The sequence below is a fragment of the Ziziphus jujuba genome, chromosome 6 (genome assembly GCF_031755915.1).
Source record: "Ziziphus jujuba cultivar Dongzao chromosome 6, ASM3175591v1".
In the NCBI taxonomy this organism is placed as follows: Eukaryota; Viridiplantae; Streptophyta; class Magnoliopsida; order Rosales; family Rhamnaceae; genus Ziziphus; species Ziziphus jujuba.
Window position 1 is genome coordinate 30,097,969 of NC_083384.1, and position 72,032 is coordinate 30,170,000.

The 72,032-nt window shown below is 33.3% G+C and overlaps 5 protein-coding genes across 28 annotated transcripts in view; all 5 read right to left on the reverse strand.

The window, feature by feature from the left end:
- Positions 1-10,196: 10,196 nt before the first annotated feature.
- LOC132804263 (disease resistance-like protein DSC1) lies at positions 10,197-20,924 on the reverse strand. Of its 9 annotated transcripts, none has more exons than XR_009639378.1 (10): positions 19,524-20,924; positions 18,792-19,139; positions 17,709-18,698; positions 16,820-17,614; positions 14,322-16,484; positions 13,505-14,009; positions 13,200-13,360; positions 12,993-13,098; positions 12,455-12,529; positions 10,197-10,582 (listed from the first exon to the last, which is right to left on the reverse strand). XR_009639378.1 is itself a non-coding variant. In XM_060818370.1 (4 exons), exons 1-4 carry the CDS (start codon positions 20,460-20,462, stop codon positions 16,967-16,969), a joined length of 2,925 nt encoding a protein of 974 aa, XP_060674353.1. In that variant the 5' UTR covers positions 20,463-20,924; the 3' UTR covers positions 16,657-16,966. The 9 variants fall into 9 exon arrangements, 1 of the variants encoding a protein (XP_060674353.1); XR_009639379.1 differs by having other exon boundaries at positions 12,977-13,098; XR_009639380.1 differs by having other exon boundaries at positions 12,455-12,596; positions 12,977-13,098.
- Positions 20,925-20,991: 67 nt separating this feature from the next.
- LOC132799337 (TMV resistance protein N-like) lies at positions 20,992-21,702 on the reverse strand. Its single transcript, XM_060818372.1, has one exon. It carries the CDS (start codon positions 21,526-21,528, stop codon positions 20,992-20,994), a length of 537 nt encoding a protein of 178 aa, XP_060674355.1. The 5' UTR covers positions 21,529-21,702.
- Positions 21,703-22,413: 711 nt separating this feature from the next.
- On the reverse strand, positions 22,414-29,178 carry LOC107424113 (disease resistance protein RUN1-like). 5 transcript variants are annotated; one of them, XM_060818371.1, is made up of 6 exons: positions 28,277-29,178; positions 26,766-27,883; positions 26,272-26,582; positions 25,142-26,192; positions 24,249-25,047; positions 22,414-22,797 (listed from the first exon to the last, which is right to left on the reverse strand). In XM_060818371.1, exons 1-4 carry the CDS (start codon positions 28,795-28,797, stop codon positions 25,257-25,259), a joined length of 2,886 nt encoding a protein of 961 aa, XP_060674354.1. In that variant the 5' UTR covers positions 28,798-29,178; the 3' UTR covers positions 22,414-22,797; positions 24,249-25,047; positions 25,142-25,256. The 5 variants fall into 5 exon arrangements, with proteins under 5 accessions (XP_060674354.1, XP_048320364.2, XP_048320365.2 ...); XM_048464407.2 differs by having other exon boundaries at positions 22,414-22,794; positions 24,253-25,047; positions 26,272-26,586; positions 26,770-27,883; positions 28,277-29,176; XM_048464408.2 differs by having other exon boundaries at positions 24,253-25,047; positions 26,272-26,586; positions 26,770-27,883; positions 28,277-29,176.
- Positions 29,179-32,750: 3,572 nt separating this feature from the next.
- Positions 32,751-44,623, reverse strand: LOC107424130 (TMV resistance protein N-like). 12 transcript variants are annotated; one of them, XM_048464418.2, is made up of 10 exons: positions 44,038-44,623; positions 40,610-41,720; positions 40,088-40,447; positions 38,984-39,997; positions 38,279-38,901; positions 36,908-37,027; positions 34,667-34,877; positions 34,453-34,544; positions 33,618-33,752; positions 32,751-33,326 (listed from the first exon to the last, which is right to left on the reverse strand). In XM_048464418.2, the coding sequence occupies exons 1-5, from the start codon at positions 44,556-44,558 to the stop codon at positions 38,404-38,406; spliced, it is 3,504 nt and encodes a 1,167-aa protein (XP_048320375.2). In that variant the 5' UTR covers positions 44,559-44,623; the 3' UTR covers positions 32,751-33,326; positions 33,618-33,752; positions 34,453-34,544; positions 34,667-34,877; positions 36,908-37,027; positions 38,279-38,403. The 12 variants fall into 12 exon arrangements, with proteins under 12 accessions (XP_048320375.2, XP_048320372.2, XP_048320367.2 ...); XM_048464415.2 differs by having other exon boundaries at positions 33,618-34,128; XM_048464410.2 differs by having other exon boundaries at positions 33,618-34,544.
- A 23,633-nt stretch (positions 44,624-68,256) lies between these two features.
- Positions 68,257-72,032, reverse strand: part of LOC107424056 (disease resistance protein RUN1-like) — a 6,945-nt gene continuing 3,169 nt past the window's right edge. Inside the window, exons 2-5 of the mRNA XM_060817973.1 lie at positions 70,504-71,608; positions 69,982-70,341; positions 68,954-69,892; positions 68,257-68,871 (exon numbers count right to left, since the gene is read on the reverse strand). Of these exons, the coding sequence (XP_060673956.1) occupies positions 68,257-68,871; positions 68,954-69,892; positions 69,982-70,341; positions 70,504-71,608 (3,019 nt within the window). The remainder of the gene's footprint in view (positions 68,872-68,953; positions 69,893-69,981; positions 70,342-70,503; positions 71,609-72,032) is intronic.

Here is a 72,032-nt window from a genome sequence, read left to right on the forward strand (position 1 = left end):
AAAAAGAAAAAAAAAAGAAAAAAGAAATGGTGTTTTCCCACGTGGGGAAAAGAAAAGAAAAAGAAAAAGAAATAAAATAAAAATGATTAAATACTATTAATAATAATATTATTATTTAAAATAATAATAAAACAATTTGATTTTTACACATGGTTGACATGTGGCATTTCACCATGGTGACACATGGTCACCTTCATTAAGTCACACGTGGCACATCGTTACGCGTTTAAAAATAATATTAAAATAATACAGTATTTGAAAAACTTTACAGGTCCATAACTTTCAAACCACATGTCCAAATCGGACGTGCCGCTAGTCTACGGACTCGTATCGACGAGTACTTCACAACCATGCATGAGTCAAAGCTCAACCTTGCATGAACAAAAAGTCAACTCCGGCACCCCTTGGACAGTTTGAACCTCAACTTGTTTTGCCCATAACTTTCAAACCGTAGCTCCGTTTTCAACGTGCTACCAGTCTACGAACTCGTGCCAACGTGTACTCCGTAACGGTACCTCAGTCAACCTAGAATTCCAACCAGGTCAAAAAGTCAACTTTTGACCCTTTGGTCAACGGTCAACTGTCAACCTCGGTCAACGTGCAAAAATTTCCGACATGGTTCGGGACGGGGTGTTACATAAAGTGGGCATGCCAATATTGTAATTAACATCAAGAACATGTCGACTTACCAGTTCACGTATTTTACAGACTAATGCCAGAACCATTCATTTGAAGCTACCTGCCGTGGTGTCTACACAGCTCCACATATATTCTTTAAAGCCTGAAACTTAAAAAACATGCCAAATGGTGATAAACAAAACTCACCAATATATATACATGAAAAATCCACCAAATACTTTTCATGACAAATATTTTAATCTCCCTGCATGTATTATTTTTAACTAAAGACAAAATGTTCCTTTGCAGGTTAGCATTCAATTTGTAAACTTATTAGTTTATACATTAATACAACCAAAATACTACAAAATGCATATTCTAAAACAGAGTACACCAACTCCTACAAATTAATTTTCCATTAAAAAAAAAAAAAAGAGTGTAAATTCGGTTTACCTTTCTGCTTCGGCGATTTTTGTTTGTTATTAGATAGGAGAAGCATCATTTGAATCATCAACTAAAGCATCATTTGCGGAAACAGATTAAGCAGAAAACAAACAGAAGAAGAACCGGAAGAGTGCAGAAACAACAGACAAAGATGATGCCTTAGCATCAACTGATTTGATATGCATAAATGCTTTCAAAAGTGGTTGTTGGTGTGGCATCATCTCACTGTTTATAACCACGAGTTTCTTAGAATGTGATTCATCATCGTCTTCTTCCTCAAGAGTCTCAACAGCTTCACTTCCACTTGATTCACAACATTCATTGAAGCGTCTTTTATTCTTTCTTACAGTTTTTGCATCTAATCTATCTATGTCCTGTTTGTATACAAGCCGAACCCCAAACTTCTTAATCTCGTCAGACTTACGTCCATAGACTCTTGAATCATAATACTCATGCCAGACGTGGAAAAATGCCTCAGTGCTACAAGTAGATGGCCAATTTAGTCCATTCATTTCTTCTTTCAAAGTCGGTTTTCTTACATACCACATGAGAACGTGATCTGAATTGACCTCCTTTCCCTCAACATACGTGAAGAAATGATATTCATACGGATGATCATGATCGATGGTTTTGGAATCTAATTTGCAATCAATATTAAGAAATATATGAGGGTTAATTTTATTCTGATGAAAAACAATGCAGAAAGCGAAACCCAAGAAGTCATCGTTATTCCAATATGGAGGAAGCATAACATTATTGATTGAAGTCCCACAAGTTTGATAGTTGAACCACCTTGGAATTTCATCTCCTGGATAGCGAAAATCATGACACCTTTCGCTCTGCATCATAAACATGAGAAATTAATCAAACTTAGCCAAAACAAAATTATAAACATCTCAGCAAAGGAAAAGAAATAGATGCACATACAGTTCTTCCAAATTTCAACCGAGACACAATATGAATTACTGCTTGATCAGTGAGCATGTTGCGTGTATTCTGATCCAATTTTTGGCAACCATAAAAGTCAATATAATCATAAATTCCATTCAATTTTTTAGTGATGTCAAGATCAAGTAATATTGGAGCCCTCCAATACAAAATGTTCTCCAGTGACTTGAGCCAATTGCAAACAAACTCAAACATAGTGATGGAACCTCTGGTAACGATTTCAATCTCTCACAATATTCCACCGCCAAGTTGAAAAAAGACGGTGGAAGGGAAGGCAACATTTGAAATTTTGAACAGGAGTCGAGGCATATGATCTCACGGTTCCTTAAATTACGTAGACTGTTGGGGAGAAACTCAAAGTCCTTGCATACTTGCATATATAAAGCTCTGAGCGATACTAGATTTTCAATCGACTCCGGCAACTCTTTAATCCCCGTGCCATTTAACATAAGTAATGTCAAGTGTTCCATAGGCTCCAAGATTTCTGGAAACGCCTTCAGTTCTCACACCAACGCGGATCCAAAGATTCAAGAGATTTCAAGTGACAAATGCTTGTTGGAAGCCTTTTAAGTCTTTTACAAGACCACAAATCTAATTCCACAAGACCTGATAGATACCCAATTGATGGGGGCAATATTTCTATTGATGTCCCACTCAAACCTAAATACCTTAAATTCGGTGCAAACTTTTGAGAAATGTGAGCCTGAGTTGAGTAGAGACATAAATTGCTTGTAAAATTTTGGATGCAACTTTTTGATAATCCCTTTGTTCTCTTTGATATCTCGTGAAAATCTCTGAGTTTAGAGCAGCCATTCAAATTTAGATAAGTAAGCTTGTCAAGATTTTGAAGAGCTGAAAGAACTTGAACCAAGCTTGTACAGCCTGCAAGATTTATACTTTCCAGATTTGGAGACTGCGAGAGATTTGGCAGTTGAGTAAGGAACTTAGAATAACTAAGATCCATCCTTCTTAACACCGGAAGAGACTGTAACAATATCATGGAAAAGGGGTTAAGCATTAGTACATATATGCATGTATATTAACATCTATTATAATATAAGTAAATTAAGCATACCACAACTCTATGATTATTCCAGAGCTTTTCAACACGGCTGCCACGAAGTACAAGTTCAACAAGATTCTCAGGAATAAAGTTTGATGGCAACCATTTTAAAGGGTATAAGTCCCATTGAAAATACCTTAGCTTATTAGAACGATAAGAATCAAGATCTTGAGGAACGGACAGTTTGAACTTATTGCCACCAATATTGTTGTCATAAACTTGGAGAAACTCATTTTGACGTATGTCATCAAAATAATAAATTTTGAGAATTCGTACGTTGTGCATATTTGAGAAGGCTCCATGACGCACTTTCACATTTTTTTTAATTTCAAATATGTTCAAAGATATGACTTCAACTGCTTTGGTTCCCTGGCATTTAAGATGAACATTAGTATTATACATAAGGATAATTAAGGGATTTATTTGGAACTTGTTGGTATACATGGACCTAATTTTGCTTGTTTGAAATGGTTAGAAGAATTAATCAAACGATTTTAGAAGAAATCAATAATGCATTTCTACTTACTGTACTATTTTCTAATACCACGCAGACTTCCATAGCATCGCACTACTACGATTACCGGGTTCTTTATCTTCATCACGTATGATTGCCCTACCCAATTGGCACAACAAATCATGCATCCATAGCACATTTTCCCATCGACCTTTAATATTTTCAAGTAAAGAATTTTCAATGAGAACATTTATTTCTATTTTCACAGAGGAATTTCCATCATCTAATATGCTTTCTCCATGGTCTCTTGTAAAAGATGACTTAAATAAGCAAGCAATGTCAAGAAATATATCCTTGTTCCCTTTATCTAGTCCTTCGTAACTGATTTTCAACACATTTTGAATTTCTAGATTTAGAACCCTTTTCAGCTTCTTCAGTGCACTTTCCCAATCTATTTTACTTCTACAGCAAAGGAAAGAGCCCAAGACCTTAAGAGCTAATGGGTTTCCATAAGCATATCTTGTTACCTTTAACACCATTTCATCATCAATTGTTGGAGAGTTTTCACGAAAAGCATGCAAATGGAAGAACTCAAGAGATTCATTGTCATTTAAGCTCTCAACCTTGTAAATACCATGGGCTGCTTTCCTAAGCACTTGTTTATCTCTAGTTGTAACAATGATTCTACTTCCAAGAGCAAGTTGATGACATCCTTTGATTAGATCATCTAAAAGGATTGACTTATCCACATCATCTAAAACAATAAATACCTTTTTATGTCGAAGTCTGTCAAAGATATTAAAAGGTAAATCTTCAACTAGGGTATCCATCATTATTCAACAAGTTAGATGCTCTTCTCTAACATTCAGAAGTAAACAGCAACTTTCAAATTGAGAATGTGATAATCTTTGAAATACAACTCTAGCATGAGTAGTCTTACCAATAACCCCCATGCCCCAAATACCTATAAGGCGAATATCTTTTGAGCCAATGGATAATAGTGATTCAATTTCCTTTATGTTTTCTTTAATTCCAATGAGTCCCTTGAAATATTGTTCATCTGATGATAGATATTGAGGCAATTTTTTCAAAACATCTCCAACAATTCTTTGAACTAACTCACTCTCCGGCCTACAAAAACGCAAAAAAAAAAAAAAAAAAAACAGTTCTAAGAAAAATGGTACCCAAGTCTTGATATAAAAACCAAAAAAAAAAAAAAAAAAAAAAAAAAAACAGTTCTAGGAAAAATGGTACCCAAGTCTTGATATAAAAGCACAATAGTGAAATTTTAATACCCTATTGAAACTATTTGGAATTATTCACTTTTAAAATCCTATATTTATTGTCGTTGTTTGTTGTTAGTTGTTACCAGTTAAAGTGAAAATAATATTATTTATTGGATGTTCTTTTATTATTAATATATTATTTCAGTGTCTTATTGTTTAAAACTGGAATTTATGAATTAATCTATTGAATCAATCATGTAGCGGTTGGTAAAAGGTGAAGAACCTTTTTTATTTTTTTTTGTGGGTAAATAAATGGTGAAGAACCCTTCTTTTTTTTTTTTTTTTTTTTTGGGTAAATAAAAGATCTTACACACAAGAATACTACGAATTCAACTTAATTTCAGTCATTTCGAAAATCTACTTGATGATAACACTTTACATTCTTTTGCAAAAAGTGAGGAATTTAAAACATAAGAATTAGGAGCTCTTTATACATTTTAAAAAGGGGCAAATTTCAATTTGATTCTTTGGTTTTGCCTTTGTTACATTAAGAACTCATTCATGCAAAAAATATCGTTAACCTCCATCTAGTTTTCTAATTTTAACAGTTAAAACTCAAAACAGTATTTTTACTAGTTTATTCAATCACAAACATTTATTTATTTATTTATTTTTAAAAAGAACCAACAAAGCACATATACACAAAAGAACACGTCATTAAATAATAATGTCTGTTTTGATAAATATATACATTAAAAGAAGGTTAATTATAATTTGTTAAAAATATGAGGTCCAAATGTAATTAGGAAAAAGAACCTTAAGTATTTAAATGAAATTTATTTAAAAAGTGCTATTTGTTAAATAATTACTAATCGCAAAAGCTGAAGCCGTTAGGATGTAGGTTTATTGCATATATCAAGCAGATCTTAAAAGTTTAGACTTTTAGAATATGGGTTTATTATGTATATCAAGCTAATATCTGAATTGTTAGGATGTGTGTAGGTTTATTTTGTATATCAAGTTAATGTTTAACATTGCTATTTTGACCCTAACAAATATCAGTTGTTTAAATGGGTTGTTATGATCCTTACAAATATTAGTTTTTTAAATAGGTTGTTAGGATGTGAATTTATTATACATATCAAGTTAATATCTAACATTGCCATTGAACCTAAGTTTTTAACATTTTAAAATCTGATATCATGTTAAATCATCATTGATTCTAAAAGCTTTTATATATATATATATATATATATATTAACACGAATTACAATATATCGTAAACTAAATAGGAGAATTTATAAGTATATTGTTTGTGATTTTACTATATTGCAGCAAGCCTGCCAATAAAAAATAATAAAACTGCTAGGTTTTAGATGTGGTAATTAAAAGTGTGAAATAAATTATTGGGCCTTGCTGTTAGGCAGATCCTATTTTTAACTACTTACTGGTATTAATAAATTAAGGTTTTTTCGAAAACTAGCCACCCCGTAATACGATTTTTGAAGAATAGCAAATTTTAAAAAAAAAAAAAACTAGCCACTTTGGGACAAAAATACCCTTAACCAAATTGAAAATTACTCAATATGCTTTTTCTTACCCTTTCCTTCTTCCTCTACACACCCGTTCATGTTTTGTGCAAGGGTTTCTCTAATAGGCCACAAACACTCTTTACCTCTCATCTACTCTCACTCTCATTTTCTTGTATTTTCTCATTTCTGACACTAAATTCAGGTAAAAATTTTGTCTTTTTTCTTATTAGATGAAACTGAAGAAATGTGGGTATGTATTTTTTTTCTCTTTTTTATCTTTTTTCTTGTATTTTTTGTTAGTTTTGGAATTTTTAAGATTTTTATTTAATATGGGTCTATAAGAAATTAATTTATGAGCTGTTATATATGAGTTTAAAAATACTTAGGTGACATATGGTTTGAAAATGAGGGAAAATTTGTGTAAAACTGAAAAATTGCAAAAAATAGTAAAAACAGAGAAAATTTGGCGAAAAAGATGAACTTCCTCCATTTTCCTCTAATTTGTCAGTTTTCGCAAGTTTTTCGCTAATTTTCCACCAGTTTTTCGCTACTTTTCCCCTAGTTTTTTGCTACTTTTCTGCCAGTTTTCCACCAGTAGGAAAAAGCTATATTTGGCCCAAAAATAAAAACAGAATCGACTTTTTTAATACAATTAATATGTTTGTTTAGTATTATTCAAATTTTTATATATTTATTTATTTAGTTTAATGTTATTCATTTAATTTTGTAGTAAAATGGAAGATGATGATATTGTAGTTGCGATTTTATACAATGGAACATTGGTACAAAATGATGGTAGTAATTGGGAATACCAAAATTGTAAAAATATAATAGTTTCCATCGGCAAGAGATGCACAAATCAGAGTTAGAGGACGAGATTTTCAATTCTATTGAAATAGATCAAAATGAATATTTGCTAAAGCTAAAATGGATATATGGACGATGTGCAAAAAAGTTGGATCCTACAAAAATACGCTGTGATAGAGATGTGAAATGCTTTCTTCAAGAAGTGAGGAATGGAGGGATGGCAATGATTCGACCTCCATTGTATGTTAAGGTGATTTCAAAAGTTGAACATGTATATAGAAATGTTCATTAAACAGCCTTTGCTTCGAAGAGTGGGAGTAATCTTCATTCTTTTGCTCGTCCTCCAATTGGCATTTTTCTACCACAAATTTCCGGTACTGAACCTATTCAGGCTACATCTCAAGAAATTATGGTTCAAGAAACTCAGTTTAGAGATCAAGTTGATGTTTATGGGGCCTAGACATCATTTAACATCCATGAAAGAGTTGATGTTAGAGGTGACTATGCTGAATGGTTTCCTAACGATGAGGAGTATGAGCAGTTGCATAATATTGATCATGATGAGAATTACAATGCAGCAGGGGATGATGTTGATCATAATGATGTAGATTTTGATCATGAGTTGCCGAACAATGATAATGATATGCATCTTGAAATCAACAATGAAGGAGTTGATGATGTTAGAGTTCATAATGCTACAAGTGACCACATATCATCGAGCAACAGAAATAGTTCTATGGCCATATTTTTGTCAAAGTTCACTGGCTGTGAGAGCATAGTAGTTGGATAATAATTTTGCAACAAACATAACTTACAGAATAAACTGAGTATCTATTGCATGCCTGAAAATAAGGAGTTTAAGGTGACACGGTCAACTACACAACGGTATGAGGTTGTATGCTTGGAAAATACTTGTAAATGGCGACTATGTGTAACCACATTTAAAAATGGAGACATATTTGTTGTGAGAAGTTTTGATAATGTACACAATTGCTCGTTAGATATCGTACATCGAGAACATAAGTAGGCTAGTAGCCGGGTTATCAGGCAACGTATCAAATCTAAAAATAAAGGGATTGCACGTGTTTACAAACCCAAAAAAATTCAACATGATTTTTTATAGAAATATGGGATGAATATAAGCTACAACAAAGCATGGAAAGGTAAAGAGTATGCACTTAACAGTGTTAGGGAATCTCTAGAGGAGAATTTTGCTAAGTTGCCTGCCTACTATTATGAGTTCGTGTCAAAGAACCCTAGGACTCTTACACGTATCAAAACAGATGATAATAACAATTTTGTATATTTCTTTATGGCGATTGGAGCAAGCATTAGGGGATTTATATCCCACATAAGACCCGTATTGGCTGTTGATGCGACTACATTGAAAGGGAAATACAAAGGGTAAATGTATATTGCATCGGGCATGGATGGCAATAAGCAAATATATCCTTTGGCTTTCAGCATTGGAGATGGAGATAACGAGCAAGCATATACATGGTTTTTCCAAAATCTCAAGGATGCCATTGGAGATTTCCCGGATTTAATGTTTGTGAGTGATAGACAACCTGCTACTGAAAAAGCATTACGCAAAGTTTTTCCTAATGCATACCATGCACTGTGCACTTACCATATAAGCATAAATATTAAAGGAAATGGACATGCGAAAGATGAAACAATAATACAATGTTTCATGCTCGCAGCTAGTGTATATTGGTTGAAGATTTTGAGTTTTATATGGGGCAAATTGAGGTGAAAAATAGTAGGGCTGCCCAGTACATTCTGTCATGTGACCCTACAAGATGGGCACATTCTCTTTCTCCATATAGAAGGTACACTATCATGACCACCAATATTGCAGAAAGCTTGAATGGTATTTTGCTAGATGCTAGAGAGATGCCAATAGTAGCATAAATTGAGCACATATGGGATTTATTGCAAAGATGGTTTTATGAGCGACGTACTGCAAGTGCAAAATTGACGAAGCCTATGACTGACCATATGGAAAAGCAACTCAAACTACAAAATTTGGGGTCTATCGGACTACGTGTGGAGGCCATTAATATGTATGAATTTCTTGTGGAAGGTGGGAGTTTGAGGGGTACAGTTAATCTCCAATCAAAAACATGCTCATGCAAAATCTTCGATCTTGATCAATATCCTTATGATCATTGTATTGCCACTTGTAGAGAACGTAGAATTGCTCCTTATGGCATGTGTTCTCATTACTACACCACCGATGCATATCGTACAGCTTATACTAAATCCATTTATCTTGTGTTAGTTGACAAATAGTGGCATGCTTCGGATGATGTGGCAAGTCGTATTGTTCTTCCACTGAGATGGACACGTAGGTGAGCCGGTAGGCCGACTATGCAACGCATACAATCCGAAGGTGAAGATGTTATCGGATGTAAATGTAGCCGATGCGGTGGTGTTGGACATTATAGGCAGAGATGTACAAATCCATTGTCTTATGCTTCGAATTAGGAAGTTTTAATTTAGTGTTATGGTTTAATATGTTTTGATAATATTTCATATCTTGGATATTATATTATTTACTTGACTGTGGAAAATTTATTAATAATTTTTTTTTTTAAGAATTTAATCCCAAATGAAAATAGGCTTTCTAAAGTTGATTTTAAATCTTTAGTTTACATCTCATTTTATGAAATGTCCAAATGATTTTGAAAAGAAAAAAAAAATGTATATCATTTTTTCTTTCCTTTAAACAAATGTATAACATTTTTTGTTAAATCCATCTTCATCTTATATAACATTTGTCTCCACTTTCAATTTTTTTACCCCACTATTAACTTAAATAATCTATTAGAAATTGATTTTTCAAATGGAAAAAATTAGTTTCCGATAGGAGTAAATATTATGCAACAATTTCCGCTGGATGGAAATATTTTCCAACAGGAGGAAAACGATTTCTGTTCGGGGAAAAAAATTTCCGCCTGGCGGAAAATTATCCAGAAGCTTCAATTGGTCTCTATATGGGATTTCCACCAAGAGGAAAATTTTTCCGCCTAAAGGAAATATTTTCCGACAAGCGAAAAATTTTACAGAATCTGCAATTGAGCTCGTAAGATGTTTGTGCATAATGGAATTCTAATAAATAAACATGGCACATTTTCAATAAGGTCAATTAGTTATCATTACATCAATAACACATCGTTATCTTCGTTAAATGAACATTATAATTCACCATTATCTTTACTACTCAAAGGCTAATATTAGAAAGAAAAAAAAAATGCATCTATAAACATGACAAAAGTAAAGAAAAATGCATCACCACCCAGCTCATATGCTTAGTTCTTTGTTGTAAGCCTCATGAGCATACTTCCTCCGGAAGAACTCTATTTATCTCTCTCTTTCTCTATCTCTGTGAATGTGTATGTAATTTTCTTAGCATGCACTTGTAACTCTACGATTGCAAATTTTGTGCTTCAATTTTCTACTGGATCTATTACTTGCTTCTCCAATGCTGAAAGAAATAGAAAATCAATATTAGCAACAAAACTTAATTATTTATATATAGATCATATTGTTAATGCCATATGCAAGTCCTCAAATTCTTAATGACGTCACCAAAGGGGAAAAAAGAAAAAAGAAAAAAACACCATTAAAAACCTCTCTTGGAATTTTTCAAAAAAAAAGAAAGAAAAAAATTAAAAGCATATTGAACAGTCAAAGTTTAATTTGTAGCATAGATAACAGTGAGATCATACCTAGTTTCCTCTAATATTTGTTAAATCCTTCTTATCCACTTTATCCATTCATTGCCATCAAAAGATCATAAAATAACTCAAGAACCAGAGAAGGGGAATTATGAGTAGATATTGTATTTTAAAACTGCATTAGGAGCTGACTGTCAAAATTGTTTGACTTTAAAAGGAGAAAATTTTCCACCACAAGCATCAGAAATTACAAATAAGAGAAAGAAAACAAAAGAAGTTTATGAATTATTGTTTGCATGACAAGTAGCCAACCCAAGTATAGAATTTAAGTAGACACACCTTTAGGTGCAATGAAACAAGACAAGCCCCAAACATGGAGAAATGACCTTATCATTCTTTTAAACAAACACAACTTCCACTCCTTTAATTAAGAATACACCTAATGCCTTAAAGCATATTGCATATATACCAAAAAAAAAAAAATGTCCCTTACATAAAGAAAGTAAATGATACAATTTTTGAGAATTTTGTGATATCCTTCCTAACAATACTGACGAAATAAAAATTACAAACTTAAAACATAGAAACAGCTTTAACCTTTCTTTAAACATACACCCCAAACAAAATTTAAGAGGAATCTAGAGCCACCTACCACTTGACTACAAGACACACAATACTTGTTATGACAGCATCAGTTTATTATTTTGGTGTTGGAATTTTAATTGATATTTCAACCTTATTCTTTTATCTATATTCCACTCTTCTTCCCCTCTTATGTAATTTTCACTTTGCCATTTCTCATAGGTATTAATTATTTTTTCCATAATTACAGGAAAAGAAATATAAAAGAAACTGTATTCATGCACGAATTCTATGAGGCACATGCCACACCTCACCAAGGACAAAGGTTAATAGTTTCCTTCCAAGATCAATCAAACTATGAATATGTAGACTTGCGCAAATTAGCAATAGAGTGGTCAATTACTATTTATGAAGTTTCTTGAAGGCCAAATTATCAAATGAACCCCATCATCCTGGCTTTCGCTGAAGTGTCCAAAGTCTAAAACCACTAAATATGCTGAACTGTGCAGAGTATTAAAACCAACAAATATACATTAAAAAAACGTGTCAAGAATAGGCAGAATATAATGTGAGTGTGACATGCAATCATTTCAGATTCTGTACTCTAGTACTTGCAACATTTTCACCATTCATTTCTTAATTTTTATAGAAAGACATAAAATAGAAAAACTAACACTTAAATCAAAGCCACCGGTTTTATAGTTGTTAGTCATGACTATCACATATTAATGACCTAACGCTCTATAAAGCATTCTGCTTATGACTTTTCACTTGTTATAATGGGATAGTGATTGCTAAAAAATGTAAAAAAATTCTTTGTTGTAGAATTTAAAAATAAAATAAAACAATACATTGCATATTGAGCATCTAAACAATTATAACTGCACATGTATCCAGATATTGGACCATTAACATATCCATCAATACTGATATTCTAATCTCAGCCATTATATGCTAGACAGGATAAGGTGAACATAAGATTTGCTCTACAATGAAAAATAAAACAATTATAAAAATAGCTTATAAAAACATTCATTAAATCCAGAATTGATTAGTAACCGATTCTCATAAGCTTAAAGGCTGAATAGAAAATATACCTATCTTTCCATGGCCAATATCAACAGTGCATCCTGAGATTCATCCTACTGCATAGAGTGACAATACTGCTTGCTCTGAAGCATAGAAGCTCGATATGTTAAATGTTTTAAACATCAGTTGTACTAACTATTCTCTAACAGCCTGGCAGAAAATTTCGCATTACTTATTCTTGAAGAGAGACAAAGCAAAGCAACCATAGGAAATTTGGATCAACTTCAAAACAACATGAAAAAAAAAATAAAAGGAAAAAAAAAATAAAACATGCACTTGCACATTTGTGCAGGCATTCGCATAAACAGAAAGAAGTGGATGCATCTAAAAGATCGTCTGCATTATTCATAAACAGAATGTTTCTATGCTATACATTCTAGAAATATTCGAACATTATGCATAGTTTGGGAAAACAACAAGGTGGTGGTTGTTCATCGTCATGAAGAAGAGATTGGAAACAGTTTTTGCAAAGATTCTGGGAGATCTTATCATGGAGGAAAGCATAGAGATTTCGTTAATGGTTTTCATACCAGTGAGAGAACTTACAACATCAGACGTTGTGGGTCTGACAGTGGTGAATATATTGGTGCACTTCACTGCTAATGTTAAGATGGTCAATTATCCACTAATTCCAGCAGCTTGTGTTTTGATTCTGCAAGACAAACTTGCAATATATATTTAAACAAATTAAGTTAATTAACACATAATATTGAAGTTTAATAAGTTTGCAGCCATGCTTCTCTACTTGCTTACCTCCTCTGCCAGAAACTCATGTTGCTTCTGGTTGAATTTATTTTCTGCATTTTTCTTCGCACTAACAATTTCAAGTACAACAACACCATAACCATAGACATAGTATGTTTGCGATATCTTTCCGTACATTGGGTACTCAAGAGCCATTTATGATGTATCCACTGTATCAATCCAGAAATACTGGTTGTTATAGTACTTGTTCTTTCCCTTAGAATTTGATTATATGTATAAAATTAAATAGCCATTTCATTTACAAATTAGTACAAATTAAGTTCAAAGGGGGTACTAGTTCTTTGTTTACTCACCGTGTTGCTTTTACTTTGATGACCTTAAATTCATTGTCCTATCCATCCTCTGCATAAAGGATAGGATTCCCAAAGTCTGATATCTTAGCGTTTAGAGCATCATCAACAAGGATATTAGCAAAGTCTGATATCTTAGCGTTTAGAGCATCACCAACAAGGATATTAGCAGTTTTAATACCCCTATGTGCCATCTTCAATTTATAATTCTCATGTAGATAATTCAAACCCCTTGCTATTTGAAAAGAAACTGTAAGCTAGGTTTTCCAGAGGTTGAAGAAGATAAAAGAGAGAGAGGGAGAGAGAGAGAGAGAGCAGGGGTGTAAATGGAGAGAAGAGGAGGAAGAGAAGAGAAGGAAACCTGACTCCAAGAGCCGAGATCTATTGAAGAAATGCGATTGGAGACCTGAATTGGGTAGAAGGTGAAAACAGATGGTTTCGTGACCTCGTATTTGGCTGCTTCTTTACAGTTTGTTTTGCAGATGCGGTGTTCAAAAATGGAGGAAATCTGTGGAAATAGAGAAAGCGATATCATTGGTGTTGAGAGCACAGAGAAGGTGTTTGAAAGGGAAAGTAGAAAGAATCCCTAGCTGTTGAAAGGGAAAGTAGAAAAAAAACCAAAAACAACAAAAAAATAAAAAATAAAAACACACGCGTTTTGATAGTGAAAAGAAAGAAAAGAAAAAAATCTTTATGAAGGGTATTCTGGTCTAAATTGGTTAAAAGTGGGTTAGTTTAAAAAAAAAAAAAAAATTTGCTATTTTTAAAGTTTACATTTATATGGTGGCTATTTTTCGAAAAAATCCAATAAATTAATTACATGAAACTCTTTGAATCCAATCCACATAGATTAGACGCTTCTGTCTTGCAGCCCTCCATTGATGCATCTTCTCCATTCCGTCTTTAAAACGTTCTTCAAGTTTAGCAAATGCAACTTTACAACTTCCCTCCTGTTTTCGTACATCCGATGGATCTATACCATAAAAGATTGGAATGACAACACTCTGCTCATTCCTTTTCTTGCATTCAAGAATTTCCACCGGTTCATTCAAACACCACATAGATGAAAGCATAATTTTATGAGAAAATGATAATCCAGATTTTGGAATCATGGATTGCTTTGCTAAGTGTGTGTGAAATTTCATCACCGATCTGAAGTTCATGATCATCCATGAAAGTTGAAATATGCTTTGCAGATAAAGCAGCATAAAGATGGCTTACAAATTGATGGCGGGTGTCTTCACCTCTAAAACTAAGAAACACATAATATTTTTCTTGAATCTCATGCTTTTGTTGAGGAAAGATTGCGGAAGAAAGACAAGAAGAAGAAGAAGCCATGTTTACAAATTAAAGCTTTCTTAGTGAAGAATGGTGTAGATACAAAGCTCAATATGGAGAACTTTATAATGTAGATTCTCTCTCTCTCTCTCTCTCTCTCTCGCTCTCTCTCTTCCCCCCTCAGTAAGCTGCAAATTGTCGACCAAAAAACCTAGATAACACTTATAAGTGTGAGTCAGCGGTCAATGCCGATATGTGAATATAAAGTCCGAGTTTAAAGTCGGCGGTCAATGCCGATATGAGTGTATCTTTTGAATATAAAGTCTTAGTCTAAATATAAAGTCCTAGTCCAGCTATTAAGGGATCCTCAAGCTGGGAGACAGGAGAAAAACATAGTAACTCAGACTTAAACAGAGATCAATAAAGATAACACTTTTGATTATAAGCAGAGAAAATATAGTGAGGAATAAAAGGAAACAAAAAGTGCAAGGATTTTAAAATCCCATATTTGGTTCTAAAATATGTATAAAAGAAAAAAAAAAGGGCGGAAAAGTGTAAAAGGAGAAGATTCAAGAATTGTTTAAATTCTAGCTCTCCTCGTGAACTACAAGTTGTTTGAAAAAAAAAAAAAAAAAAGTAAAAAACAAACAAGAAGTCACAAAGTCAGCAGTCAATGCCGGTCTTATTGGGTATATGTGGTTGTAACATTGATCACTAACTCTGTTTTTTATCAAAGCTGAGTCAGACGGTTAATTAGCTAAGTTTGAGTTAACTCTGGTTTAAGCTCTGCATATTGTATCAATTACTTAATGTTAAAAAAATAATATGTAATTTCGGTAACAGCGGCAACTTCATTACTTAATGGGGAAAGGAGTTACCTTGATAACGTGGATGTGAACGGTACTATAGCAAAATTGCTTAACCATATAACTTGTCTTATTACAGAATCATATCCATATGTAATATATTTCTATATTGTGTTCACTTCTCTGCAAAATGACTCATAGTATTAGAAGTTAAAGAAATTGATGCTACACCATTCCTATGAAGCTGTGTTGTGATGGATTCTTCATAGCCTAAATCTATAAAAAAACACAAACCGATAAATGAAAAATCCATCAAAATGCTTTTCATAACAACTTTATTTTTTATTTTTTATTTTCCCTCTCTTTATATCATTTCAAACAAAAGAAAAAAAAACTTTTCCTTTCGAAATTACCTTTTTATCCAATGCAAAATCAAATCTAAATGCTGAGTCAGAATCTATTGTTTAGCTAGTAATGGAAAGAGTACTCATTTAGGCAAACAATTCAAAATACAAAAATGACCAACTATGCATAAACACATTTTATCTAACACTTTGGCACAGAATAGTATCAAACAAGGAAATTAAATCAAATAGATAAATATTATAAACTCAGAAAGATAAGAATGTTCAACTCAATGTATTTTACACAAAAAAAATTCATCACAAACAACTCAGAATCATATGCAAAAAGTAATACATTCTATATTTTATTTAATTTTCTCTCCAAATATATGTAAAATGGTTCGTAGTGAAAGAAATTCATATTGATATCACACAAACAGGGTTTTCTATGCCAAGATCAGAAAAATAACAAGGGGAAGAGAACTTTGTAATTTCAATGTTAAGGCTGTCATGCACTCATGCTGCATAGGTACACAGTTTCTTCATAGCCTGAAACTAGAAAAGACATGCAAATTTTGTAAAAACAAAATTCACCTATATGTACATGAAAAGAATTTTTGTAACAAATAGCGTTGTTTTTTCTTTTTTTCTTTTTGTTTTTTTTTTTCTTTTTTGTTGTTGTTGTTGTTGTTGTTGTTGTGCATGTATTGTATCATTTCAAACCAAAGATAGCCAACCTTTCTTTAGAAATTACCATGTAGTTTGTAAACCTGGTTATAAATTAATATAATTAAAATACTACTGAATGCATGTTGTGAACAGTGTACCTCAACTTTGTACAAATTAAATTGCAGCAAAAAAAAAAAAAAAAAGACTTTCAATTGACTTACCTAAGTGGTCACAGATCACCGAGAAACTGGCTACATAATCTCAATTCATGATCAAAGCCTGCTTCTTAGTTTAGTTGTAGCACAGAATTTTTATTTTTTTATTTTTTGGGCTCCTCAACATTCAATTGCTCTATAATCTCTTAACAGTCATATAAGTGACATAACCTTGAGTTTCTTCGAATGCAATACATCATTTTCTATACCATGAGAGCCTTCACTTCCACTGGTTTCGCAACATTCGTCAAAGCGTCTCTTATTTTTACTTTTAGTATCTACATCAAATCTCTCTATATCTTCCTTGTATACAAACCAAACCCCAAATTTCTTAATCTCCCCATATTCATTTCCATCTATGTAGGTATCATCATTGTAATTGACGTTAACATCCTCATCAACATCATGACAGTATCCACATTCAAGCGACAAATGTAAACAGGCCATGGTGCAACAATTTGAGCGCCAACTTAGTCCTGAATTTTGCAAAGTCAGTTCTTCGACATACCACATGACCACGTGATCTGAACTATCGTCGTCGCCCCCAAGACGCATAAAAGAATCATGCTCACACAGAAGACTATCAGGGATGGTTTTGAAATTGAGTTTACAACCAATTCCGAGAAACAGAGGATGGTCGATAATTTTATGCTGGTAAATAACAACACAGAAAGCCAAACCCAAGAAGTTGTCATTATTCCAATATGGAGGAAGCCTAATATTCATTGAGGTACTGCCACTTTGGTAGCTGAACCACTTTGGAATTTCATCGCCAGGATAACAAAATTCAAAATCGTCACACTGTATCATGAATGGGAAATTAATCAATCTTGCTGAAAAGTTATAAATATATTAATAACTGATTACAAGAGCAAAAGAAGAGAAAGGGACATACCATTCTTCCAAATTTTAAACCAGACAGAATTTGAAATATTCCACGGCCAGCCAGTATGATGTTGCGTGTATTCTGATCCAATTTTTCACAACCATAAAAGTTGATTTGCCCTCGACTATGATTGCTACTTAGATGGTGTAATAATGGAGCCTTCCAATTTGGTATGGTCTCTAGTGACGTGCAGCATATTGCAGACAGACAAAAACATGATGATGGAAGCTCAGGTAATGATTTCAGCCTTTCATTATGGTCTAACAACAAACTGAGTGAAGCATTTGGAAGGGGAGGCAACTTTTTAAGGTTTGAGCACCTCTGGATGTTTATATGCTCAAGTTTTCTTAAATTACACAGGCTGGTGGGGAGAAACTCAATGTTTTTACAGCTAAAGATACATAATCTTCTGAGAGAAACTAGATTTTTAATTGACTCTGGTAACTCTTGAATCGGTGAGTGACCTAATTCAAGATATGTAAGATGTTCCATAGGCTCTAAGATTTCCGGAAACTTAAATAGTTTTACACAACCACACAATCTTTGAGATTCAAGAGATATCAACTTACAGATGCTGGTAGAAATACTTTCAAGTCCAGAGCAATAATTCAAATCCAATCGAACAAGACTAGAGAGATGCCAAATTGATGGGGGCACTTCTTCTATTGCTGTCCAATCCAAATGTAAGTCTGTTAAGTTCACTGGAAACGTCTGATAAATGTGGGCCTGAGATGAGTAGAGAGGTAAGTTGTTTATAAAGTTTACAATATCCCAATACCATGTGTTCCTTGATATCTCTTTCAGATCTCTTAGTTTGGAGCAACTATTCAAATTTAGATAAGTAAGCCTGTGCAGATTTTCAACAGATGAAAGAACCTTAACCAAACTTGTACAGCCTTCAAAATTTATGCTTTCCAGATTTGGAGCAAGAGACATATCTGGTATTTCATTAAGCATCTTGGAATAACTAAGGTCGATCTTTCTTAATACCAGTAGAGACTGTGACAGATAGAGAGGGAAAAAAAAAACAAAAAAAAAAAAGGTTAAAGAGTTGTTTTTAGCTTCTAAAACGATAGATCAAATTAAATATACCTGAACTCCATGATTCCAAAGTCTTTGAAGACGGCTGCCACGTAGAATCAGTTCAACAAGATTCTCCAAGCTGACATGTGATGGCAACGATCTCAAAGGGTATAGATCCCATTGAAAATAATTTAGCTTATCAGAAAGATAAGAATCAAGACCTTGAGGAAGGTATAGTTTGAACTTATTCTTGTCTTTACAGTCACAAATGTACCACTTATTCTCATTCATATTATGGCAAACAAAGATTTTGAAAATTCGTAGATTGTACATCATAGAAAAGGCGGCACGATGAACTTTCACATCTCTGTTCATTCTACACATGTTGAGCGATATGCCTTCAACCATTGCAGTTCCCTGACAAACAAATCAACATTAACATAGTTGGATACAATTTGTTGGCTGTTGAACAGCTAACTGTGACCTGAAATGGAATAAATATATAGAACAAGCATGTATATATTGCAGCAACGGTATAATCAGCAGAGTAAAAACAGAGGAGGTAAAAAGCATTTTTCTTTTTATTTTATTTTTCTATTTTCTCTAGTTAGCTTTTACAAATCCAAAGTTAACTTTGAACTTTTACGGCACATTAACCGTCAACACAATATAAGAAGATTTATTAGGAACTCAACATACATATAGACACCTAGTTTTGCTAGTCAGAAGTTTGTTTGCCGTTCTTTTCTTGCCAAAAGATATATTCATGTTTATATAAATCAACAATGCTTTTTCACTTACTGTATCTCTTTCCAATACGTGGCAGATGTCTTTAGGATCCCACAACCTACTGCGATTTCCAGGCTCTTTATGTTCATCACAAACAATTGTTCGACCCATTTGTCGTATCAAATCATGCATCCATAACTTGTTTCCTATAGGACTTACCCTGTTTTCAATTAAAGACCTATCGATGAGAACACTTATTGCTATTTTCACAAACGGATCACTGGCCTTTAATATGCTTTCTACATGATCTCTTGTAAAAGATTGATCAAATAGACATGCAATGTCAAGAAATATACTTTGAATCTCTTTATCATCCAGTCCTTCATAACTTATTTTCAACACATCTTGGATTTCTCGGTTTGGAATTATTTTCAATTTATTCAATGCAATTTTCCATTCTTCTTTGCTTTTGGAGTGAAGGAAAGAACCCAAGACCTTAAGAGCTAATGGATTTCCATTTGCATATCTTGTCACTTCTAACACCATTTCATCATCAATTACTGGAGAATTTTTGCCAAAAGCATGTAAACGGAAGAGTTCAAGAGATTCAGCGTGATTTAATAGCTCAACCTTGTAAAATCTATCAGTCACTTTCTTTAGCACCTGCATATTTCTAGTTGTAACAATGATTCTACTTCCAGGGGCAAGCCGATAATACCCTTCAACTAAAGCTTCTAATTGGTTTGAACTATCCACATCGTCCAGAACAATGAGTACCTTTGTATGTCTAAGTCTATCAAGAATACATGGAGATGCTACAAATGGGGAATCCATCTTTAGAATAGCTTCATCGTTTAACAACTCAGATAAAAGTTTTTTTCTTAAATGATTGGCCCCATGTCTTGCATATTCTTCCCTAACATTCCAAATAAAGCAGCAACCTTTGAATTGAGAATATGATAATCTTTGATATACAACACTAGCAAGAGTAGTCTTACCAATACCTCCCATCCCCCAAATTCCTACAATATGAACATCTGTTGACCCAATGGATAATGACAATTCAATTTCTTCGACTTTTTTTCCAATCCCAATGAGGTGCCCATAGAAATGCTCATTTGAGATATATTTAGGCAATTTCAATAAAACATCTTCAACAATCCTTTGAACTAACTTGCACTCGGGCCTACATGGTGAAGATGATACAGGAAGTTAGGTATTTGGAGAAAAAGAGAGAGCACTAATTCTCTAGTGTTTTATTTGCATTCTTCAATTCTCTATATTTTTTATGCTTGTTCTTGGCAAGAAAAAGTAAAAGGTGTACTATTTTTGACCGATTTTCATTAAAGCAAAGATAGAGAAACTGGCAAGCAAATAGAGTTAGTTAAAGCAAAGAAAAGATGGATGGTTTACACAGATTAGTTATGATTTAGAAATTTCTTGCAAGACTTCCACCAAACAGTACTGTTTTCGGTTGTAAATATATATACCGTGTGATTATTATATAATTTTGTAGAGGATTCATCTTAAATAGCTAGCATTAATTAGTAATTAGGACATATATATAGAAAACCATTAAATCCTTTGAATCCAAGCCACATAGATTGGATGCTTCTGTTAAAGCAGCCCTCCATAGTTTCACCTTCTCCATTCTATCCTCAAAACGTTTTTCCAATTCTTGAAATGTAACTCCATAGCTACCCTCCTGTTTCCGTACAGCCGATGGATCTATACCATAGAAGATGGGCATAACAGTACCCTGCTCATTTCTTTTCTTGCATTCAAGTATCTCCGCAAGCTCATCCAAACACCATGTGGATGAAGCAAAGTTTTCCGAGAAAATGATTACCCAAATCTTGGATTCATGGATTGCTTTCCTAAGCGTTGGTGAAATTTGATCCCCTCTCTCAAGTTGATGATCATCCATGAAAGTTGAGATATGCTTTGCAGATAAAGCAGCATAAAGATAGCTAGCAAATTGATTGCGGGTGTCTTCACCTCTGAAACTCAAAAACACATCGTACTTTTCTTGAATTGAGATTGCTGAGGAAAGAGAAGAAGAAGAAGAAGAAGCCATGTTTAGGTAGATACAGAGATCAATGTGGATCAGACTTCATAAACTAGATCCAAGAAAATGTTTAAACTCTCTCTCCTTGGTGAACTATAAGTTGTTGACGAAAAAGACTGGGAGTCAAGTTACAACAATAAGTCAGCGGTCAATGACCTCTTTTTTTTAATTATTTTTTACAACACAACTATGCGCACAGGGGATCATAGCGCAGGCCCATTAGTGGGGGAGATTTGGGCCAATGGGCAGGGCCCATTAGATTTCTGTTTTTTTTTTTAATTAATTAATTTTGAGAGATAACAACTTCATTCATTTCTTTTTTTCTTTTTCTTTTTTTTTTCCCCCGTGATTTGTTAGGAATTTTGGTTTGAATCACTTTCAACTGTTGTTAGGAATTATGGTTTCATCCAAGATTAAAAAAAAAAAAAAAAAAAACTGTATGTATTGTAAAAGGTCAGTAAGACCTTTGTTCTTTTGGGGAGATTGAGAGAAGCAGGGGAAAGTCAATACTTTGGAGTGTAAATGGGTAAAATTACAATGAATATGTTTAGATTGTTGCTTTAGTTGTGCTCATTCTTATGGGCATTTTTGACGTGCAAATTTTGAAGAATCACAGATAATCACCGACATTGAAATTTTGGATATGGTTTGTAAAATGGGATTATTAGCGTCAATGGTACTTGTTTTGTCTACCATGTTTGTTATGTATATTATGAAGAACCTTAGGCTTTTTCTTAATGAAACTTAGCTTTTTTCATTTTCCATTTTTTCATTTTTTATTTTTATTTATTATTTATTAATTAAAGCACCAGTTTTATATTAGTCTTTCTTTCTTTCCATAGGAAACAGAGTAAACAGAGTACTTCTAGGATATGAAAGAAACAAGAACGAACATATGAGAATAAATAATCCCACAATCTGGAGGATTAATGGAAGTTTAAAAGCCTGTATATTTTATGGATCATTTCCTAAAGGCCATATATAAGGAACAAACTTCGGGGATAGTCTTATAGTTTGACACATAAGCAAACTGGAGAATGGCCATAAAACTTGCTTGCTAAATATTACACCACATTGCCCCTCAAAAAGTGAAAATAATAATAATAATAATGATACAATCCAGATTGAGCAATTTCAAAATCAATAACAAAATCAATCAAAATGAAATGAGTCAATACTTATAGAGGCCAACACCATCGTTTACCAAGAAAATTAAAAGGCTCCCAAGTGTCAAATTGCATGTTGCAAAGGTGTCCATGTATTAAGTCAATGGTACTGCTCAAGTTGAAAGATAGAGATTGATTATGATCAGTTGAAGGAACAAATTACAAGAGAGAAACAGCAGCAAGCTCCAAACAAATCTTTCAAATACATGCAAGTTGATGCCTTGACCAGAAAGAAAAAAAAGATTTATTTTGGCAGATTGGCATTATCTAATTTTTAAAGCAAATCCATATATACTGAGTCAGAATCTACTATTTAACTAGTGATGGAAAAGAGTATTCATTTGGCAAACATTTCTAAACACAAAAATTACCAATCATGCATGAACACATTTTATCAATCACTTGGCACGGAATACAGCCATACCAGGAAAAAAGATCAAATCAAACAGATAAATATTATACTCAGCAAGTTTTATATCAAGAACGCATCATAAACAAACTAATATCCAGGTAATATATTCCATATATAGTTTTAGAATTTTCTCTACAATTGTATGTAATATGGCTCATAGTTGTTAAAGAAATTCATACCGATATTACAAAAACAAGGCATTTCCTGTGCCAAGGTCAGAAAAAAGACAAGAGGAAGAAAGAACTACTACTTTTCGCTTAGAAAATTACCTTATAATTTGTAAATATGGTTTATAAATTAATACAACTAAAATACTATGAAATAAATGCCTTAAACAGAGTATATTAAATTCTACCGATTAATTTAAAACTAAAGAAATCAAACTTTTCATTTAAAAATTAACATAAAATTTATAGACTTAGTTTATAAAATTAATAAAACTAAAATATGGTGAAAATGCATGTTGTAAACAGGGTATATTTTAACTTATATTGCAAACAAAAAACTAGTTTAAATTAATTTACTTAAGCAGTGAATATGTTTGATTTTCTTCTTCCACATACATCAGAGCCAACAATTTTTTACTTTCAGTGCTTTCATAATTATCTGAGAAACTTTAATTAAGGTATTTTATGGTATTGTTCTGTTTTATGGTTGCTCAACATCCAAATTCTCTGCATCTTGCCACCTTTTAAACAGTAATATAACCTTCAGTTTCTTAGACTTAACTTTTAGATCTCTAAGATTGGAGTAACCACTCAAATTTAGAAAAGTAAGCTTGTCAAGTTTGAGCATCCAACAACAAAAACCCATTTCGTCAAACACTTGACAAAGCTAAGGGTTGTCATGCTTCATGGCTCATACAGTTTCTTCATACCATGAAACTAAAAATAGAAGACACGCCAAATTGTGAATAAACTAAATTCACCAATATAAACACAAAAAAGTCAATCAAAATACTTTTTTGTGAAAAATAAGTTTTTTTTTTTTTGGCCTTTTCGTGTCACGTGCAAAAGAAAACCATACCTTCCTTCAGAAATTACCTTAATTTGTAATCTTAGTCCATAAATTAATATAGTTAAAATACTACTAAATGCATGTTGTAGATAATAATTTGCAAAAGAAAACAAAGCAAGTTTAAATTAATTTACCTACTTTGAATGATCAAAGGATTTTCATCTTTGTCGTATGTCAGAGCCAACAATTTCACATTGACTGGTTTCATAGTCATCACCAAATTGTCTCTTAATTACAGCACATGATTGTTCTGTTTTTCTTTGGCTCCTCAACGCCCAGTTGCTCTGCATGATCTTCTAACAGTCACATAACCTTGACTTTCTTAGAATGTGATTCATCATGGTCTTCTTCATCATGAAAGCCAAAAGCTTCATTTCCACTACTTGCTCCACAACATTCATCAAAGCGTCTCTTATTCTCACTTTTAGTTTCTCGATCAAATCTCTCTATATCTTTATTGTATACAAACCGAACCCCAAACTTCTTAATCTCACTACGACTTCCAATGGCACCGCCATTGGCAAAATATTCAAGCCATACATGTAAAGAGGCCTCTGTGCTACAAGTAGAGGGCCAACTTAATCTTGAATTTCGCAAATTCAGTTCTTTGACATACCACATGATCACCTGATCTGAACTATGCTCGTAATCCATAAGATTCGTATAACAATATTGTTGGCACAGACGATCATCATCGATGGTTTTGAAATTGAGTTTACTACCAATGAAAATAGTTATACCAGGGTTAATATTATTCGGATCAAGAATAATACAGAATGCCAAAGCCAAGAAATTGTCATTATTCCAATATGGAGGAAGCCTGATATTGATCGAAGTGCCACAACTTTGGTAGCAGAACCACTTTGGAATTTCATCTCCTGGATATCGAAATTCACATGTTGTGCTGTCTATCTCCAATGGGAAATTAATATCCTGTATGACGAATATGGGAAATTATTCTAACTAGCTGAAAAATTATAAATATTTCATAACTGATTAAAGAGCAAAGGAAGAGAAATGGACATACCATTCCTTCAAATTTCAAACGAAATAGAATTTGAGTTATTGCATGATCGCGTATGCTGTTGCTTGTATTCTGATCCAATTTTTCACAACCATGAAAGTTTACTTGTTCTCCAATATTATAGATATTTGCACAATGGAGACCTCCAATTTGATATGTTCTCTGGAGAGGTGAAGAACCTTGCATACAGCCTATAACATAGCTCTGGTAACAATTTCTGGCTCTCATAATTGTTTAAGCACAATGCAATCAAAGCAGGTGGAAGAGGAGGCAATTTTTGAAGTTTAGGACACCACTCGAGGCTTACCAACAAAAGCTTTCTTAAGTTACACCGGCTGTTGGGACGAAATCCAGAATTTTTGCATAATATCATATTGAATTGTTGAAGGGAAACTAGGTTTTCAATCGACTTTGGTAATTCTTTAATCCCTGTTTCACGTAAGTTAAGATATGTCAAGTGTTCCATAGGCTCAAAGATTTCTGGAAATTTATCCAGCTCCAGACAACCTGACAAATTTACTTCTTCAAGAGATTTCAAATTGCAAAAGTTGGTTGGAAGACTTTTAAGTCTTTTGCAATCACTCAAATCTAGTAGGACAAGACCAGGAATATACTCAATTGATGGTGGCAATGCTTCTATCACTGTCCTACTCAAACGCAAAACTGATAAATTCATTGGAAACTTTATTTCAGAAATGTGGGACTGAGATGAGTAGAGAGATAAATTGCCTGTAAATCTTTGAACAAAACTTTTGAAAAATGAGAATTTCTGCTGACCAATGTTGTTCAAGAAATTCTTAATGCTTCCAAACTTTTCAAGATCCAAGAAACGGCCTGTGCTTTTTGACATCTCTTTCATATCTTTGAGTTTGGTGCAGCCATTCAAATTTAGATTAGTAAGCCTCTGTAGATTTTGAAGAGATGAAAGAACCTGAACCAAACTTGTACAGCTTTCAAGATTTATACTTTCCAGATTTGGAGCAACAGAGAGATCTGGTAATTCAGCAAGAAGCTTGGAATAACTAAGATCCATCCTTCTTAGTGCCGGAAGAGACTGTGACAGATGGAGAAAAAAACGTCAGTCATTTAGTATTCGTGAATTTTTGACATCTAAAATTATAGATTAAGTATACCTGAACTTCATGATTCCAAAGTTTCTTTAGATGGCTGCCACGTAGTATCAGTTCAACAAGATTCTCCAGAGTAAAATGCGATGGCAATGACTTCAAAGGATATAGATCCCAATGAAAATAATTTAGCTTATCAGAAAGATAAGAATCAAGACCTTGAGGAAGGTATAGTTTGAACTTAATATCATCCCTACGGCCACAGGTGTAAATTTGGAGAATTCGTAGATTATGCATCTTAGAAAAAGCTGCATGACAAACTTTTACATCTCTGTCAATTGTAGACATGTTGAGTGATATGCATTCAACTGTTGCAGCTCCCTGACAATCATATCAGCATATAATTTAGTTAAGGATACAATATGAGAAAAATTTATTAAGAACTCTATGTACAGACACCTAATTTTGTTGGTCAGAAGTTTATTTACTGCTTCTTTTTTTTTTTTTTTGGGTCACAAGATTTATTTCATATTTAGAAGACATCAGAAATGCATTTTCACTTACTTTAGCTCTTTCCAATACGTGGCAGATATCTTTAGCATCATACAGCCTGCTACGATTACCAGGTTCTCTATGTTCATCACGAATAATTGTCCGACCCATTTGTTGTATCAAGTCATGCATCCGTAACTCATTTTTTATTACACCATTTTCAATTAAAGACCTATCCATGAGGACACTTATTCCTAATTTTACAAATGAATCACTGGCCTCTAACATGTTTTCTGCTTGATCTCTAGTGAAAGATTGATCAAATAGACACGCAATGTCAAGAAATGTACTTTTGATCCCTTCATCATCAAGTCCCTCGTAACTTATTCTCAACACATCTTGGATTTCCCGGTTTGGCATTATTTTCAATTTATTTAATGCAATTTCCCATTCTTCTTTGCTTTTGGAATGTAGGAAAGAACCCAAGACCTTAAGAGCCAATGGATTTCCATTTGCATATCTTGCCACCCTCTCTAACAGCATTTGATCATAACCCATTATAGAAGAATTTTTTCCAAAAGCATGCAGATGGAAGAGCTCCAGAGATTCAAAGTGACTTAATCCATCAACCTTATAAAATCTATCAGCTACTTTCTTGATAACTTGCATATTTCTAGTTGTAACAATGATTCTACTACTAGGGGCAAGCCTATCGTATCCCTGAATTAAAGCTTCTAATTGGATTGAACTAACCACATCATCTAGAATAATGAGTACCTTTTTACGTCTAAGTCTGTTAAGAATAAAAGGTGATGCCACAAATGGGGAATCCATCCTTAGAATAGCTTCATCATTTAACAACTCGGATAAAAGTTTTTTTCTCAAATGATTCGGTCCATATTTTGCGTATTCTTCCCTAACATTCCAAAGAAAGCAACAACCTTCAAAATGAGAATATGATAATCTTTGATATACAACACTAGCCAGGGTGGTCTTACCAATACCTCCCATGCCCCAAATACCTACAATATGAACATCTTTTGAGCCAGTTGATAACAATAATTCAATTTCTTTAACTTTTTTTTCAATTCCAATGAGGTGTCCATATGAATGCTCATTTGATAGATATTTAGGCAATTTCAATGAAATATCATCAACAATCCTTTGAACTAACTTGCACTCAGGCCTACAAAAACGAAGATCATACAAATGTTAGGTGGGAAAAAAGAAAACAGAGTCCTAACGAAGAGTTAGCTACATAGAGAAACAGATCGAGAAATTTTAATTCTGTATTACTTATATTTGCATAGTTCAAATTTTTCCTGCATATATGTTTTGGTTCTTCTTACTAATAAAAAAAAAAATATTAGGAGTATTTTTGTTTGATTTGAGTTCTACAATAAAATTGATTTTTCATTTTTTCCACAATCATAAAAATAAGAATAATATGAGTTCGTCAAAGATTTTAAACCAGTGCTAGCTAGTAGATTTTAATGATATATACATGTACATGTGTTTTGTAGAAGATTCATCTTAAATAGCTAGATTTGATATTTGGGGATATCTAAAAAGTGATCACCTGAAATTCTTCGAATCCAACCCACACAGATTTGATGCTTCTGTTAAAGCAGCCCTCCATTGATGTACCTTCTTCATTCTATCCTTGAAACGTTTTTCATGTGCAGAAAATGCAACTCCATAGCTACCCTCCTGTTTTCGTACAACCGATGGATCTATGCCATAAAAGATTGGCATAACACTGCCCTGCTCATTTATTTTCTTGCATTCAAGTATATGCACAAGTTCATCCAAACACCATGTGGATGAAGCGAAGTTTTCTGAGAAAATGACTACCCAAATCTTGGATTCCTTGATTGCTTTGCGAAGTGTGGGTGAAATTTCATCACCTCTCTCGAGTTTATGATCCATGAAAGTTAAGATTTGCTTTGCAGATAAAGCCCCATAAAGATAACTAGCAAAAGTATCACGGGTATCCCCACCTCTGAAACTGAGAAACACATCATACTTTTCTTCGAACTCATGCTGCTTTACTAGACAAGACAATTCTGAAGAAAGAGAAGGAGAAGAAGAAGAAGCCATGGCTATAATGATCAAATGGAAATGAAAGTTTGCTTAGCTTTTTTCTATGTATAAGATAACAGTCGGTGAAGAAGGATAGAGATAGGAAATTAGAGATCAAGAAAAACAGCCAGGACTTTGAACATAGACATCCAGACCGAGTGGGGGGTTAATGCTACTCATTTCATTTTCCTGTTTATTCAACTTTTTTCCAAAAGATTCTCTTCCTTTTGGCCCTTTTCCAAAAGATAACAGTTGCATTGCGTTAAGATCAAGCTGACCAACTCATTTAAGCTGGTTGTTTGGGAATTGATGATGCGCCCCACTTATTTAAGCTGGTTGTTCGCGTTGAGGTTAAGCTGCTTGTTCCTTTTCCCCCCCAATGAAGGGGCTTTTTTTTTTAAAGAAAAAAAGATATTCTTGTTGCAAGACACAGGAAAAAAGTTTTTGATTCCATATTAAGTTATCATTAGCTCGAACAATTTTAACTCTTAAGAAACGGACCCAACATGTAAGTTACCTTTCACAAGAAACAATTAACATTAGCTTCCATTAAAATTAAATTCTTAATCTCTTATCCATGGTTAGGTACTTGAAAAACAGGTCTAGTAATGGACTTGATTAGGAATTGAATTTTAAACTAGGATCAAGTCAGATAGTAGAAATCAAATTAACATACTTACTTGGGCCTCCAATATTGAAGTAACTATCAGAAGTCGAGCATTGGAATTAATAATTTTAGGTTAGTGTATGATCCTGATATGAATGTGGTGTGTCAGTGCCACATATCTTTCTTTCTATTTCATGCACTCTCCCGTTACTCACACACACACACACATATATATATAGGTTACCTGGCCCTCATTGACACAATTGGAGTCATTAGTCCATTTCTATTACAAGTTCAGAATTCAGACAGATCATGCATGTGACTTTGCAGAATTTTGATGAATTCAAGTTCAAGCTCAGGTTGGATGATATCTGTTTAATTGGTTCAAAGAGAAAGCAAGTGAGGTAATGAATATGCCGAGACTTGTGATTCTTGCTTTAGTTGTGCTCATCCTTATAACATGTTTCACAAACAAATGATTAAGAAATTGAGGCCCCTTTGCAGATCTTAGGCATTCTTTACATAGGCATAAATGAAGTTGGTTTTCCTTGAGGGCATGTTTTTATCACTGGCATCTTTGCATAGAAAGCTGGATACTTCTAGTACATGGAAGAAATATGAAGGAACACATGAAATATAATGACATTTTCTAGATCTAAATCTTGATGTCAAGTGGTAGTTGAAATCTGTACAGACATTTTATAGAAAACGAAAATGTGTGGATAGTTCATACATATTTCCGACTACAGATAGATACACTGTTTAAAATAGGAATGCAAATATTTTGCGGACAATGGTAGAACCATAAAAAACTAAAAAAATAAAATAAATCAAAAATAAAGCTTTGTTGGATCCCAGTGCTACTAAAAGGCAACAAAGCAAAACTAGAACTAGATCAGGTTATAAACATGCATCACAGATAAGATTGCAGTAAAAAGTTACGTCGGTGCTTGTTGAGAACTTTAGTAACAAATTAGAAAGACTTTCAAATACACATAGATTATTATACTCAGAAAAATACTTAAGAATGTTCAACTGGATGCAAAGATGTATTTACCCTTAAAATTCATATTAAACAACTAAGAATCATATTGTAATCTAATGTTTATTTTGTTTAATTTGTTCAGCAAATATATGTATGTGGCTCATAGTGGTTAAAGAAATTTCATACTGGCATCAGAAAAACAGGCCATCCAAATGCCATGATCAGAAATCAGACAAGAGGAAGACAACTTTTCCAAGGTACCACACCATCCATACGAAGCTAGTGTCTGCATGGCTCACGAAAAGATTTTTCATAACCAAGTAAAAAGACACGCCAAATTGTGGATCAACAAATTCACCAATACATGAAAAATCTATCAAAATACTTCTCCCAACGAATAAGTTCAAACAAAAGAAAATAGCTCTTCCTTTAGAAATTACCTTATCATTTGTGAAAGTAGTAGATAAATTAATACAATGACAATACTATGAAATGAATGTTGTAAACTGAGAATATTAACTGCAGAGAATGTTGTAAACAGAGTATATTAACTTCTACAAATCAATTTTGCAATGAAACAGTTAAAACTGATTTATCTAAGCAATCAAAAAATGTGCCAGACAAACTTTTGATTAGTCTTAAGATTTTCTTCTTCCTCATGCATCGAATCGAGCAACAACATCACATTAAGTGCTTTCATAATCTTCACATCAACTGAGTACTTCTGGCGTACGAAAGTAAAAAAGAAAGAACATATGGGATAAAATTAAGAATCACACAATCTGAAAGATCAATGGAAGTTTAAAAGCCGATTGACTATCTTCCAAGCCCACATATATAGACCCAATTTCTCACTGCACATATCTAAAAAGTGTCATTTTTTAGATTTGAATCTCACAGCCAAGCATATTAGTTGAAATCAGTACAAACTTTTTAGAGAAAATACTTGGGAGTATTCATACATTTTAGTGACTACAGAGGAAACACTGCTTAATGTTAAAGTGGAAATGCCAATATTGACATCAAGAACATGTCAATCGTCAAAGACTTAACAGTTCATGTAGTTTTACAGAAAAATGCCAGAACCATATAAATTAACTACAACAATAGCTTTGTTGGAGCCCAGCACTACTAAAAGGAAACAATGCAAGCTAGTAGTGAATCATGTTATATATAAACATGAATAACAGATGCAGCTAAACTTCTTCAGCTATATACAAGCAATATGCACCACTGTCAGTTCTATGGAGCAGAGTACTTGCACTTTTAATTAGAAAAATAACCAAAATTTGACAATGAACCCATAAAACTTGTTTACTAGATATATTACAATCCATTTCCCTAAAAAAGAAAATAAAATAAATCCATATTAAGCAATTTCACAACCATTAGCAAAACCAGTCAAAGTAGAATGAGTTAATATATACAGTCCCCCACCATATTTCAGAAAGAAAAATCTAAGACTCCCAAGTGTTTAGTTACATGTTGCAATGCTCCGCTAGCTGTCTGTACAAGCCATACTTAGGTGTTTCTTGATACTAACGATATTAGTGCATGATTTAATATAGGAGCATTAAGCAACAATTGGATTTGAACCAAAATTACCCTTACTACATTTCCCAAGCAATAGAAATTCTTTCAAAAAGTTTACTTAGAAATGAGAACTTTATTCGACAAGTTACCTAGTAACTGAAACTTTATTTGTTTTGGTAAAAGCAATTCAAAACACAAAAATGACCCACCATGGCCATTATGTATTGAACAATAATAATTTTCGTTTTACTTGGCAATTCCAGAAACCAAATTAAAAAAGCTTGTCAAATGCCTATTACACTCAGAAAGATAAGTTAATGATGTTCAACTGCGCATAAAGCAATAAAAATGTAGGAACCAATTAAACGCACCATAAACAATGCCTACTCATATTCAAAGATAATCTATAATTTTTAATTTTTTTTAACTTTCACAGCAAGTAAACTTAAAATGGCTCTTAGTAGTTAAAGATATTCATACTAACATCACACAAGTAAAACAAATAGGGTATCAATCCAATGCCAAACTAATAAAAGAAAAAAAAAATAATTAAGAACGTCTTTCAAATTTTTTTACCCTATTTTTGCAGAAACAGAGTTATAAAAGCCTTTCAGATGCAATAATATAGTATTAGGACTCAGAAAGTAGTTAAGAATGTTCAACTAGATATAAAGATGTACTTGGCCATAAAATGCATCATTAAGAACTCAGAATCATATTCATAGGTATTAAATTCTTTATTTTATTTAATTTTCTCTGCAAACAAAGACAGGACCATTTAAGTTCACCACATCAAAAGCTATGTTGAAGCACAGTACTAGTAAAATGCATGCTTGTTGAGTACTATTAGTAAAAAAATGATATTGGAATAAATACAGCTTAACTTCTTCAGGGATACATAGTCTTAAACACTGCACCACTACTGCCAGTGCTATGGAGTATATTAAACTTCTAATTTGACACATAACAAAAGCTTGACTATTAACCCATAAAGCTTGCTCACTAAATATAAAAATCCAGTAACTTCACAATCATTAACAAAAGCAGTCAAAGTGAAAAGCTGTGCATATTTAAGGAAGAAAAATCTAAGGCTCCCAACGTTAAGCTTCATGTTACAGTGCTGTTAATGTATTAACTCAATAATAGTACTGCTCATGTAGAATGACATTTGATGAAAACCTCTTGAAGGAACAAACTTAGAAGAGAAAACAGCTCCAAGTTGACCCACATGTCATTCATGGGTGTTTGTTGATGCTGATGATATTAATAAGCACAGCGAATCTTTGATATGACCCAAACAGGGTATTCCCATACCAAGATCAGGAAAAAGACAAGAGAAAGAGAGAATACCACATCATTCATTCGAAGCTACGGGTTGTCATGCATGCTGCATAGCTCACATAGTTTCCTCATAGCCTGAGCCTAAGACACACCAAATTGTGGATAAACAGAATTCATCAATGTGTTCATTGAAATATCCATGAAATTACTTTTTGTAACAAATAATAATTTTGTTTTTTTCCCTTCTTTTTCTGTATGTTTCATTTCAAACAGAAGAAAACTTACTTTCCTTTAGAAATTAGCTTCTAATTTATAAACATAGTTTATAGATTAGCAAACTTAAAATACAACAAAATGCATGTCGTAAACAGAGTATATTTAACTTGTACAAATTAATTTGGGAAGAAACCAAATGAGTTCAAATTGTTGTACCTAAGCAATCACAGAATATATATGTTTGAGTGATATTTCTTTGGATTAGTCTTGGGATTTTCTTCCTCCTCAGAGTGGTTGGAGGCAACAACTTCACCAACAACTTCAAACTAACTGGTTTCACCATCAAATTTTCTGTAAAAGCAGTAACATAAAAAATTGAGTTTGGGTTTCCTAGGCATAATAATATAGAATTGATCCCAATCCTCTTTTTCTCAAATGACCATTCCTATATCCTTCCCTTACATTCTTAATAAAGCAACTACCCCTCAAAATGAGAATATGATAATCTTTGATATACAACACTAGCAATGGTGGTCATGCCAATACCTCCCATGCCCCAAATACCTACAATTCTTTCATCTGCTGTGTCAACGGATAATAATGATTCAATTTCTTTAACTTTGTCTCCAATTAAATGACGTGCTCATGACAATGCTCATTTGAGAGATATTTTGGCAATTTCCATGAAATATCTTCAACAATCCTTTGAACTAACTTGACCTCGGCACTATAAAAAATTGAAATAAATCAGTTATAGATAAGTACGACAGGCGTTTTGATAAAGAGTCAGGCATACTCGATTTTTGTTTGCTTCGTCTTACCAATTAAAGTATGAAAATAGTGTTATTTTGGCCAGTTTTAATTATTATTCTTATTATTATATTCTTTTATTTCATTGTGCTTTCATCGCCTTTTATTAATTTAAGATGGAATTTATCAGGAAATATATATATATATATATAGAGAGAGAGAGAGATCATGACCTGAAATGCTCTGAATACAAGCCACATAGATTTGATGCTTCTATTAAAGCAGCCCTCCATTTTCTTACCTTTTCCATTCCGTCCTTGTTCTCGAAACGTTCTTCAAGTGTAGCCAATGCAACACCATAACCGCCCTCTTGTTTTCGCACAACACATGGTTCTATACGATAAAAGATTGGCATAAAAGTACCCATCTCATTTCTTTTCTTGCATTCAAGAATATGCACAAGATCATTCAAACACCATGCGGATGAAGCAAAGTTTTTCTGAGAATATTATTACCCAAATCTTAGATTCCTCGATTGTTTGTTGGAGTGTGGAAGAAATTTCATCGCCTCTCTCAAGTTGATGATCATCCATGAAAGTTGAGATATGCTTTGCAGATAAAGCAGCATAAAGATAGCTAGCAAATTGATTGCGGGTGTCTTCACTTCTGAAACTCAGAAACACATCGAACTTTTCTGAATCTCATGCTTTTCTTCAGGAGAGATTGCTGAAGAAAAAGAAGAAGAAGCCATTTATTCTTACTATATATAACAAAAGAGACCATAAACAATACCTAGCTATCATTTAGATGAGTTTAGTTACCTTTTTTTTGTTTTGGTAAATATGAGTTTAGTTACCTTGTTTTGATTTGGAAAATATATATATATATATATATATGTATATAAAGAAAACGTATTAACATACAAGACAGACATTTTTTTTTTTTTTTGGTTTTTTTGTTCTTCCGCGCGTGATTTAACCTTTGCGAACTATATGTACTTTTTCTTTTTCACTTTTCAGGTTTTGGTTAAAAACAAAACAAAAAAGTCTTTTTTCATTGTGTACAAATTGCCCTTCCCTTAAGTCATCTGTCATAGACATGTCAATTCTTTGGTAAAAAATAAAAAAATATATTCGTTTCCAGTAATAACATTAGTTTTGTTATATACCATTGGGGGGCTGTAGGCAGGTGAAATTTGAAAAGAGTATCATTATATATTATTATTATTGATGATTATTAGTATTCTATGTACCAATAAATTTAATGTTTATACTATTTTTATTTATACATGGAATCCATTATTATATAGGCTGTTTTATTTATATAAATACATAGAATCTACTATATATATATATATATATATATATATATAAAATAGTGACAATTACAACTAATGATAAATATTATTTTAATAATAATTATCATTAATGTTAAATATTATTTTTCAACTTGAAAATTATGATTCAGAGTTTTCTGTTATTATTAGATGGTTCCACCACATAATAACATCCCAGCACATGGCCTTTAGCCTGGTGTCGATAATGTTAGCAGGAGATTTTCTTTTTTTTTTTTTTCAATTAATAATTTTGACGTAGGTTGTGGGTGTTTTTATGTTTTTTTTTTTAATTATTATTATTATTATATATATATATATATATATATTTAATATAGCCTGTGTTTATTTACCTGAATTATAAATTTGGTGTTGGAGGGTTATAGCCTCATTTTGTTTCTCATTTTTTTTTTTTTCATATAATGCTTGATCTGACACTGATAAACTAAGAAATGAAATTACTAGGCTGTTTCGTGCAAATTTACATTGCTTTCTAAAATGATGACAATTGAAGACTAGATTTTAATTAATTAATTTAAGAACCAGACGCATCTAGCTCAAGAACTCTTAATTAATTAAGAATTACAAACCTTTGCACAAACACATTGTAACATGTCATTTTCATGCAAAAACCAAAGACTTTGACTATATATACCTTGTCTCATTAGCCAGGATCACCAGATTATCTATAAGAAGATCAGATAATATGTTTTTAACTCAAGCATAATTATATATATATACATATTTTATTTAAAAAAAAAAAATCTAGCATGTATAAGTATTTGACGGTCCAAGAATCGACCCCTATATGTATAATAAGAAAATCAAGCTCTAAAGTAAATTTCTACAATACTGTAGTTCTGAAAGAAAAACGATTTGCCCAAACCTGAGGCACTAAATTGATAAAGACTCATGTTTTAGTTGTTGTTAGAGATCAACAAAATTTGTATATATTGAAAATGATCAAAAAGATATGTATTCTTTAGGGGAAATTTAGAGAGGCAAAGTATCATGGAGTGCCCTCAGGTAGTAGAAAGGAAGTTGATAATAGTAATTATATAAGCTCGCTATTCCAAAGTGTAAAAAAGATTGAAATTTAAAAACCAAAAGCACCGAAAAGAAAAATCAACCATCAAGATGCAAAAACTTTCTTATCAAAAAAAAAAAAAAAGAAAAAAAAAAAGAAAAAACTTTATAATTGAAAAGGATAGGTGCTTATAAAAAAAATAATAAAGAAAAAAGGACTAGAAATACATAAAGTAAAATAAAAATTAAAAAAAAAAATTCTGACTTCTGACAGATGCACTGCTTAAAATAGGAATGCCAATATTTTGCAGTTCATGAATGTTTGCAGATAATGATAGAACCATATAAATTAACCAAATTAATTTCCAAAGAAAAGAAACTGTTTAAATTGATTTACCTAAGCGATCAAAATTATGCTTGATTGTTTTCGAATTAGTCCAAGGATTTTCTTCTTCCTCATAGGTCATAGCCAACAACTTCAAATAACAGTTAACTGGCTTGATAATCTTCACATTAACTGAGAAATTCAAGTATATATAAGGAAAAAAATAAATAAATAAATAATGGAAGTTTAAAAGCCTGTAGGATAATTATCAAGCCCACCTATCCAATTTCACACTACATATTTAAAAAGTGTCATTTCTTAGATTTAATACACTGTCAAAGCATATTAGTTGAAATCAGTACAAACTTTATAGAGAAAATGCTTGGGAGTGTTTCTACAAATTAGTGACTACGGACAGATACACTGCTTAAAGTGAAAATGAGCTTGCCAATATTGTAATTAAAATCGAGGACATGTCAAGACTTCCCACTTCATGTATTATATAGACTGATGCCAGAATAACACATACTAATGCCAGAACCATTCATTTGAAGCTATGTGCTGTGGTGTGTGCACAGCTCAGACACATATTGTTCAAGGCCTGAAACTTAAAAAACAAATGCCAAATGGTGAAAAACAAAATTCACCAATATATACCGCGACAGCAAATACCAAAATCTACCTTGTTTCTTATGTATAAATACTCCAAAACTAGATGTGAAACTAATATACCAGCAGATCTAACTCAACCAAAAAAAATACCAGAACATAAACTGAAATAGAGACACAGATTTTTATACTGGTTCAGCTCTCAAGATGAGAACTTATATCCAGTTCTGATAATGTGCCAACAATCTACTATGAAAACAGGCTATTACAAGATCAGTTCCAGATTGCAAACACAAGCCCTCTCTATTTTCTTTTTCCCAGAACAAACTCACACAGACCATGAGTTTTCATGGAAAAATGTACAGAAAACTTCCCCCCCTCCTTGTGTTTTCTTTCCGTACATTTCTCTATATCATACAAGAAATCCCTTTTCACACATGAGCCCAATAAATAAAGCCTTTGCCACATGTCTTTTTATTATCCGGATAGTAAATTTCTTGAATAAACTTAACCACAAAACACACACACACACACACACACACACACACACACATATATATACATATATACACAACACCCCTCTAATTTATGAACCACATAACATATACATGAAAAATCCTCAAAATACTTATTCATGACAAATAATAATTTCCCTATATGTGTATCATTTTGAACAAAACATAAAATTTTCCTTTAGAGATTACCTTTCAATTTGTAAACTTATTAGTTTATATATTAATACAACCAAAATTCTACAAAATGCATGTTGTAAAACAGAGTATATTTTAATTTCCCCAAAAAAAAAAAAAAAAAAAGAATGTAAATGCGATTTACCTTATAAACAGTCCCATAACGTTGAGTTTCTTAGAATGTGCTTCATCATCGTCTTCTTCCTCAAGAGAATCAACAGCTTCACTTCAATTTGATTCACAACATTCATTGAAGCGTCTCTTATTCTTTCATTCAGTTTTTGCATCTAATCTCTCGATGTCTTGTTTGTATAGAAACCGAACCCCAAACTTCTTAATCTCGTCAGACTCATTTCCATACTCACTCAAATAACTATATTTATGCCGGATATGGAAAAAGGCCTCAGTGCTACAAGTAGAGGGCCAATTTAGTCCAGCCATTTCTTCCTGCAAAGTCGGTTTTCGTACATACCACATGAGCACATGATCTGAACTGACCTCCCTATTGACAACATTCGTGCAAAAATGATATTCATACAGACGATTATCATCGATGGTTTCGGAATTGAATTTGCAATCAATATCAAGATATATACTAGGGTTGATTATATTCTGACGAAGAACACTGCAGAAAGCGAAACCCAAGAAGTCGTCATTGTTCCAGTATGGAGGAAGCATAATATTATTGATTGAAGTCTCACAAGTTTGATGGTTGAACCACTCTGGAATTTCACCTCCTGGATAGCGAAAAGAATGAGCACCTAAAGCCTGTTTCATGAACGGGGAATTAATCAACTTGCTCAAAAACTATAAACCATCTCAGCAAATGAAGAGATATAGTTATACATACATTTAATCCAAATTTCAAACGAGACAGAATATGAATTACTGCCTGATCAGAAAGCATGTTGCGTGTGTTCTGATCCAATTTTTCACAACCGTAAAAGTCAATATGATTAAAGATTAGAAGGTTAAATTTTTCAAAGATATCCAGATCGAGTAATAATGGAGTACTCCTCCAATTTGAAATGTTTTCCAGTGATGTGCAGTTAATTGCAGACAAACTCAAACATTGAGATGGAACCTCTGGCAAAGATTTCAATCTCTGACAATCATCCACACACAAGACGATCAACGATGGTGGAAGGGAAGGCAATTTTTGAAATTTTGAACAGTAGCCGAGCCATATCCTCTCAAGGTTCCTTAATTTACATAGACTGTTGGGGAGGAACTCAAGGTCCTTGCATTCATCCATAAATAAATCTCTAAGGGATACTAGCTTTTCAATCGACTCTGGCAACTCTTTAATTCCTGTTCTAGTTAACACAAGTTCTGTTAAGTGTTCCATAGGATCCAAGATTTCTGGAAACCTTTTCAGTTTCTCACAACCAAGCAGACTTAATGATTTAAGAGCTTTCAAATGGCAAATGCTTGTTGGAAGACTTTTAAGTCTTTTACAAAGCTCCAAATGTAATTGAACAATACCCGACAGACACCCAATTGACGGCGGCACTTTTTCTATTGCTGTCTTACGCAAACCTAAATATCTTAAATTGGGTGCAAACTTTTGGGAAATGTGAGCCTGAGAGGAGTAGAGACGTAAATTTCTTTTAAAATTTTGGATCCAACTTTCAGATAATCCCTCTGTTCTCTTGAATATCTCTTCAACATCTCTGAGTTTGGAGCAGCCATTAAAATTTAGATAAGTAAGCTTGTTTAGATTTTGCAGAGATGAATGAACCTGAACCAAGCTTGTACAACCTGCAAGATTTATCCTTTCCAGATTTGGAGCATGTGTCAAATCTGGTAGTTGAGTAAGGAACTTGGAATCACTGAGATTAAATCTCCTTAACTCTGGAAGAGACTGCAGAACAGAGGAGAAAGTGGGGTTAATTATTACTTCATATATGCATGCACTTTATCATCTAATTAAATATAACTAAATTAAGCATACCACAGCTTTACGACTATTCCAAAGCTTTTCAACAGGGCTGCCACGAAGTACAAGTTCAACAAGGTTCTCTGGGATAAATTTTGATGGCAACGATTTCGAAAGGTATAAGTCCCATTGTAAAAACCTTAACTTAATAGAAAGATGAGAGTGAAGAGCTTGAGGAATGAACAGTTTGAACTTGTGGCTACCAATATTGTTATAATCAAAGCGGATCCACTCATTTCTGGCAATATCATCATACCCATAATAAACTTTGAGAATTCGTAGGTTGCGCATATTTGAGAAGGCTCGATGATGCATCGTCACATTTTTTTTAGTTTCAAACATGTCCAATGATATGAGTTCCACCGCTCCGGTTCCCTGGCATTTAAGATGAACATCAATATTATAAATAGGATACAATAAAGGGAAATTTATTCAGAACTTGTTGGCATATATGGACCTAATTTTGTTTGTTTGAAATGGTTTTGTAAGAAGAATTCTATCGCTTTTAGAAGAAATCAATAATGCATTTATACTTACTGTACAATTTTCCAATACATCACAAACTTCCACAGCATCGCACAACCTACTGCGATTACCAGGTTCTTTTTTATCTTCATCACGTACAATTTCCCGACCCATTTGGCGCAGCAAATCATGCATCTTTAGCTTGTTACCTTCACTATTTTCAATTAAACACTTCTGAATGAGAATACGTATTTCTATTTTCACAGGGGAATTACCGTCACCTAATATTCTTTCTGCATGGTCTCTCGTAAAAGATGAATTAAATAAGAAAGCAATGTCAAGAAATATATCCTTGCTCCCATCATCTAGCCCGTCGTAGCTGATTTTCAACACTTTTTTAATTCCCAGATTTTGATTCCTTTTCAGCTTCTTCAATGCACTTTCCCATTCATCTTTAGGTGTACTGTAAAGGGAAGAGCCCAAGACCTTAAGAGCTAGTGGGTTGCCATCAGCATATCTTATTACCTCTAACACCATTTCATCATCAATTGTTGGAGAGTTTTCACGAAAAGCATGCAAACGGAAGAGATCAAGAGATTCAATGTCATTTAGCCTCTTAACCTTGTGAATACTATCAGCTACTGTCTTAAGCACTTGCTCATCTCTAGTTGTAACAATGATTCTGCTTCCAGGAGCAAGCTCACAACATCCTTCTTCAACAAAAGCTTTTATGTGGTCTGAGCTATCCACATCATCCAAAACAATAAGTACCTTTTTACGTCGAAGTCTCTGAAAAATAATAGGAGGTAAAGCTACATGCATCTCTTGAATAATTTTATCATTCAATAAACAAGATATAACTTCCTTTCTCAGACGATTCAAATTGACCGGTACTTTATAATTTTCTTTAACATCTTCAAGGAAACAGCAACCTTCGAATGATTGAGAATTTGATATTTTATCAAACACAACTCTTGCAAGGGTAGTCTTACCAATACCTGCCATGCCCCAAATACCTACAATTCGAACATTTTTTGGGGCAATGGATAAGTCTCTTTCAATTTCCCTTATATTTTCTTTAATTCCAATGAGTCTCTTGGAATATTGCTCGACTGATGGTTGATATTGTAGCAATATTTTTAAAATATTTTCGACGATTTCTTCAACTAACTCACACTCCTCCCTAGAAAAATGAAGAAAATACAGTTGTAAGAAAAATAGCATCCACAAGTCTTAATATAAAAGCAAAATGGTTAGATTTTAATGTGCTATTTGATTTATTCAATTTTTAAATCCTATATTTATTTTTGTTGTTACGAGTTAAAAATGAAAATAATATTATTTATTGACTATTTTTCATTATTATTATTATATTATATTCACTGTTTTATCGTTTTAATCTTGGAAGTTATGAGTTAATTTTTTATATCAATTATGTGGCAAAATATATTGAATGATAATGCTTTTCATATTTTTGTTGGTGAACGGGGCTTAAACACAAGAATGTTATGAATTCAACTCTATGTTTTGTATAGCTTTTTGATACTCGAAAAGCTATATTTGAGAGCCAAAAGTAACTTTTTTGCCAAAAAAAAAAGTACGTGTTTGGCTACAATTATCAATCACTTGTTGACAAAAAAGCAAATATTTTAAGCTTCTCAAAAAAGCTCTACTCTTATCTTTTGCAAAAACTTTCTCACTTACAATAATTACCAACAAAACAATTTATTACTTTACCTTTTTTCATTGCTATTTTAATAAAATATGCAATATATCAATAATTACGCCTTACATAAAATTCAATTGCTAAAAATGTTTTGGCTTCTCTTCTTATTTTCCTTTAATTCCTAAACATTATTTTTTTTATATATATTTAAAGAACTAATACATAAGCTAAAATCTAAATAATAAAATTAAAATAATGTAATTTATAAACAAAAATATTTACCACATTAATTTTTGAATATGTTATATGGTTATTAGTTAACATTACTTATATTAAAAAAAAATAAAATTTGATGTATAATAAAAATAATATTGTACACATTTAAATACAAAATACTTTTATAATGCTGATAAACACTTAATTTAATATTCAATGTACCTTTTTAATTGACAACCAAGTAGTCATTTACTTTTGAATAAAAATTCTTTTTGAAGAAGATTTATTATGAGATTTATTATGAAAAGCTCTAAGATAAAAATTTTATTTTCATAAATTATACCAAACAAATAACTATGTCAAAAGTCTACTTGATGATGACGCATTCCATTTTTTTGCAAGAAATGGGGAATTTAAACACAAGACTATTAGGAGCTCTTTAAACATTTAAAAAAGTAGCAAATTTCATTTAGACCTTTTTGGTTTAGTCCTAATTACATTTAGATTTCATATTTTTTGAAAAAATATTGGTAACCTCCAATACCTAGTTTCTATATCTATCAAAATCCACTTATCCATCATTTTTTACTAGTTAATTTTAATAGTTAAAAGCCAAAATAATATTTTTATAATTAATGTTATTCTATTATAAAATATTGATTTTCGTTAACCCAAAAAAAAAAAAAAAAAAAACACAAAACACAAAGCACAAAAGAACCTTCCTGTCATTAGGGAGTAGGTTTGTTTTGATAAGTAAAAAAATTAAATGGAGATTAGTAATAATGTTCTAAAAGTGTAGGGTGTATAATTAAGAAAAAAAAAAAAAAACCTAATGGATCTAAATTAAATTTACCTTTAAAAAATTGATTTTTTTTAATAAGAATTACAATATATTCTAAATATTATTGGTAGTTTTACTAGTAGACCAAGTCTATAAAAAATAAAAATAAAAAATAAAAAAAAAATCTTGGTTGTAGATATGATAATTAAAAGTGTCAAATAAATTATTGGGCCAATAATTTTCTTGTTCTTATGCCGAGAGAGGCAAAGAGGGTAGCTCATGAGCTCGCCCATTATGCTTTAAGTTTGGTTTTAGGACCTTCATGGGTCGACTTTATTCATGATGATATATGTGTTCTGCTGGTGTTGATTAATACCTAATATTATTCATACGCCACATTTTTTTAAAATCTTCATCTATTTTCTTTATGTTTTTTAAAAATATCAAAAGTGACTCATTTGTCTATTTTTAGTAGTTTTACTAATTAATTTTAACAATTAAAATTAAAAAAAAAAAAGCAAAATCAGTATTTTATAATTAAATAACATTCTAAATATATAATTTTAATATTTAACTATTAAAATTACCTAATAAAAATTGACAAATAAATTATTTTTGACATTTTTAAAAAGTAGAAGAGAAGTAAATGATGATATTTTAAAAGTATAGATCTAACTAACATTATGATAAAACTGAAGACATGTAAATGAAAATTTATCCTTGATTTAATAAGATTTTCTCATTTTATTTTCAATATATATATATATATATATATTGGGCCTTATTATCAGGCAGATCCGATTTTGCACTACTTACTCATAACAGTAAATTAATTACCTGGATCTCGTCGAATTCAATCCAGTTAGATTAGACGCTTCTGTCAATGCAGCCCTCCATTGATGCACCTTCTCCATTCTGTCTTTGAAACGTTCTTCAAGTTTAGCAAATGCAACTTCATAACTCCCCTTCTGTTTTCGTACATCCGATGGATTTATCTCATAAAAAATTGGAACGACAACACCCATCTTATTTCTTTTCTTGCATTCAAGAATTTCCACCAGTTCATTCAAACACCACGTAGATGAAGCATACTCTTTCGAGAAAATGATAACCCCGATTTTCGAATTCTGAATAGCTTGGCTAAGTGTGGGTGAAATTTCATCACCAACCTGAAGTTCATGATCATCCTTGAAAGTTGAGATATACTTTGCAGATAAAGCAGCATAAAGATGGCTAACAAATTTATAGCGGGTGTCTTCACCTCTGAAACTGAGAAACACATCATATTTTTCTTGAATCTCATGCTTTTGCTGAGGAGAGATTGTCGAAGAAGAAGACGAAGAAGAAGAAGCAGCCATGTTTACAAATTAAGGCTTCCTTGGTGAAGAATGGTGTAGATACAGAGCAAAATATGAAAAAAAAAAAAAAAAAAAAAAAAAAAACTTCGTAAAGTAGATCCAAAAAATGTTGACCAAAAGGACGAGGACTTATAACAGTGAGTCAGCAGTCAATGCCCATATACGTGTGTCTGTGAATATCAGAGTGCTGTCCAGCTATTAAGGGCTCCACAAGCTGGCAGAAAAAAAAAAAAACAAAAGAGTAACTTGACCTAACTTTCCTCTTATCTAATCATTTTTCAGAAGATTTTTAATTTTGGTTAATTAACTTCCCATAGGGTTCCAAACATGAGATTAGTTGCAGAGCGTACCAGAGTTTTTGGTTTATTGCCTAATTAACATCATCCTTAAACTCAAAAAGTTCAAAAACTCTTTAAAAGAATGGATCAAACCATATATGAAAGGCGGATAGCAAAAGAGATAATTAACTATATATAAATGTTCATTAATATAGCAAAAGAGATAATTAACTATATATAAATGTTCATTAATATGCAATTAATTATTTTGAAATTGATTAGCTAATATTTTATCTACCTTTGGATTATCAATTTGGGGTGGTTGGAGGGTTGTAGCATCATTTTGTTCCTTGTTGCTCTTTTTTTTTTTTTTCATATAATTAATTAGTAAGAAACTGAAACTTACACTGGTAAACTAGATAATTTCTCGACTGTTTCGTGCAAATTTTCATGTACTTTCTATGGTTTGAGATTTGTGGAAAAAAAGTGCTATGATCACAGCCGCGTCAACTATTTTAAAAATTGGACTAAAGTATGTAAGCTAGCTAACAAAATAAACAATTGACAATACCTGACATTAAATCAAGTTTGGTTAATTATGTAATGGTCCTGTAAAATAAATAAACAGAGAGATAAAAAGAGTTCTCCCCAAGTAATCATGTACAATTTCTCTGTAAAATAATTTAAAAAATATTATTCGATTCTAGTAATTATTTTTTAGTAGGTTATATTTACGAATGTCGATTAATATAATATAATGTAATTAGCTTTTGTTTATATGGAATTTTCAATTTTGGGTGGTTGGAGGGTCATAGCGTCATTTGACACTCGCTGCTCCTTTTTATATGTAACATGTCATGAAATTGCCACGGGTAAACCAAGAAATTTCTTGTCTATTTTCAAGGAAACAGTAGATGTACTTTTTTCGGTTTGGGTTTTGTAGAAAAGAAATATTCAATGGTTACAAACGCGTCAATGAGCCATCAAAAATATTAGTGGCACTTTACTGATATACAAGTATTTACCCTTTTTAGATTGATGTCGATTGAAGACTACACTTTAAATTCATTTTCTTGGAAAGAAAATCCAACAAATTATTAATTAATTAAGAATGTAGTTTAAAATATTAAAAATTTCTATGAAAATTTTATGAAATTTTTATTTTTTAAATATATTAATAAAAAATTTAAGTTTCAAATGGATATGAATGTAATTTTCATAATATTTATTAAAATTTTTGATATTTCTTCATAGCTTTTATATAAATTTTTATCATAATATTTACATTAAATTTTTTATAATTTAATTAAAAAATTCATAATTTTTAATGATAATTTTTATAAAATTTTTTAAATTTTCATAAAAATTTTAAAAATATCTATAATTTTTTTATTAAATTTTAGTATTATTTTTTTTTATAAATATTATTAATATTTAATAAATTTTTTTGTTATATTAATATTATTGATAATTTTTTTATCTTTTAATCGTCTAACAACAAGCTGGCAGAGAGCAAAAAAAGTAAAGGGAACCCACAGTTAACTTTCCTCTCGTCTAATAATTTTTCATAAGATTTTTAACTTTGGTTAATTAACTCGACATATGGTTCCAAATATGAGATTAGTTGCACAACACACCAGAGTTTTTGGTTTATTGCCTAATTAAAGTCATACTTAAGCTCAAAAAGTTGAAAACTCTTTAAAAAAAAAAGGATCAAACTATATATATGAAAGGTGGATAGCAAAAGAGACAATTAACCATATATAAATGTTCATTAATGTGCAATTAATTATTTTGAAGTTGATTAGGTAGTATTGTATCTACCATTGGATTGTCAATTTGGGGTGGTTGGAGGGTTACAGCGTCATTTTGTTTCCTGTTGCTCTTTTTTCCATATGACTAGTAAAAAGATGAAACTGACACTGGTACATCAGGAAATTTCTCGGTTGTTTCCTGCAAATTTTCATGTACTTTCTTTGGTTTGAGTTTTGTAGAAAAAAAAGTGCTATGATCACAAATGTTTATGAATAATCTATTTATGCTCTTTTTAAAATGTATGACTATTGAAGACTGCACTTTTAATTAATTAAGAACCACATACATTTAGGTCGATAGTTATTAATTAATCAACAATTATAAACCTTTCAACCAACAAATTTTAAAATTTTTATTGTCATGCTTATTAATTAATCAACAATTATAAACCTTTCAACCAACAAATTTTAAAATTTTTATTGTCATGCAAAAAAGCATGACATTATGGTCAAGCAAATATAAATATTTTATGATCCAAGTGGACCTCAGTATAGATATATAACAAGAAACTTAAGTTTTGCTTTAAACTTGTACAGCATACAAGTTTTGAAATTAAGAAAAATGTTGTCCAAACCTTAACCTAAGATTAACGAAATAGTCAGACTCATGTTTTGAGGTGTCGTTGAAATGGACCTTTAGTTAAGGTTACCAAAATTTGTACACATTGAAGATGCTCAACAAGATCTCTTTGTTTTTCAGTGAGAGGCAGAGTATCATGATCCTAATTGTACAAACTCACTAGCATCTGTCCTATATTCCACCAAATTGAATCACTCAGGACTCCTCAATACACAGAGGAACAAGTAGCTCAACCTCAACTTTCCTCTTACTTCTTCATTTTCATAAAATTTGAACTTGGAATTTAAACAGAAGTTTAGCTAGGCAACTTGTTTTTGATTCCATATTGAGTTATCATTAGCTTGATAAACTTAAAATAAAAAATTAATCGAGTTTAACGGTCAACCTTTTAAACAATGGGTTCCTTCTTCTACAAGTCCAGGTTGAATAAAGATTCAAACTAAGATCAGAGATATGATTTTGTAATGAATAAATTAAGAATCTTACAATCTAAAATATCAATATCACCCTGTATACATCTACCAGAAAAAATAAAAAAAATGTAATTTATACATTTAAAATTTGTCAGCGGTCAATCCCTTCTGCATGTGCCCTTGAATATAGACTGCTTCCCAAACTGGCAGAAAGGACAAAAGTAACTCGGACATAACTTTCCTCTCACCTACTCATTAAAGTCCATAAAGTTATTTACCAAGGGAAAAAAAAAAAAGTCGATAAATATTCAAAGATGAGATTTTTTACATAACAATTTTTTGATTTACCAAAAAATTAAGTTATTATCAAACTCATAATGTTTGAAAACTCTTTAAAAATTGGACTAAACTATGTAAGCTAGCTAACAAAAGACACAATTAACAATACCTAATATTAAATTAAGTTTGATTAATTACCTAATAGTCTTGATTTGGAAAAAATAAATAAATAAAGAGAGAGAGATAGAAAGAGTTCTCCGCCAAGTTATTATGTACAGTTTCTCTGTAAAATAATAATAATAATATTATTCGTTATTAGTAATTACTTTTAAACAAGTTTTATCTACGAATATCCATTAATATGTAATTGGCTAAAAATATTATTCGTTTGTAGTAATTACTTTTAAACAAGTTTTATCTAAGAATATCCATTAATATGTAATTGGCTTTCGTGTTTATATGGGATTTTCAATTTTGGGTGGTTGGAGGTTATAGTGTCATTTGCTTCTCATTGCTCTTTTTTACATGTAACATGTGAAATTGCCACTGATAAACCAAGAAATTTCTTGGATGTTTTCAAGCAAACTGTAGAAAAAAAATAATATTCAATGGTTACAAACGCATCAATAATATAGATATATTTACCCTTTCTAAATTGATGTCGATTGAAGACTACACTTTAAATTCTTTTCTTGGACCAGATACATTTAGTTCAAGAACTATTAATTAATACAGATTATAAAATTTTACACGAATACATTGTGACATGTCATTTTCATGCAAAAACCAAGACCTTTAACTAGCTATATATTCCTTGTCTAATTAGCCAGATTAGCTTTAAGCTGATCATATAATATGTTTTAAGTCAAGCATATATATAAGCATTTGACAGTTCGAGTGGACCTTAATACATACAGTTATTAAATTCTTAAGCAGGTTATGTGTAGTAAAAGATACTAGTGCTCTTTATTGAGTACCATTAGTGACAGATTAGAAAGGCTTTTAAATACACCTATTATATTATACTCAGAAAATTTAGTTCAGAATACTGTTCATCTGGATGTAAAAAATTCAGAACCATATTCATGGGTAATCTATAATTGGTTTTTTTTATTTTTATTTTTTCCCCAGTTTGTTCAGCAAATATATGTAAAATGGTTCATATTGGTTAAAGAAATTCATAATGATATCACAAAAAAAGGGCTTTCCAAACCAATGCCATGATCATAAAGAAAACCAGAGAAAGAGAAATTTTTAACAAGGCACGCACTTACTTTTCCTGTTTATTCCACGAGATTTAACTTTTTGAAAATATTATCTTCCTTTTTCTGTTTATTACCCCTCCTCATCAGTCATGTACTATCTCCACTGTCTTTATTTCCAATTCCCACTGAAAGCTACAATCTTCCATAGCTTAAGTTAAGCTACATTCTCCATTGCCTTAGTCATGTTTCATTTTATACTACTACATGGCTTAAGTTAAGATTATCTAAATTTACATATATTGAAATGGTCATTAAGGTGTCTGTTCTTTTAGGAAGATTGAGAAAGGCAGCCTAGGGAAGTAGTAGAAAGGAAGTTGATGATACAAATTGTATAAGCTTACTAAAATCTATCCTATCTTCCACCAGATAAATCACTCGGACTCGGGGCTCCTGAAGACAAAGAGGAAAATTTTTTTGATATCATAATAAGTTATCATCGGCTTGAAAAATTTAAACTCCTAAGAAATGGACCCAACATGTAAGTTGGCTTTCGAAAGAGACAATTGACAGTAGCTTTCATTTGAAATTATATTCTTAAGCTCTTGTCCATGGTCACATACTTGAAAGAGAAACTTTGATCAAAATTTGACCGTTGAAATCAAATAAACTTACTTACTGATGGCTTTAATAATGAAGTAACTACCAAAAGTTAAGCATTGGAATTAATAATTTTATGTTAGGATGATCCTGATGATGAATGCGACATATATCCAATATGGTTTATCCGTGTCACATATGTTTCCTTCTATTTCTCACGCACCTTTCTCCATTACTCACATATAGACACAATACTTGAGAGTATCTATAAAGTGCTCGTTTCTCACGATGCTATAACTTCCTTCACATCCAAGGTTTGTCTTCCATACTTGAGAGTATCCACAAAGTGCTCATTTCCTCGAGGCAAAGAATTAAGCAAAATCATCGCTTGGTCCTCACCCTCAATTAAGATTTGCATATTTTCCGTATCTTGAATCAACTTAGTGAAGTCATCAAGATTATCACTCAAAGACCTTCCCTCTTTCATTTTGAAGCCATATAGCTGTTGCTTCAAATTGATGCGGTTTGGTACCGATTTAGCCATGTACCTCTCTTCCAAAACTCTCCAAACATCCGCCGCCATTGTTTCCTTCGATACCTCTTTTAACACTTTGTCTCCAAGACTAAGAATTATTGAACTATATGCTTTTTTCAATAATTCTTTCCTTTCTCTAATATCCATTGTTTCCAATAAGTGTTCCTCACCTTCTACAGCCACATCTAACCCTTCCTTGACTAACAAAGCCTTCATTTTCATCTTCCAAAGGCCAAAATCGTTTGAGCCCGTGAATTTCTCCAACTTAGTAGATATGGTCAAGTTTGCTTGGGTACACTATAATCAACCGGGTACAACCAAGGGAACCACTAATTCCACCACAAGAAGCTAACAACAACAAGCTACACAAAAGCCCCAAATCTCCAAACTCCAATCCCTAGATTTTCACCAACCTAGGCTTTGATACCAATTTGTTGAGATCCAACCTGTGTATAACAAGCAATATATATGTCTACAAGCAACACACATGTAACACCCTGTCCCAAAGTACAACAGAAATTTTCCAACTTTGACCGAGGTTGCTCGTTGACCGTTGACCGAAGGGGTCAAAAGTTGACTTTTTGACTCGGATGGAATTCTAGGTTGACTGAGGTATCGTTACGAAGTACACATTGGTACGAGTTCGTAGACTAGTAGCACGTTGAAAACAGAGGTACAGTTTGAAAGTTATGAGCAAAATAAGTTGAGGTCCAAACTGTCCAAGGTGTGCCAGAGTTGACTTTTTATTCATGTAAAGTTGAGCTTTGACTCATGCATGATTGTGAAGTACTCGTCGATACGAGTCCGTAGACTATCGGCACGTCTGATTTGGACATGTGGTTTGAAAGTTATGGACATGCGAAGTTTTCCAATTAACGCAATATTTTATTCTATTTTCGAATTATGCACAGTGCATGAACAGTGATACCACATGTTGACATCTTAGAGGTCCATGTGGGTGAACAGTACCACCCAGGTGGCCTTAAACCAATGTGAAAAGAGGGGGGAGGAGAGAGAAAGAGAGAGAGGAGAGAGAGAGAGAGAGAGAGAACCAACAGCCGCCGGAGTTACAAAATTTTCCGGCCGACTCTTACCACACGCACTGGCCAGGCAGGAGCGCCTCTTCATTTCCGACGAAACCCCAAAATTTCACGGCCAACCGACCGGCGACGCGTCCGGATCGGGGCTTTTTCCGGCGACGGCGCCAATATCTTCAACCGTCGAGATCTCCTCATTCCGGCATCCATTCTTGTCACCGCGGGTCCCGTTGAGACCCTCTCCCTTCAACCTACAAAACCCCCAAAAATCTCAGCCATCAGCCACCGGACGCGCCATCGGAGGCGATGGTTTCCAGTGGGTCTCCGTGGCTCGCCGAAAAATCCAATTCCGTCGAGTACCCAGTCACGTCTCCGGCCCCTCTCCACTAATTCCGACCCGCTGAACTCAGATCCGGGGTCCTTTTCCTCCAATTCATGACGGTTTGGGAGAATCGAGTCTCTAAATTCTGAGAGCTTTCCGGCGAGATTCCGGCCACCAGTACGATCTCCGGAAAGTAAGATCGGATTCATAATTCCCGCCTCACAAGCTTCGATTCGATATATTGCTTGTAAATTTTGGTTAACGTTTGCGTTAGTCCCCCCGGATACCGGGTACTATTTACCTGAATAAAATATTAATTTATTTGAGTTGTGTAATATTGTTGTTTTAGGAGCACGGATGCGTCGTGGAATTGATCCCATGGAGGATTTTGGGTTAATTGCGTGCTCTAGGTGAGTGACCCACCTTCAAAATTAATTTGGAATGTTAAAACATATATATTTTGTGTAAATTGGTTGTTTGAAAAATATGTTTAATATGTTGAATATTTAGTAAATTTATATTTGGAATTTTAATGCCAAAATTGAATAGAATTAAATATTTGTGCATTATAAAAATATTTTGGTTTTAAGGAATTTGAGATTTTGGTAATTATTATCAAATTTCATTGTTGGAATATTTCATAAGTAAATATTTGATAAATATGTTTTATGTATTTGATATTAAGAGAATTTCCATATAAATTGTATTGCTAAATTATAATATTTTTAATATATGTTTTGGTGCCAAAAGAATATATTTGGGAATTTAAAGAAATTGTGATTTGATTTATTTTAATTATTGCTATGGTTATTATTCAATTATTGTGCACAATTATATGAATTAATTATATATGAAATTTATGTGGTTTTAAGGATTTGTTGATTTAAATGGATTTTGAGGATTGGAGAAAAATATTGTTTTAAAGAATTATGTTTCAAAAATATTTATGCCATTGGAAAATTGTATATTTGAGTTGATGGAAATGGAATTTGATGGATTTGAAAATTGTATAATTGTATCGATGGATTTTGTGATATGAGAAAAATTATATATATTATCGAAGTATTCATGCTGGTGATACTAAAGAAAAAAAATATGGGAAGATGAATTTGAAAAATGGTATAATTTCCACGGTGAATTTTGGAAAAATTACGTACCTTTTTATAATAAAATTTGGTTATTTATTTAGACGCACTCATACAGTACTGGTGTTCTGTACTGTATATGTTGATGAGCGCGCAAGTTATAATATCTCCCGTGAGTTGCCACTGGACTGAGGGTAGGCAAGTTTTATATAGTGCACATAAGCCGCCCCCTTCCATGGCCGAGATGACGGTTTAAGCAGCGGCGCTGTTGGGACGCCGAGATAGAAATTTCAAACCCTAAAGGTTTTAAACTCGTATTTAAATTAAGTGCATTTAATTTGTTTTATCATCTATTTATAATTATTTAAAATTATATTTTTGATACTGTTTATCTTAATTTATTTAATCAAATTATATGAATTATATATTGAATTCTTCTTTTATGTTATATTTCTTTCATGCAAGTATTCCAAATTTATTTTGTTATATTTCATTACATTTTATTCGTAATTTGGACTATTTAATTATTTATTAAATTAATTATTACTTGATTTGTGGGGTATAAAATATTGGATTTTGCGAAAATATTTTAAAAGGGGAACCTTTCCAACAGAGTGGATGGTGAGGGTGTTGAGAGGAAATATTACTTTCAATTAATTATTATTTATTAATTTTTTTTAATTGTTTGGTATCGATTAATTAAATTTCTTTTATTATTATATTATTAATATTATAATTGTACAGTAGAGAGGGTTACTCACTGAGATGATTAGCATCTCATATTTTTAAATTCCGTTCCCCTAGGTCCAGGTTGGGAGACGTTGATCGTCCGGGGCGAGCCCGATGTCTCAGTTCATTGCCGATAGTCCAAGAAGCATTTCTTCCCTTTTTCCTCTTTATCTTCTATTACTTCTTTATCTGACATTGTATTAATTCCACATTTATTTGTATAATGCTCTGTATACTGTATTGGACATTTAGTTATTAATTATGCACTGATTTACTGTTATTCATTTGGAGTGCTGCAAATTTGTGGAATCATATTGTAGTAATGTGGGAGGAATAAGGGGATGTTTCTAGAAGTGTGTTTTCAATGCAGGAAAATTGTGGTAAGTCCAACCCTTAGGAGAGGTTCTATCGGATTTTCCATTGGAAGGTTTGGTAGGGTTTCCCTGGGATCAGGGCTTGTCTAAGGTTCTGGTGAGGAATTTTGGACGAGTCCTGACAACACAACTCACAACTAGTCCACAAACAAATAAATATAGATGAAATAGAAGATCTCAGAACAAACATATATGAAAAATCTAGAGAGAGAAAAAGATAAGTACATAAATATAAGAGGAGAGAGAGAGAAAAACACATAAAAGTTTTACATGATTCGATCAAGTGATCTACATCCACAGACAAGTTTAATCACCAGGACCATGGCACCATTGATGGGATTTTGAAGAACCCACTATTTCTCTCTCTAAAACCAGGTAGAAAAGCCCCTCATCAGTTGTGGCATGAATTCCTAAGCTAACATATTATCAAAGAGGGGTAAAATTGTAATTTTGGATTTTTTTTTTTTTTTTCTTTTCTCTATCTCTTTTCTCTTGCTTTCTTCCTCTTCACTTCATCATCAAACATCATCCCATCAACTCCCCATATTCAGCATTAATTTAGAGTCATAAAAACAACAAGTTAATTTTAAGTCCAACATGTGGGGTCCAGCCTTTATCCCCTAAGGCCCAAGCCTATTAAGGTTTCAACCCTAGAAACCCTAGAAAGAGCACTATAAATAGATGCTTATTTTTCTCATTCTTGTATCACAAACACACAGTATAGACAACACTGTTTTTTAAGAGAGGGTTTTAGAGAAGTTTTTGTGTATATCAATTTTATAGTTTATAATACAATTTTCTTCTCAATTTTTGTGCATCTTTTTTCTCTTCATTTTTGTGTTGGTTTTGTGTGTTCTTTGGTGATCAAAGGATCACAACAAGGGGTATCAAAGCCAGGTTGGAAGATAGGGTTCACTGTCGAAGAGCTCAAATAAAATATTTGAGCATACCAGGAGGTAGATCTCAACGACACGAAGAGAACGAGCCCAACCGGACCCCATCAAACATCGCATGCACTTCCATGCACGGGTCAAAGTTTCTATGCAGGTTTCCATGGGCCGATCAACTCTCACGTGCCATCCATGTGCCCTAGCCGAGCCGAGCCATGAGCCTTGCCTTCAAGCCAAATCGAGCCGAAAGCTGAGCCTAGCTGTGAATGACATCTAGTCGAGCCACCTTGCCACGTCAAATGCCACATCATCAGCCAACTTTCTGCCACGTGGTGCCACATCATCTGGCCTGCCACATCATCAACCACATCAGCACTGGACTAAAAATTTTCTGAAATTGCAGAATCCTTGTATTTTTATATTTGCAGATTTTTCTAGAAGTTTTGATATTTGCAGATTGGCCCAGAACTTTTAAAAATTGCACTTTGGCTCAAAATTTTAAAGATTCAGATTTTGACTAGAGAAGAGTCAAACCCAACATTTTTGGCCCTTTCGGATGCATTGGTGGAGTCCATTTTGCCAAATTCAGCTCCAATTTTTGCAAGACAAGATGTCAATGGACGAGTTATATTCTGGAGCTATGATCAAACTCACTGCTACCAACTATGCACTTTGGAGACCTCAGATGGAAGATCTTCTAAATTGCAAAGACTTATTCGACCCTTTAGATAACAAAGGAATGAATCTCAATCCCACCAAAGAAGCAGAATGGAAGAAGATGAATAGGAAAATGATCAGTCAAATCCGCCAATGGATTGACCATAGTGCCTTCCATTATGTTGCACAAGAGACAGATGCATACACCCTCTGAAAGAAGCTGGAAGACATGTACCAAGCCAAGACTGCTCGAAATAAAGCCTTGTTGATGAGGCGTTTGGTGAATTTGAAGTTGAAGAATGGAACTTCTGTAGCCGAGCACACCAGTATTTTTTAGAACCTGGTAAACCAACTGTCTGCGGTGGAGTTACAACTAGGGGATTAAGAACAGGTACTTTTACTTCTTAGTTCTCTTCCTGACAGCTGGAAGACACTAGTGGTCTCTCTTAGCAATTCGGCTCTTAACGCCAAACTAACCATGGCTATGGTGACGGATGCCCTATTTAACGAGGAAGCCAGGAAGAAGGACATTGGCAATGACCAAACACATGCCCTTGTCATAGAGAAACGGGGGAGACAACAAGAAGGTAGTCATGATAGGGGGAAAGGCAGGAGCCAAAGCAGAGGGAGATCCATAGATGGAAGGAGGCCAACATACAAGTGTCATTATTGTGGCAAAGAAGGATACTTGAAGAAGTACTGCAAGAAAATGTTACGAGAGCAGGGGGCAGAAAAATAATCAGCCGAAGAAGGATGGTGAAACTTTAGTCACTGTCAGAGGAGACGTGGCATATTGTTCCACACATGAAGAATCATGCCTTCACACTTTAAGCCAAAAAGTCGAGTGGGTAGTTGATACTGCAGCATCCTACCATGTTACTCCGCACGTTGAATTTTTCAAGACATATAAAGCAGGAGACTTTGGCACAATGAAGATGGAAAATAACAGTTTTGCTAAGATTGTTAGAACTGAAAATGTTCAGATAAAGACTAATGTTGGACATATAATTACTTTGAAGGATGTCCGACATGTTCCAGACCTTCGGCTCAATCCGCTCTCAGGAATAGTCTTTGACAAGGAAGGCTTCGGCAACCACTTTTACAACAGCTCATGGAAAATGACAAAAGGTGTTATGGGTGTCGCTCGAGGACATATTTGTGGAACACTTTACAAGACTCATGTGAAGATTTGTGCAGATAGCCCCAATATTACAGAAGGAGAGCTATCTCAAAATTTGTGGTACCAGAGACTCGGTCACATGAGTGAGAAAGGGTTGTCAAGTTTGACAAATAAGAAACTTATCAACATTTTCAAGGATACCATGCTAGATCCTTGTAATCATTGTTTATATGGTAAGCAACATAGAGTCTCATTTAAGACTTCTTCAACGAGAAGATCAGAATTGCTTAGTTTAGTGCATTCTGACGTTTGTGGACCTTTGGAAAAGGAATTTTTAGGTGGCAAAAGATATTTCCTAACCTTCATAGATGATGCTTCTCGAAAGGTATGGGTTTATTTCCTGAAGATGAAGGATCAAGTTTTAGAACACTTTAAAGAGTTTCATGCCATGGTAGAGCGTGAGACAGGAAAGAAACTAAAGTGTCTTCGCTCAGACAATGAATGTTGAGTATACCTTCCGAGAGTTTGATGCCTATTGTAGAGGACATGGCATTCGGCATAAAAAGACGGTCCCTCGCACCCCACAACATAATGGTGTAGCCGAGAGAATGAATCGAACTATTTTGGAAAAGATCAAAAGTATGATCAGTATGGCTAAGCTGACAAAGTCATTCTGGGGAGAAGCTGTTCGTGCCACCTGCTACTTAATTAACAGATCGCCATCATTACCACTAGATTTTGAAATTCCGAAGAAAATGTGGTCTGGTAAGAATCCCTCATACTCTCATTTAAGAGTATTTGGATGTTTAGCCTTTGCAGATGTATCCAAGGAGCTTAGACAGAAGCTCGACGCAAAAACCACTCCATGCATCTTTATCGGATATGGAGATGAAGAATTCGGATACAGATTATGGGATCCAAAAGCGAAGAAGGTTATTAGAAGCAAGGATATAGTATTCCATGAAAATCAGACTATAGAAGACATTGAGAAGCCATTGAAGTCTTCTAGTATCAGTGCCCATGATTTTGTTCCTAATCCAGCACCAGCACAACCCGCCACAGATGATGATGAGGTGCATGGAGAATTATCAGAAGCAGAAAAGAAGAGAGAAGATGATGTTGAGCAGGGAGATGCTCAAGCTGCAAGACTATCACAGCAGATAAATGATGGCACACCTCTCTGAAGATCTAAACAAGGCCGTATTCCATCAAAGAGATATTCAGAATCTCAGTATATTCTGCTTACTGAAGAGGGAGAGCCAGAGAATTTTCAGGAAGCTAATTCTCATCAAGATAAAGATAAATGGCTGCATGCAATGCAAGATGAGATGGAATCTTTGCAGAAGAACCATATTTATGAGTTGGTTGAGCTTCCAAAGGAAAAGAAGGCACTAAAGAACAAATGGGTATTCAAGCTTAAGAAAGATGGAAACGGACGGGTGTTAAAGCATAAAACCCTATTGGTCGTCAAAGGTTTCCTTCAGAAGAAAGGAATTGACTTTGATGAGATTTTCTCACCAGTGGTGAAGATGACTTCGATACGAGTCATTCTTGGTTTAGTAGCCTCTTTAGACCTAAAGCTTGAACAGATAGATGTAAAAATAGTATTCCTTCATGGTGATTTACATGAAGAGATTTATATGGAGCAGCCAGAAGGTTTTGAGGTTTCGGGGAAGGAGAACCTCTTTTGCAAGCTAAAGAAGAGCTTATATGGCCTCAAGCAAGCACCTAGGCAGTGGTACAAGAAGTTTGACTCCTTTATGATGAGTCAAGGATACAAGAATACTGATGCAGACCAATGTGTTTACATTCAGAGATGGAAACTTCATTGCCCTTTCGCTATATGTTGATGACTTGTTGATCGTCGTACAAGATGCAATGAAGATTAGTCAGATGAAGAAGGACTTTCCAAGTCATTTGATATGAAAGACTTGGGACCTGCTCAATTGATTTTAGGAATGCGAATAGCCCAAGAAAGGAAGAATCATAAGTTATGGCTATCTCAGGAGAAGTATGTCGAACGAGTGATAAAGAGATTTGGCATGGAGAAGGCCAAACCAGTCAGCATTCCATTAGCAAACCATTTCAACTTGAGCAAGAGATCGTGCCCTTTATCCAAAGTAGAGATAGAAAAGATGGTTTAGAGCCTTATTCTTCAGTGGTGGGAAGTCTGATGTATGCAATGGTGTGTAGTAAACCAGACATTGCTTATATAGTTGGTATCGTAAGCAGATTTTTTTCAAATCCTATAAAGGAACACTGGGAAGTAGTCAAGTGGATTCTCAGATATCTTAAGGGTACATCCAAAGTATGTTTATGTTACGAGGGAGGTGATGCAGTTCTATATGGCTATACAGATGCAGATATGGCCGAAGACCTTAATAGTAGGAAATCTACTTCAGGTTATATTTACACTTTTGCTGGAGGAGCTGTGTCATGGCAATCAAGATTGTAAAAGTGTGTAGCTTTATCCATGACACAAGCTAAGTACATTGCTGCAGCGGAAATAGGTAAGGAGATGATATGGTTAAAGCATTTACTCCATGAACTGAGTATCGAGCAGAAAGACTACAAGATACATTGTGACAGCTAAAGTGCTATGGATTTGAGCAAGAACTCAATGTATCATTCTCGGACAAAGCATATTGATATCCACTATCATTGGATACATGACGTGACTGAGCATAAATTGTTCAGGTTGGTGAAGATTCACATAAAGGAGAATCCAACGACATGTTTACAAAGGTTGTCACACTAGAGAAGTTGAAGCTATGTAGAGACATAGTTGGTTTGGATGGTGGATGACCATTAAGTTTTGAAATGCAGCTGGAGGGGAAAAATTGTGGGGTCCAGCCTTTATCCCCTAAGGCCCAAGCCCATTAGGGTTTCAACCCTAGAAACCCTAGAAAAAGCATTATAAATAGATGCTCATTTTTCTCATTCTTGTATCACAAACACACAGTATAAACAACACTGTTTTTTGAGAGAGGGTTTTAGAGAAGTTTTTGTGTATATCAATTTTGTAGTTTATAATACAATTTTTTTTCTCAATTTTCGTGCATCTTTTCTCTCCTTATTTTTATGTTGGTTTTCTATGTTCTTTGGTGATCAAAGGATCATAACACAAAAGGTTTCAAAGACAAAAGCAACAAGTTTTTGATTTATTAAATGAAATCATCATTAAACTCAGCGGTGTATAAAAACTCTTTCAAAAAGAAATGAATCAAAACATGTAAGCTAGCTAACAAAAGTGACAATTAACAATACCTGGGTATCATTAAGATGAGTTTACTTACCTTGTTTTGACTTGGAACAAATAAAAATAATATATATATATATAAAGAAAATGTATTAACACACAAGACAGACATTTTTTTTTTGGTTGTTTTTCCGCACGTGATTCAACCTTTGCGAACTATAAGTACTTTTTCTTTTTCATTTTCAAGTTTCAGTTAAAAAAAAAAAATCTTCTTTTCGCACAAGTCGCCTTTCGCTAAGTCATCTGTCACAGTCATGACAATTCTTAGGTTAAAAAAAAAAAATACATTTGTTTCCAGTAATTATATATGCATTAGTTTTGTTACATACCATCGAGGGTGGTGGAATGGTAAAATTTGAAAATTGCGAGTCGAGTTTTCCTTTTTTATTGGATGGTCCCACCATATAGTAACATCCCAGCACATGGCCTTTAGCCTAGTGTTTATAATGTTAGTAGGAGATTTTTTTTTTTCAATTAATAATTTTGATGTAGGTTGTGGTTTTCTCTTTTTTTTTTTTTGGGGTAATGTAGTCGGTGTTTATTTAATTGAATTATAAATTTGGTAGTTGGAGGCTTATAGCGTCATTTTGTTTCTCTTTTCTTTTTTTTTTTTTCTTCTTTTTCATATGATTCGTGATTTGACATTGGTAAACTAAGAAATGAAATTGTTAAACTGTTTCCTGCAAATTTACATTGCTTTCTATAAGAAGATCAGATAATATGTTTTTAACTCAAGCATAATTTTATATATATATATATATGTTATTTTCAAAAAAAAAAAAAAAAATGGTGCGTATATGAGTATTTGACGGTCCAAATGGACCCCTATATGTATAATAAGAAAATCAAGTTCTAATGTGAATTTCTATAATACTGTAGTTCTGAAAGAAAATCGATTTGCCAAAACCTGCGGCACTAAATTGACAAAGACTCATGTTTTAGTTGTTGTTAGAATGGACTTTAAGCTAAGATCAACAAAATTTGTATATATTGAAAATTATCAAAAAGATATATATGTTTTAGGGGAGATTTAGATAGGCAAAGTATCATGGAGTGCCCTCAGGTAGTAGAAAGAAAGTTGATAATACTAATTAATAAGCTCACTAAACTCTCCCATTTTCTAACCCAAAAAAATAATGTTTAGGAATTAAAGGAAAATAAGGTGAGAAGCCAAAACATTTTTAGCAATTGAATATTTTGTAGGGCTTAATTATTTATATATTTTTCAGTTCATGAATTTTTGCAGATAACGATAGAACCATATAAATTAACCAAATTAACTTGTAAAGAAAAGAAACTGTTTAAATTGATCTACCTAAGCAATCAAAAATATGCTTGATTGTCTTCGAATTAGTCCAAGGATTTTCTTCGTCCTCATAGGTCAGAGTCAACAACTTCACAATAACAGTTAACTGGTTTCATAATCTTCAGATTAAGTGAGTAATTCAAGTATCTGTAAGAAAGAGAAAGAAAATCAATGGAAGTTTGAAAGCCTGTAGGATGATTCTTAAGCCCACCTATCCAATTTCATATATATAAAAGTGTCATTTCTTAGATTTAATTCACTGTCAAAGCATATATGCTTAAATCAGAACAAACTTCATAGAGAAAATACTGTTGAAATATAAACTTGATTTTTTGGGTTATTATTTTGTGGGCCTTGGTTACGTAGGGTCCAAGTTTTCTTAGAATCCAAGTTTTAGAAACTTCTTTTAGGGTAATTTTATGATGTTTTATGTAGGTAGGGTTAAGTATTAGTATAAATATTATTATGGTTTTTCCTTGGGTGTGTTGTAAGCCACAAAAGCTGAGAATCATTCAATAAACCAACAGCTGCAGTTTTCTTTCCTTCCTTCGGGTTTTGCTCTCTGTTTTGCTGTTCTGTTTTGTTTTGTTTTGCTTTTGGTTTTTGTTTCCATTCAACAAAGTGGTATCAGAGCTTGGTTGAATAGTTTCGTAAACAGTAGCGTGAACAGTAGCGATGTGAACAGTATCGTGAACAGTAGCGACATAAACAGTAGTGTGAACAGTACCGTGATAAAAAAAAAAGGCCAATAATGGTATGGTCCCTTTCCAAGTTCCAACACTCAACAAGAATAACTATGACAACTGGAGTATCAAGATTAAGGCTCTCCTTGGCGCCCAGGATGTATGGGAGATAGTGGAGAAAGGCTACGTCGAAACAGAGAATGAAGTTAGTTTATCTCAAAATCAAAGAGATAGTTTGAGAGACTCAAGAAAGAGAGACAAGAAAGCTCTCTATCTAATCTATTAAGGATTAGATGATGATGCGTTTGAGAAGATCTCGGAAGCCAAGTCGGCTAAAGAAGCATGGGAGAAGCTTCAAATCTCTTACAAGGGAGTCGATCCAGTCAAGAAGGTACGACTTCAAACCTTAAGGGCCGAGTTTGAAACGCTGCATATGAAGGAAGGAGAACTCATATCTGATTATTTTTCTAGAGTTTTGATGGTGACCAATCAATTAAAAAGGAATGGTGAAAAATTAGATGATGTTAAGATCATGGAGAAAGTTCTTAGATCATTAGATTCAAAGTTTGATCATATTGTTGCCATTATCGAAGAAACAAAAGATTTGGAAGCTATGTCATTTTAGCAGCTCTTGGGTTCATTGCAAGCTTATGAAGAAAAGAAAAAGAAGAAGGAAGGAATAGTGGAATAGTTGTTCAAGACTCGAATTGATGCAACTAAAGAGGAAACCAGCAGCGGTCACAATGATCGAAGCCAACAAGGACGAGGCCGCTGGCAAGGACCTAGACTGGGCTGGAAGTTTGGAGATGATCATAACAGCAACTTTCAAAGAGGAAGAGGATCAACAAGAGGCCGTGGGAGATGTTTTTCAGCACCAAGGTATGATAATAAGTCCCATGTAAAGTGTTACAAATGTGGGAAACTCGGTCATTATGCTTCCGAATGTAGAACCCCTGGCTACAATAAAGTTGAAAAGAAGGTCAACTATGTCGAAGAAAGAAGTCAAGAAGATGGTACCTTGTTGTTGGCTTACAAAGATAATGAAAGAAGTGAAGACCATACATGGTACTTGGATACTAATGCAAGCGATCACATGTGCGGAAGGAGAGGCATGTTTGTGGAGCTTGATGAATCCATGAGAGGCAATGTATCTTTTGGGGATGAATCCAAGGTAGCAGTAAAAGGAAAAGGCAGCATCCTCATTCGGTTAAGGAGCGGAAAGCACCAGTTCATATCAAATGTATATTATGTGCCGAGTATGAAGAGCAACATCTTGAGTCTTGGACAACTTTTGGAGAAAGGTTATGATATTCATCCAAGAGACAACCATCTTTGTATAAGGGACAATGCAAGCAACTTAATAGCCAAGGTGCCGATGTCAAGAAATAGAATGTTCATGTTCAACATTCAAAATGATGCTGCCAAATGTCTCAAGGCATGCTACAAAGATGGGTCTTGGCTTTGGCATCTTAGATTTGGGCATTTAAATTTTGGAGGTCTAGAGTTGCTGTCCAAAAGGGAGATGGTGAGAGGATTACCTTGCATTCGTAATCCAGATCAAGTTTGTGAAGGGTGCTTACTTGGAAAGCAATTTAAAAAATGTTTTCCCAAAGAGACAACTTCAAAAGCTCGAAAGCCACTGGAACTTATACATGCTGATGTGTGCGGTCCGATGAAGCCTAGTTCACTTGGTAAGAGTTACTATTTCCTTCTTTTCATTGATGATTTTTCGAGAAAGACGTGGGTATATTTTTTGAAAGAAAAATCAGAGGTATTTGAGAATTTTAAGAAGTTTAAAGCTCTTGTTGAGAAAGAAAGTGGCTGTTTGGTTAAAGCTATGAGATCTGATCGAGGAGGAGAGTTCACATCAAATGAACTCCAGAAATATTGTTAAGAACATGGAATTCGAAGGTTTTTAACAGTACCAAGATCCCCCCAACAGAACAGTGTGGTAGAAAGGAAGAATAGAACAATCCTCGATATGGCGAGAAGCATGCTTAAAAGCAAGAGATTGCCAAAGGAGTTTTGGGCAGAGGTGGTTGCATGTGCTGTCTACCTATCTAACCGATCTCCAACAAGAAGTGTGTGGGAAAAAACACCTCAAGAAGCTTGGAGTGGAAGGAAGCCCAGTATTTCACACCTAAGAGTGTTTGGAAGCATAGCTCATGCACATGTACCTGATGAGAAAAGAAGCAAATTGGATGACAAAAGTGAGAAGTATGTCTTCATTGGCTATGACATAAACTCCAAAGGGTACAAACTCTACAATCCTAAGAGTAGGAAAACAATAATCAGCCGGGATGTTATATTTAATGAAGAAGAATAGTGGAATTGGGAATCACATGATGAAAGCTACAATTTTCTCCCATATCTTGAAGAGGAAGAAGTGGAACAGCCAGGTATGGAGCTAATAAGAGAGGAGCCGATCACCCCACCAGCTTCACCAACAGCAGGTCTTCAAGAAGGCAAAAATTCAAGTGAAAGGGTCCCACGGTTTAGGAGTTTACAAGAGGTATATGAGGTAACCGAAAACCAGGATGATCTCACTTTGTTTTGTTTATTTGCTGATTGTGAACCAGGATGATCTCACTTTGTTTTGTTTATTTGCTGATTGTGAACCCGTGAACTTCCAAGAGGCAATGAAAGACAAATTGGAAGAATGCCATGGATGAGGAGATAAAAGCAATCAAGAAGAACAAAACTTGGGAACCAGCTTTACTTCCACAAAAATCCAAGGCTATTGGTGTGAAGTGGGTGTATAAAGCCAAGAAGAATGCTAAATGTGAGGTTGAAAGGTATAAGGCAAGGTTGGTAGCGAAACGCTATAGTCAAAGGGCTGGTATAGACTATGATGAAGTTTTTGCACCTGTTGCATGACTAGAAACGGTAAGGTGAATCATCTCATTGGCAGCTCAACACAATTGGAAAATACATCAAATGGATGTGAAGTCTGCATTCTTAAATGGAGTTCTTGAAGAAGAAGTTTACATCGAACAACCACAAGGATATGAAATCAAGGAACAAGAAGACAAAGTCTTAAGGTTGAAGAAAGCACTTTATGGGTTGAAGCAAGCACCAAGAGCTTGGAATGCTAGAATTGACAAGTATCTCCAAGAAAGGAATTTTATCAAGTGTCCATATGAGCATGCACTTTACATTAAAATTAAAAGAGATGATATATTGATTGTGTACTTGTATGTAGATGACTTAATTTTCACGGGCAGCAATCCAAGTATGTTTGCCGAGTTTAAAGAGAAGATGATGAGGGAGTTTGAGATGACCGATATTGGGCTCATGTCTTACTATCTCGGCATTGAAGTACAGCAAGGAGGTGAAGGCATATTAATTACTCAAGAAGGGTATGCTAAGGAGGTACTTAAGAAGTTTAAAATGGATGATGCAAATCCGGTTGGTACACCAATGGAATGTGGAGTCAAGTTATCAAAGCATGAGGAAGGAGAAAAGGTGGATCCAACATTTTTAAGAGCTTGGTTGGAAGTTTAAGATACTTGACATGTACAAGGCCGGATATTCTCTATGCTGTAGGAGTTATAAGTCAATACATGGAGAATCCAACAACAACTCACTTGAAGGCAACAAGAAGGATTCTTCGTTATCTAAAAGGTACAGTAAGTTTTGGTTTGTATTATTCAACTTCCGATGATTACAAGCTTGTTGGATATAGTGATAGTGATTGGGGTGGAGATATAGATGATCGTAAAAGCACAAGTGGCTTTGTGTTTTATTTGGGAAATACGGTGTTTACATGGATGTCAAAAAAGCAGCAAATTGTTACTCTTTCAACATGTGAAGCGGAGTATGTAGCTATTACCTCTTGTGTTTGTCATGCAATTTGGCTTCGAAACTTGTTAAGGAGGTTGGGCTGTCCACAAGAAGAACCAACCAAGATTTAGGTGGATAACAAATTAGCAATAGCCCTTGCCAAGAATCTTGTTTTTCATGATCGAAGCAAACATATTGATACGCGTTATCATTATATTAGAGAATGCGTTATCAAAAGAGATGTACAGCTAGAGTATGTGAAGACTTATGATCAAGTAGCCGATATTTTTACCAAGCCTCTCAAACATGAAGTCTTTGTTAAATTGAGAAGTCTAATAGGAATAACTAATCAAGTTTAAGGGGGAGTGTTGAAATATAAACTTGATTTTTTGGGTTATTATTTTGTGGGCCTTGGTTACTTAGGGTCCAAGTTTTCTTAGAGTCCAAGTTTTAGAAACTTCTTTTAGGGTAATTTTATGATGTTTTATGTAGGTAGGGTTAAGTATTAGTATAAATATTGTTATGTTTTTTCCTTGGGTGTGTTGTAAGCCACAAAAGCTGAGAATCATTCAATAAACCAGCAGCTGCAGTTTTCTTTCCTTCCTTCGGGTTTTGCTCTCTGTTTTGCTGTTCTGTTTTGTTTTGTTTTGCTTCTGGTTTTTGTTTCCATACAACAAATACTTGGGAGTGTTCATACATATTAGTGACCATGGACAAATACACTGCTTAAAGTTAAAGTAAGCATGCCAATATTGTAATTAAAATCAAGAACATGTGAAAGACTTCCCACTTCATGTATTTTATAGACTAATGCCAGAACCATTCATTTGAAGCTACGTGCCGTGTTGTCTGCAAGGCTCACACACATATTCTTCAAAGCCTGAAACCAATAAAACATGCCAAATGGTGATAAACAATATTCACCAATATATACGGTGACAGCAAATACCATAATCTACCTTGTCTCTTACGCATAGATACTGCAAAACTAGATGAGAAGCTAATATACCAGCAGATCTAACCCAACAATCAAAATACCAGAACATAAACAGAAATAGAGACAGATTTTAATACTGGTTCAGCTCTCAAGATGAGAACTCACATCCACTTCTATTGATGTGCCAACAATTCACCATGAAAACAAGCCATCAAAGGTAATTCCAGATCACAATCAGGGGCCGTCTCAACAATTTTTGAGGCCCTAGGCAAAAAAGAATATTTGAGGCCTTAATTAAACATCATTTTTAATAAAATAGATTTTTTGATATAAAACCTATTTTTTTTGGCTTTTTTAAATGCAAAGTTACGAGTTAAATCGTTCTATTCAAAATTTGATAATAAATTTTTCTCGATTAATAAAATTGCTAAATTGTTTAATCTTTTTGAGATATAGTTGAACATAAATAAGATTTTATTAATTTCAATTTTAAAAATCTGTTTTCCAATAAAGCTATATTAACAAAAAATAATAATAATAATAAATCTGTGCATTGGAAAAAGAATTTAGTTTTTTTTTTGAAAGTTTAATATCTCAAATGCTATTTTTATTTATGAATTTATTTTTTGTTTTAGATTTTAGTTCTCAAAATAAATCTAATCAATTTATTCAAATTAAAATATTAAGAAAAAATGAAAGAAAAAACCAAAGAAACACAATGTTTAGCTTTTTGTGAATAGTAAGAACAATTGGTAAACAACTAATATAATAAATTCATAGAAAATAAAAAAATAAAATTATTATGAAAAGGAATAATATAAATTCATTAAAATAAATAATAACTTACAAGTTTACTTTTTATTTTAGAGCTATTTGGATTAAAATTTTAAATTATATAAGTTAGATAGCAAAATTAAATAAATATGAAAGATAAGTGAATGAGAAATAATGAATATTTATCATTTTTTCTTTAGCATTAAAATCTAATCAATTATTGGATAGAAAATGTTTAACTAGATTTAATTGGTATTATATTACAAAAATAAAAATAAATAAATATAATAATCGTAATAAATTATCAATTAGAATTCATCAAAAAAAAATTTGATTAGAAATGATTTAGAATTCTTTTGAAGTCAAAATTTTTACATTTCCAAAATAAACTAATAATTATATTCTATTTAATAAATATATGCATTGCATATATGGAATTTTTTTTTTTTGTGGGTCCAATAAAATGGAGGCCTAGGCATAGGCCACTCCTATGCCTGAAGCGGGCCCAGAACACAAGCCCTCTCGGTCTTCTTCTTCCCGGATCAAACCCCCACACACAGACCATGAGGTTTCATGGAAACCACCACGAAAAATACAGAGAGCCCTCTCTCTCTCTCGGGTTTTCTCTCCGTTCCTCTCTCACTAAGAAAGGTGAGCCGTATATCATACAAGAAATCCGTTTTCACACTTAGCCCAATAACTAAAGCCTTTGCCACATGTCTTGTTAGTATTGGGATAGTAAATTTCTTGAATAAAACTTAACCACAACAAATACATATATATATATATATATATACCCCTCTAACTAATGAACCACATAACATGTACATGAAAAATCCTCAAAATACTTTTCATGACAAATAATTTAATTTTCCTATGTGTGTGACATTTTGAACAAAAGACAACATTTTCTTTTAGATATCAAACTTATTAGTTTATATATTAATACCACCAAAATTCTACAAATGCTAAAACAGAGTACATTAACTCCTACAAATTAATTTGTCCAAAAAAAAGACAAAAGCGTAAATGCGATTTACCTTATAAACATTCCGGCGCATTAACTTTGAGTTTCTTAAAATGTGCTTCATCATCGTCTTCTTCCTCAAGAGAATCAACAGCTTCACTTCCACTTGATTCACAACATTCATTGAAGCGTCTCTTATTCTTTCTTTCAGTTTTTTCAATTAAACTCTTTAAGTCTTGTTTGTATATAAACCGAACCCCAAACTTCTTAATCTCACAAGACTTCTTTCGATCGTACAAATAGGCATGGAAAGAGACGTCAGTGCAACAAGTATTTGACCAATTTAGTTCATCCATTTTTTGCTGCCAAGTCGGTTTTAGTACTTGCTCGATGTACACGTGATCTGAACTGACCTCCCTATGCCTAACGCCCTTGGACGAAAAATAGCGAAACTCATGCTCAAATTCGATGTTTTGGGAATTGAATTTCCATTTGGTGGCAAGCTCTGGAAATGAATCAGTTGTATTCTGATGAACAACAATGCAGAAAGCGACAGACAAGAAGTTGGGATCATTCCAATTTGGAGGAGGCATAATATTACTGATTGAAGTCCCACAAGTTTGATGGTCGAACCACTCTGGAATTTCATCTCCTGGACAGCAAAAACAATCTTTACGACAACCATTGTCCTGTTTCATGAACGGGAAATTAATCAACTCGCTCAAAAATTAAACACCATCTCAGCAAAGGAAGAGAAATAGATATACATACAGAGTTTGCATATCCGAATATCAAACGATACAGAATACGAAATAATGCCTGATCAGCAAGCATTTTGCGTGTGTTCTGATCCATTTTTCCACAACCGTAAAATGTGAAGAAATCAAGCAAAAAAATTCTTGGCGTATCCGTTTTGCAGAATGGTGAAATACATCTAATATTTGAAATGTTCTCCAGTGATGTGCAGCCAACTGCGTTTACACATAAATATTGAGATGGAATCTCTGGCAAATATTTCAATCTCCGACAATCCTTCATTAACAACATGCTCAAAGATGGTGAAATGGCAGGCAATTCTTGAAGTCTTGAACAGCTCGAGAGCAACATCATGAAAAGGTTCCTTAATTTACCTAGACTGTTGGGGAGAAACTCAAGGCCTTTGCAATTTCCCATATCTAAACTCTCAAGGGATACTAGATTTTCAATCGACTCTGGCAACTTTTCAATCCCCGAGGATGCTAACCAAAGAGCTCTCAAGCGTTCCATGGGCTCCAAGATTTCCGGAAACGTTGTCAATTTCTTACAACCCACTAGATTTAAGGATTCAAGAGACTTCAAGAGACAAATGCTTGTCGGAAGACTATTAAGTCTTTTACAATGCCCCAAACTTAATTCAACAAGACCCGACAGATACCCAATTGATGGGGGCAGTGTTTCTATTGCCGTATTACGCAAAATTAAAGATCTCAAATTAGGTGCCAACTTTGGAGAAATGTGAGAATGAGATGAGTAGAGACTTAAATTGCTTAAAAAATTTTGGATACAACTTTTAGAAGATCCCGCTTTTCTCTTGAACAACCCTTTAACATCTCTGAATTTGGAGCAGCCATCAAGATTTATCGTTTCCAGATTAGGAACCTGAGTCAAATCTGGTGGTTGAGTACAGAACTTAGAAAAACTAAGATCCAAACTTCTTAACACCGGAAAAGACTGTAAACGAAGGAGAAAATGGAGCTAATTATTACTTCATATATGCATGCACTTTAACATCTAATACAATATAACTAAATTAAGCATACCATAACTTTACGACTATTCCAAACCTTTTCAACTTTACTACTTTTCCAAAGCTTTTCAAGGCGGCTGCCACGAAGTACAAGTCCAACAAGATTCTTAGGATTAAATTTTGATGGCAACGATTTCAAAGGGTATGAGTCCCATTGTAAAAACCATAACTTAGGAGAAAGATAAGAGTGAAGAGCTCGAGGAATGGACAGTTTGAACTTGTGGATCCACTCATTTCTGGCAGTATCATCATCACCATAATAAAATCTGAGAAGTCGTAGGTTGCACATTTTTGAGAATGCTTTAGGATGCACTATCACATCTTTTTCAACTTCAAACATGTCCAATGATATGACTTCAACTGCTGCGGTTCCCTGGCATTTAAGATGAACATCAGTATTATAAACAGGATACAATAGAGGGAAATTTATTCAGAACTTGTTGGTATATATGGACCTAATTTTGTTTGTTTGAAATGGTTTTGTAAGAAGAATTCTATCACTTTTAGAAGAAATCAATATTGCATTTATACTTACTGTACAATTTTCCAATACATCACAAACTTCCACAGCATCGCACAACCTACTGCGATTACCAGGTTCTGTGTCTTCATCACGTACAATTTCCAGACCCATTTGGCGTAGCAAATCATGCATCCGTAGCGTGTTACCTTCATCATCTTCAATTAAACACTTCTCAATGAGAAGAGTTATTTCCATTTCCACAGCGTCACCTAAGATGCTTTTTGCATGGTCTCTTGTAAAAGACGAATTAAATAAGAAAGCAATGTCCAGAAACATATGCTTGCTCCCATTATCTAGCCCGTCGTAACTGATTTTCAACACTTGTTGAATGTTCAAATCTTGATCCCTTTTCAGCTTCTTCAATGCACCTTCCCATACTGTTTTATCTCTACCGCAAAGGAAACCACCAAAGACCTTAAGAACTAGTGGGTTCCCATCAGCATATCTTATTACCTCTGACACCATTTCATCATCAGTTGTTGGAGAGTTTTCAGGAAAAGCATGCAAACGGAAGAGATCAAGAGAATCAGTGTCATTTAACCTCTTGACCTTGTGAATTCTATTGGTTGCTTTCGTAAGCACGTGCTTATCTCTAGTTGTAACAATGATTCTGCTTCCAGGAGCAAGTTCAAGATACCCTTTAACTAAATCATCTATTTGGATGGAGCTGTCCAGATCATCCAAAACAATGAGTACCTTTTTACGTTGAAGTCTCTGAAAAATAATAGAAGGTAAAGCTTCAACGGGGTTAACCATACTTTCAATAGTTTTATCATTCAATAAACAAGATATAATAATCTTTCTCAGATGATCTAATCCGCCGGGTCCTTTATGTTTTTCTCTAACATCATTAAGGAAACAAAAACCTTCGAATGATTGAGAATCTGATAATTTTTTAAATACAACTTTAGCAAGGGTAGTCTTACCCATACCCCCCATGCCCCAAATACCAGTAAGGCGAATATCTTTTGAGCCAATGGATAATAGCGATTCAATTTCCTTTATATTTTCTTTAATTCCAATGAGTCCCTTGAAATATTGCTCATCTGATGATTGATATTGTTTCAATCTTTCTACAATATTTTTAACAATTTCTTGAACGAACTCACTCTCACCCCTAGAAAAATGAAGAAAATACAGTTGTAAGAAAAATAGTACTCATCAAGTCTCAATATAAAAGCAAAATATCTCAATTTTAATAGACTGTTTGATTTATTCAATTTTTAAATCCTATATTTATTATTGTTGTTACCAGTTAAAAATGAAAATAATATTATTTGTTGACTGTTTTTCATTATTATTATATTGGTTCTCTGTCTTATGGTTTTAATTTGGAATTTATGAATTTTAATCTTTTGAATCAATCATGTGGCAAAATATACCTAATGATAACACTTTTCATATTTTTGTTGGTAAACGGAACTTAAACACTAGAATGTTATAAATTCAGCTTTATGTTTGGTATAGCTTTTTGTTATTCAAAAACCTCTGTTTAAAAGCCAAAAGTAATTTTGCAAAAATAATATATGTTTGGCTATAGT

Coding starts and splice junctions, on each gene's coding strand:
- LOC132804263 (XM_060818370.1), bottom strand. CDS start 20,462: ATGGGAGGTATTGGTAAGACTACTCTTGCTAGTGTTGTATATCAAAGA. Junction 19,140..19,523: donor ACGTATTGGAAAGAGATACA/GTAAGTGAAAAA, acceptor TTTGTTTGTCAG/GGAACTGCAATGGTTGAAGG. Junction 18,699..18,791: donor TTTGGAATCATGGAGTTCAG/GTATATTTAATT, acceptor TATCTGTCACAG/TCTCTACTGGTATTAAGAAA.
- LOC132799337 (XM_060818372.1), bottom strand. CDS start 21,528: ATGGCTTCTTCTTCTTCTTCTTCTCTTTCCTCAGCAATCTCAATTCAA.
- LOC107424113 (XM_060818371.1), bottom strand. CDS start 28,797: ATGGCTTCTTCTTCTTCTCCTTCTCTTTCTTCAGAATTGTCTTGTCTA. Junction 27,884..28,276: donor TTGGATTCGAAGAATTTCAG/GTGATCACTTTT, acceptor TCGTTTTTGTAG/GCCTGAGTGCAAGTTAGTTC. Junction 26,583..26,765: donor ATTGGAAAGAGCTAAAGTAA/GTGAAAATGCAT, acceptor ATTGTCAGGGAG/CTGCAACAGTTGAATGCATA.
- LOC107424130 (XM_048464412.2), bottom strand. CDS start 44,558: ATGGCTGCTTCTTCTTCTTCGTCTTCTTCTTCGACAATCTCTCCTCAG. Junction 41,721..44,037: donor TTGAATTCGACGAGATCCAG/GTAATTAATTTA, acceptor TCATTTTTCTAG/GGAGGAGTGTGAGTTAGTTG. Junction 40,448..40,609: donor ATGTATTGGAAAATTGTACA/GTAAGTATAAAT, acceptor CTTAAATGCCAG/GGAACCGGAGCGGTGGAACT.